The 67,500-nt window shown below is 39.2% G+C and overlaps 3 protein-coding genes and 1 long non-coding RNA gene across 4 annotated transcripts; all 4 read left to right on the top strand.

The window, feature by feature from the left end:
• The first annotated feature begins 10,194 nt into the window (after positions 1–10,194).
• Positions 10,195–27,247, top strand: LOC144206568 (uncharacterized). The gene is made up of 8 exons (XM_077731604.1): positions 10,195–10,252; positions 18,832–18,878; positions 21,327–21,437; positions 21,689–21,796; positions 22,524–22,677; positions 22,750–22,910; positions 22,998–27,134; positions 27,239–27,247. The coding sequence occupies exons 1-8, from the start codon at positions 10,195–10,197 to the stop codon at positions 27,245–27,247; spliced, it is 4,785 nt and encodes a 1,594-aa protein (XP_077587730.1).
• Positions 27,248–27,389: 142 nt separating this feature from the next.
• LOC144206567 (uncharacterized) lies at positions 27,390–38,361 on the top strand. The gene is made up of 3 exons (XM_077731603.1): positions 27,390–36,594; positions 36,751–38,246; positions 38,353–38,361. The coding sequence occupies exons 1-3, from the start codon at positions 27,390–27,392 to the stop codon at positions 38,359–38,361; spliced, it is 10,710 nt and encodes a 3,569-aa protein (XP_077587729.1).
• Positions 38,314–42,290, top strand: LOC144206341 (uncharacterized). The gene has a single exon (XM_077731284.1). The coding sequence runs from the start codon at positions 38,490–38,492 to the stop codon at positions 41,076–41,078; it is 2,589 nt and encodes an 862-aa protein (XP_077587410.1). The 5' UTR covers positions 38,314–38,489; the 3' UTR covers positions 41,079–42,290.
• Positions 42,291–43,710: 1,420 nt separating this feature from the next.
• LOC144206343 (uncharacterized) lies at positions 43,711–46,573 on the top strand. The gene is made up of 3 exons (XR_013328336.1): positions 43,711–44,107; positions 46,156–46,231; positions 46,439–46,573. It is a non-coding gene; the product is annotated as an uncharacterized LOC144206343 (long non-coding RNA).
• Positions 46,574–67,500: the final 20,927 nt, after the last annotated feature.

Genomic DNA, 67,500 nt, shown 5'->3' with positions numbered 1-67,500 from the left:
TTCCCTGCGATCGGCTGGCCACCAATTCAGGCTGTCCCCTGCCCCTGGCCTGGAATTTGCTGGGATTGGCTCCTGCACCCCCCACAACCCTAATGAGGATAAAGCGGTTCAGAAAATAAAATGAGTTGAGAGATAGTCACTGCTAAATCATGTAAAATATTAAAACAACAAACAACAACAACTACATGTAACCTTTCTTTTCTGGTGACTGGAGACTTTGCCAATTCACAACCATTGACAGCAATAAACGTTCTAATCCATTTGGACTGGGGAGCCCTCCAATTTAAATTTGGACATCAAATTTGGAGTTCAGTGTACGTCCCACCAAGACGAGGCCAGGGGGCTGACCTAGGACAAGGGATAGATGGGATGAGTTTTTTTTAATATATTTTTTTATATCAGAATAAATTTTTCTATCAGTGCTACATATTTAAATTCACAACAAAAGGATGAAAAAGAGCCACATAAATGGACACTTTCATCATCAGTGGCACTGAAGTTATTAAATGAGGTGCTCTGGCCATTTTCAGTTCATGTGTGTGGTGGTCACATGAGAGGCAGTGTCTGTATCACATGGATGATACGTATTAGCTATCGTCCATAGCCATGCTCACGAGTGCTTCCGCTTTTATAATTCGGACCAGGGGTCTGCAATAAATAATTGGTAGAAAATTCATATAAATATATCTTCCATTGGGCTTTCACGATGAAGATATACAGTAATCCCTCGAATATTGCGGCATCAACTATCGCGGCTTCACTACATCACATTTTTTTCTGGAGGAATATTTTTTGTTAATTTTTTATTTGCTTGTTCCTAAAAATGTGAAAATCCACGCTGAAACTCACAAGCAGAAGCCACTCCCATGTCCATTTTCCGTAGCGTGCGAGAAATACGCAAATGCATGCGCGCAAAAAACACGCCTGCACGCACATTGTTCGTATTTCTACATGCATTCAAGGTCAAATACTGTGTGTGCACACGCCAGTATTTCATGTGCGTGTCTAAACACGCGTGATCACAATGTGGTTAATTATTGATTGGGACACTAAAAGCTAGTTGATTGGCTCATGCATTTACCCATGCTCACCGCACGCCTTGAGCTGCGCACTACTACTTGCGAACGTTATTCCGTACGCAACATGTTCAAGAAGAACGAAGTGCTGGTGAGACTGTGAGTTAATCTCTCATATCATATCATCCTTTCGGAAGGTTACCCGTAATTCTCATGATTTCGGATGCGAACTTCGGGGTTGTTATCCCAAGGGTCATCAAAATTAAATTTTTGGGGTTTGATGCGAGGTATCCATAACAGCAGAATGCCAAATTACGAGTCCATAACTATAACTTATTTAGGTCTTTTGCCGAGTAAACGCACCGTATAGAGAAGCACTACCAATTTCGTCATGAGCAGTTTCTGGGTGTGATGACAAGTAGGCTTTGGTTTTTGATGATGATGACAGGGCCTATGTCCGATTATTATTATTATTATGTTGTGGCAGCCATAATGCTTCTTATGTCAAAATATCTCAATCCTTTCAATGGTATATATTACTCCAATAGTTGTCACTTTTGAACTAGTTTTATTTCAAAATTTAAGGCTACTCGCGTCTGGCCAGTCAGACCACGTTTAACTAGGTTTTACGTTTTATGCAAGATATGTATGTTTTTATCTTGAATTTCATTCAGAAAAACGTCAAAATAATTATTGTTTAGTGTTTTACTTGTTTATCTTTTCTTTATTTTGAAATAAATGACTGTATCGCCCGCATTCGCTTGCGTCATGATGTGACGGCACCATTGCGTCATGACTCATTGTTTCATGGCGTTGACAACTTGCAGTTTCGTGCATGTTGTGCTTTTATGCGCATATAAGCCGTACCCTCGATTCAGTCATCATTATTTTGTCCAACAAAAGTGGCTTATATACGAGTAAATACGGTATATTGCAATAATTTTCAATTATTGTTTTCTATGGAGAAAATGTAAATATATATATTTTCTGTGGCGTAAATTAAATTATATTTATTTAGCAAGTGCAATATGTTTATGAGACAAAAAATTATATTTTCCAGGCCCTGGTTCGGAAAAGGATGCAGCGCCTTCAACATACCGAGTAGCTTTTGGAACTAGACACATTTCGTAGCAAATTCAATCATGTGGATGTTTGCAAATGTTGGTAAATGTTTCAGAGTGGGGATAATCAACATTACAAGAGTCCTCAGTCACAGTTAATGACATTAGGCAGAGCTCATACGCTCTCTTTCTGTCTAGTCGTCAAGGCAGCGCAGCTGGCCAGTGACAAAACAGCAGCCGAGTGGTTACCAAAGCGTTAAAATGAAATAGAACTAAAACAATTTAGACTCTAATTTGTTGTTCCAAATTTTAGAGAAACGCTTGATTTCCAAATACACTTTTTTTTTTTGGAATGTGAACTTTTAAACCCAGCAGTTGAGTACACATAACTCACATTGTGATCAAACCCAATAACCTTTCAAAGAGCAAGTGACGATTTTTGGTCATTAAAAAAACAACCCTTCAAATAACATGAAATCCCAATTTGGTTCAAGCAGGGGACAATGAAATTTATATTTGGTATGCAGATGTGGCATATATAACCATAATGGGAGGTCCATATATGTGAATGTCAATTTAAATTTTGGCAATGTTTTGCAAAGCAAAACCTCCCATTAAAGTTTGCTATTTTGCTATATCTGTTCCAAAGTATCAATAAGGGTTGCTACTCTCACAACAACCACTATTTGTGTTTAAAGATTCTCTCTAATACCTGTCAACCTCAGCTAAATGTTCCCCTTAATACTGATTGCAATTCCCCTCATTAAGCGAGAAAAAAACGTAAAAATGCAATGCGGTACATATTTTCACACACACACACACACACACACACACACACACACACACACACACACACACACACACACACACACACACACACACACACACACACACACACACACACACACACACACACACACACACACACACACATATAGGGCACACGTAAAAGTCTAAAATGTACTACAAAATGGACAGCTCTCTGATGCCGTCAGGTGATTAGGAAATGCGCACGTGAACATCATGCTTCAACATTAATAAATCATTTTATTATAATTTTCTTTAATTTTTGTGTTTTTTTTTAACCAATTTTAAACGGTTTAGTTGGTAGTTGTTTGAGGACCGTGGAATGAATTAGACAATTTACATGTAAAGTAGGTGTGGCCTGGTGTATCGAGTGGTTAGGTCATCGGCCTCACAGCTCTGGGGTCCTGGGTTCAAATCTAGGTCATGTCCATCTGTGTGGAGTTTGCATGTTCTCTGCGTGGGTTTCCTCCCTCATGTCAAAAACATGAATGGTAGGCTGATTGGACACTCTAAATTAGTATGAGCGTGAGTGTGCATGATTGTCCGTCTCCATGTGCCCTGCGATTGGCTGGCCGCTGATTCGGGGGTCCTCTGACTCTGGCCTGGAATTAGCTGGCATAGGCTCCCTCAACCCCGGCGACCCTAATGAGGATAAGGTGGTTCAGAAAATGAGATGAGAGATGTAAAGTACTGCTCTACTTAAGACATTTTCAAGTTACGAAAAAAGTTAATCTCATCTTGTCTTTTCCCCTTTATCCAAAGTGGGTTCGAAGGGGCAGCAGCTTCAGCAGGGAAGCCCAGACTTCCCTCTTCTCAACAACCTCATCCAGCTCTTCCGGGAGGACCCCAAGACGTTCCCGTGCTAGCCAGGAGACATTGTCTCCCCAGCATGTCCGAGGTCGGCCTTGTGGCCTCCTGCCTGGAACACCCCGTGAGGGAGGCGTCCAGGGGTCATCCTGATTCCTGATCCCTTACAGCTCCACCCCTCTCCTTACCCTAGTGTCCAAGACATGCGGCCGCAGGTCTGATGACACGACCTAAGTCTATCACGAAACTGTGGCCTAGGGTGTCCTGGTGCCAAGTGCACATATGAACTTGGTATTCATAATTGGTAATCTACAGCAAGCGCAGAAATCCAACAATAGAACACCACTTGGGTTCCGATCAGGGGGGTTTTCTTCCCATCCACTCCACTCTAGGTCTCACAGTCATTTCTCACATGAGCATTGAAGTCCCCAAGCCGAACGAGGAAGTTCCCCCAAAGGGGCACTCTCCAGCACCCTCTCCAGGGACTCCAAAAATAGTGGGTACTGAACTGCTGTTTTGTGCATACACACAGACAACAGTTAGGTCCTGTTTCCCCACCCAAAGAGGGAGGGATGTACCCTCTCATCCATCGGGGTAAACCAAACATACAGGCACTGAGCAGGGGGGGGGGGGGGGGGGGCAACAAGTATGCCCACACCCGTTTGGCGTCTCTCACCGTGAGAAACTACAGAGTGGAAGAGTGTCCAAACCCCCTCGAGAGGAATGGTACCAGAACCCAAGCTGTGCGTAGAGGTGAGCCTGAGTACATCATGCCAGAATTTCTGAACCTCACGCACTAAATAAGGCTATTTCCCAACCAGAGAGGTGACATTCTACAGCCCAAGAGCCAATTTCGGACCGCCAAGGATCCCTCCTTTGGCTACTACCCAGCTTTCGACGCACCTGACCTCTTTGGCCACTCTCGTAGGTGGTGAGCCCATGTGAGGTCGAACGCATGTCGCGTCTTCGGGCTGTGCCTGGCCGGGGGGAGTCGTAGTCCATAGTTCTTTCTCATCATAAGAGGTCTTCAGAGCCTTTATTTGGCTGGTCCCTCACCTCAAAACAGTTTGCCATTGGTAGTATTAGGCAAAAGTGAGTACAGCCCTTTCATTTCTGAATGAAGAATTGGACTAGGGTCGTCAGTGGCACCCAATGAGTGGCCTTTAAAAAGTTTTGTGCATGCTTATGACATACAAAGAGCCGTCAGATCAGATCTATTGATTCACAATAGTCTTTCACCGTGAGCATTCCATTGCCACCGTAATAAATTAAATCACATCTTTGGAATTTCCAACACAGACCGATATGTTGATGCTTGTGTGAATCTTCCATGCTTATTTTCTGTATCACTTTTACACAACTGAAGAAAATGCAATTTGAACAAATGCCTAGCAAGAATGTTCTCATTTGGACGAGACTCTAAACCAGACATAAGCTAACTACGGCCCGCGGGCCACATATGGCCCGTTAGGCTTTTTAATCCGGCCCGCCGACGTTGTCCAAATAATGTTTTTTTTTTCCCCAAGATGGCGCCGTCACACGGAAGCCAGTGGCGGGAGCTCTGTCCACTCTTATTTGTTTTTCGTGTTTTACAGCCGCTCTGTTTTTTTAATTACATTTCAATATTTCTTAATACATTCCTTTTGACTTTACTTTGTACTTTATACTTTTTACTTTAATGATGAGTGATGAGTATGTTAATACTTTAGTCCTTTTTTTCTGTTTATGTTTCATACTGTTAACGGATGTAGTTTTTTATATGTATCGTATCTTGTGCTGACAACATTCCGGCAGGGGCCGGGTCGCGGGGCAGAATCCGCCGTAGCATCGCCTGGGGCCGATGCTCTCTGCTGTCCAATTTGCCGAGCAAGTTCTAGTTTCAAATGAGCGGGCGGCCGTTTGTAGAATTGGTTTGAGACCCCTGATTTAGACAAATTAGAGTGTGCAACCGGCCTACCAAATATGTTTTTGGGATGTTGGTGGAAACCGGCGAACCTAGAGAAAATTCTTGCAAGCCTGGGGAGTACATGTAAACTCCACACAGGAAGGACCAGGTTTAGGAATGAGCCTTTTATCTCAGAATTGTGAGGCCGACGCAGTAACTACTCCCCCACTGGGCTGCACACCAGAAGGTAGACGTGATCATATTGCACATATCATCGAATACAAACTTGGAAGTGGGTCCAGAAAACAAGAGATAAATAAATATTATTTTAAAAAAGTAAAGTAAAGTTGTAAAGTCATGACTTGAAATAGTTTAGTGAATATGAATTTGGCTTTCTCAAAATCTATATGGTGTGCTCATAAACAAGTCGTGTGACATAAAGCGTGTCGGAGGTGCGATCAAACTTGGGAGCGCCTGTAATCAAGCTGACTGATGTGATGCTGAGCTGGCAAGAAGAAGGCTCAAGGAATTCTGCGCCGGCCGCGTGATTGACTGCCAGGGCCATCAATCACGCCGGCGGCATTACAATGACGGGGTGTAGCTAATAGGGCCGAGCTTCCGATGAGGGTGCCTGTACTAAAAAGGCAGCAGACATCACGTAAGAGGGGGATATATTTAGCTACATTGCTTAGAGCACATCTGGATTTTCTCATTGACTGCCATTAAACGTCTATTGCAATCAAAGGCACTGAAATTTGATTATTACCGTTCTGTGATAATTTGTTTACTTTTTTTTTAGCAACAACAAAAAAATAAAATTGATCTGGTTAAATCACTATGAGACTAAGGAGCTTTAAGCAGATTTTTGATTCATTATAATAATCATCTCTTTTCATTCAAGTCTACAGAACTGAGGGGAGATTAATTTCATTTGTTAATTTTCTTTTCTTTTCATTGGATGAAAAGCTCTCGTTTTATGCTTATTAAATGGTAAACATTAAAGTGTGAATATATAACCATATTTTCTCTCGTTTAATTAAAAGGGTAACAAATAAGTAAGGAGATTAAAATTTTCAGGCCGATCAATCATCATCAATGTTTGAACTCAATGTATTTATTTATTTTTTTAATAAAAAGTGCCAAGCGGGTGGCCTGGCGGCTGAGTGGTTAGCATGTCAGCCTCACAGCTCTGGGGTCCTGGGTTAAAATCCAGGTTGGTCCGCCAGTCTGGAGTTTGCATGTTCTCTCCAGGCCTGTGTGGGTTTCCTCTGGGTACTCCGGATTCCTCCTACATTTGAAAAACATGCATTTTAGTCTGATTGAACACTGTAAATTGCCCCTAGGTATGGGTGTGAGTGTGCATGCTTTGCCTTGCCCCACCTCTGGCTCGGATTCAGCTGGGATATAGCAATTACTTTTTCAAAGAGAGCCAGACAAGTTTGTATTTTTTTCTGCCTTGGTAAATAAAATCATCCTTTACTAGGGTTGACTATGTGTCATATGGAAATTGATTTGAAGGTCTGAAACCTGTGTGTAATAAATAAATAAATAAATTATATATATATATATATATATATATATATATATATATATATATATATATATATATATATATATATATATATATATATATATATATATATATATATATATATATATATATATATATATATATATATATATATATATATGTATATGTATATATATATATATATATATATATATATATATATATATATATATATGTATATATATATATATATATATATATATATATATATATATATATATATATATATATATACACACACACACGTGTGTAGTATATATTTATTACACACACAGGTTGCATATACAAGTCTATACACAAACACACATACATACATACATTTACATACATAGTCCATTCATGGTGGCGGCCCTCATTTTGTAGTCAATGACTCTTTTTTCCCCCAATGCAGTGTAGTAATGCAGCATTCGGAAAATTCACAGATACATCTTCCCTTCCTCTACGGCCATAAAACAAAGAGGCTCTGCAAAGGCTGCTTTGAAGGTGAGCCAGAAATAAATGCTGCGTCATATTGGCTGCAGATAGAGGAGGAGGCAAAAAGAAATCATCTCATGATCATCTAGATTCTAGAAAGCATAGCTAATGAGATCTTTTCATTTAGAAGTACAGCCATATGCAATCGAAGACAAACTAAAAATAGCCATCCCAATACATGATTGTTTCCTGAAATATGACAAGTGGCAGATATTTTTAAAAAACTCAACTAAAAGACCCCACCTAAAGAGAAGTTACCTGACACCTGGACTGCCCGTCACACCGTAACGGTTCCTCGCATTGTCTCGCTACAGATTGATCCGGCTAATGCACCATCAATTTGACTTGGGCAGCACTTATGCTTAGCGCTAATGGAGATGATCTCTTCACTAGATTGAGAGTCTGGCTAATTCTTGAGTCATTGGTAGTAAGAGATCAACCTGGCTTGCTTCAAATCAACAGTTTTTATATTGAGTACACAGTAACATTGGCATTTTTCCACTTACAACATTCAAAGCAACAACCTTCCTAATCTTCTGACATATTTAATGGAATTTCATAAATTTCTCCAAGACATGTCAGTCAAAGTAGATTGGATATCTATTGTGGCCAATGGTGGTGATACATCCTCATTCAATGGCAGTGAACAGTAATGTGCAGTGAGGGAAGGCCGCTGAGTTACAGCCTCACTGGTTATCATAAATTCATTCATTTTCTGTACCACTTATACTCACAAGGGCAGCGGGGGTCCTTGAACCTCAATGGGGTTTAAGTCAGGACTTTGGGAAGGCCATTCAAAAACCTTAATTCTAGCCTGATTTAGCCATTCCATTACCACTTTTGATGTGTGTTTGGGGTCATTGTCCTGTTGGAACACCCAACTGCGGCCAAGACCCAATCTTTGGGCTGATGACTTTAGGTTATTTTGAAGAATTTGAAGGTAATCCTCCTTCTTCATTATCCCATTTACTCTCTGTAAAGCACCAGTTCCATTGTTAGCATAACGGCCCCACAGAATAAAACTACCACCACCATGCTTGTGATAGCTTGCATTTTCTTCCTGATCTTGGCAGTGAAAAAACAGTGCCATGCACTTTATACCAGTGGCGGGCCGTCAGGGCCTCAAGACCTTCTCTGCTGAAATATCTGAATCATATATTATATTTTGTCCATCAATACTTATTAAAAAATTCCAAATTGTCTGTTATCTTCCTTGCATTGCTTTCCCCCCTGGTTGCACTTCTTTCTGATGTGTGTTTTCATATTGAAGCGTTTAATCAATCACATTTCAGCCAATATTTGTTGCCAGGGTCAGCAATCTGCCTAAAAAAATCTTCTACTCGCTAACTCAAGCTAACGATACATTTCAATCAAAGGTTAGCCAACATTAATTCACAACATTAGTCCGTTTTATAGGGTATTTTTGATGTAACCCAGACTCAAGAGCCTCCTTTTTTTTCAAATAAATCATTTGCTCCAAGAAGGTCATGAAAACCAATTGACTAAAAAAGCTACGTGACAACCCAATTACCAAAATGCTCTTCTGAAAAAGTCACACATTTCTTTTATTTGAAAGGTCTTCAAGCAAGAAATATAATGTAATATAATGATTATTTTGATGTTGCGGATTAGCCCTCACAGAAGGATAGTTGGCAACTCACTGACACAGCCGTGAACACGCACAATATTTTTTCCGCTCGCGTACTGAAAGTTTTGACACCCCTGTAGTACTGAGGCACTTTCAGGAGAAATTGCATAGGGATGTATAGATCTGCTGATCAATAAGCTCCAGTGGGACTCCATCCTGGTTATTTTGGGGACATTTTTGATTTTACCATATATCTGGGGTAATTTTATATATTTATTTTTATTGTGACGAGATTCCCAGGTTACTTTGTCTGCATTAAAATCACTTCCTATTGTTATTGGGTTTTTACATGGGTGATTGCGGGGTATTTAGTTATGAGTTCTAAGCTTTTGTCAAAAACTGTCTGATAATTTCCTTTACATCTGAACTTTGGGTCATATTGACCCTAACACTTTGACAACAACAGTAAGAAATATTACCCATTTCAAATAGTAGCCATTGGAAAATAATGGGATTTTTTTTGTCCCAAAAAATTCTTTTAGCCATAGCTGTAAATGTGACCAAAACAGTCAGTGGTGTTATTTTTTTTTCAATGTTTTAAGTTGGAATCGCGTGAATGGAGAAAAATATGATAATTTTCTATATCAAGAGCTTTGCGAAAACATTCTCAAAATTTGACACACCAACATTCATGTTGAGAGAACTACTATGTGCACTAAGAAGCAGAAGAAATCGCACAGAGCCATAAACTGAGCGTCCTTGTCAGAGGAGAGCGATCAATGAGCGATGAGAAGGAGGAAAAGGAGGGCTAAAAAAATGAACGAAGGGAGGGGGCGACAGCGGATGCGACTCCTCCCTTAACCAAGTTATCCAGCCGTGCAGTGCGGGAGGGCTGCTGTGTTTACGGGGCAAGACAGTCTCCGCTTGCCAGCCAGCGCTGTCGCTCGCATCGAGACCTCGTCTTGTCTGCTGCAACTACCGCCATCATGTGCGACTGTTTCCACCTGGCTTTCCCTAACTGGCATGGTGCGCCATCTGGCACAGGTGAACATCTTTTATTCTAATATGGGCTGTTGAAGCTTGTAGACGTTCAAAACAGTGGGTCGGCAATGAATTATTATGTCTGAGAATGATTAACAATTAGAGAAGTCCAATCCATTTAGGCTAGGGAAGTCTGGCCACGATCCTTCCATCGTTTTCAGCCCTCCCAATCCAAATTCATTGGACGTTGATGGCTGTCAATGGCTACCAGTGAGTTGTCTCATGTAGATTTCAAACTTGACTTCAATGCAAGATGCAGCAATGATGTCAGTTTTCGGGATCTACTAAACAAATCGAATGTTTTCATTTCACATTTCTTGTCTAATGAATTACTTTTCAATTTTGCAGAATATATTCAAAGAAAATAAGTAATTTTTCTGTCATTTTCTACAAGCATTTTTTCCACCATTTTTCAATTATGATTTTAGTCTGAGCTATTTTCAAGGAGATTTCATATTAACCTCAATGAGTTGCCATAAAATTTACATGCAATTTTGTTTGACCATAGACATCATATTTAATAGATGCAGTAAATTAACTACAAATCCATCCGGAATTGGATCCGCATTATTATAGTTTATTCTGAACCAAATTGTGTGGAAATATGTCAAGATTTTGCCTAGTTAAGAGTACTGCAGGGAACAGAATCACTCACCTCAGGTTCAAAGCAACAGAGGTCTACTCAGAAGTCCACTGCTTTAATGCATGTTTCAACGCTGCCGATTCTTTATGCACTGCATGTTCTCTATTGTCTGATATCTCTGGGAGTGGCTACTTTTAAATAGCTAAAAAATTCTCACTTTACAACATTTTTTTCAAATACCTCGGTTTGGAAAGACCAACAAAATTACTGCACATACACATACAAAACTATAACTATATTAAGAGTACTTTGCAGTAGAGTAGGGGCAGTCTGTGTGTTAAAAAACAAGATGGCAACCAGTTACATATGCTTCAGACTCCGCCTTTAGATGCCGTCCTGTACAAATATGATATATGTGATTTTGACACCCATGGAAGTTGGCCATAGTTTATTTGTCAATATGATTTCTGTGATTGGCAGGCAACTCTTCCATTGTTTTTCTTTCTCTCGTATGTGATTTCACATTTTGGGTAGCTTGGAGGCCATAAGATGGAATGGTGCCAAACTCAAGTCCAATTACAAGCTAATAAAGTGTCTACCTCATGTGGTTTTCTTTTATTTTTCGTTAAGTGGACTTGCTGGATTTTAAAGTTTGATAGAAAATCAGCAGAAAAATATGCCACCATGATTCAGTTAAACTGGTCTAACAAGCATTTATTTACAGCAAATCCTTTCTTTACATGGCTGGAAAATAATAAAATGCATAAATGTATATCTATTTTCCTTGTGTGTCGAGTCTAATGGCCATTTAGGCAGGTTAGGTAAAAGGATGTTTGTTGGGCCGAGCAACATGCTGACTCAGTGGCAGATTATGTGACGTGCGTATGTTTGTGATCGTGGGAGAGGTGCTGATGCTGACCTGCAGTAAGCAGAGGGCCGGTTGGGTGTGTCGTCTGCAGCAATGTCATCATTGGCGGCGGCTGTTGCTGCTGCAAAGAGGTGCCTCCTTCTTGTGGCTGCCATGGGGCATTTGATGCAGTGGCTGCCTCCTGTAGAGCTGGAAAAAACAATTATTAGAATAGACGATTATTCACTGAGAAGTTTTGTCTTCAGTCCATTAATATAAAACATAATTTTCTGGTTTAGCCAACGTTGGTTTATGAATATTATTGAAGCAGGTTTTCAAGACATATATTCTGTATTTTATTAAAATAATCCAGTTTTCATCAGAAACTAAATCCAAAGGATATTTACTTTTCAAATTATTTTTTTAACAAAAATATTCATCTCATTTTTGTTTTGTTTTCAAATGAATAAAATAAAAAAAATATTTTAGAAAGTAGAATTTTTTCATCTATCTCATTTCCTGAATCACTATCCTTATTAGGATCACAAGGGGTGCTGGAGCCTATCCCAGCTGACTCTGGGCCAGAGGCGGGGGACACCCTGAATCAGTGGCCAGCCAATTACACCGCACAACGAGACACACAACTATTTACACTCACACTCATACCTAGGAGCAATTTAGAGTGTCCAATCAGCCGACCATGCATGTTTTTGGAATGTGGGTGGAAATCGGAGTACACGGGGGGAAAACCCTCGCAGGCCCAGGGAGAGCATGCAAACTCCAAACAGGTGACGTGATCTGGATTTGAACCCAAGACCTCAGAGCTGGGAGGACGATACGCTTACCACTTGTGGCGCCAAGCCGCCAAAGTAGGACTTTATACGTTGTTTTAATTAATAACAAAAATTAAAATGAATTGGACATCTACCACCGTTAATAGTATTCATTACATTTTGTGCCTGACAGAAAATGACTAAAACTTACTTTTTGCTATCAACCAGATAAAGTTACTTTATTACTTACCCAATTCTATTCTCATTCAAGTCAAATTTTCATAGTTAACATGACAAAATAGAGCATATAAAATTAAAGCATACTTACTATATCCCAAAAGTATGACTTTATTCATTCAATCTTGATGTGGGCAGAAACCAGAGTATCCAGAGAAAAGCCATGCAGGCCCAGAGAGAACATGGAATCTCAACACAGGTGGACCAACCTAGATTTGAACCCAGTACCCCAAAAACTGTGAGACCAATGCGCTAGCCACTCATTTGCCACACCGCACTAAATAAATTGATGTGATGAGATTTTTTCACATAGGTTTATGAAAAGCCTCAATTGGAAAATTTTGTCTCTATATACAAAATAAATTTCCCATTAAGAAATGCAAAATCGTAAAAATTCAAACATCCTCTTGTAACATCCTGTATTTTATTCTGAAATTGTAGTAAGGTGTGTTTTATTCTGTGGTTAATGTACTGTAGATGGGGAGAGCCACAGCCACCCCAATTGAGGTCGTGAAGTAAGCCCTGACATATTTTCCTTCTTTTTATTTTTTGATAGAATTTTTTAAATAAAATATAATGCAAAATAAAACAATAAACAGTAAATGTGCAGGATATAAGGAAACATTTGAATATTTTATGTTTTTTTTCCTTTTTTAAATTTATTTATTTACATTTTTTAATGATAATAAGTTTGAAAAACCGACAAGACTCAGTAAGAGAAAAACAAAAAATACCTCCTAATTTTCGTTTCAATTTTTTTCTTAATATTTTTTTATAAAACATCTGCGGCCCGGTGGATGAATGGTTAGCGCGTCGGCCTCACAGTGGGAGGCCCGGGTTCAAATCCAGGTCGGTCCACATGTGTGGGATTACGGGGCCTGTGTGGGTTTTCTCCAGGTAATCCGGTTTCCTCCCATAACCCTAGTAGGTTGGTGGGCTGATTAGACACTCTTAATTGCCCCTAGGTATGAGTCTGGGCGTGAATGGTTGTTTGTCTCCTTGTGCCCTGCGATTGACTGGCCACCAATTAGGGTTGTCCCATGGTTCTGTCAGCTGGGATAGGCTCCAGTACCCCCTGCGACCCTAGTGAGAATAAAGTCAAAATTGATTGGACTTCTGTCAAAGTCAGTAGACACCAGATGAGTTAAGAACATTTCCAAAACTGCAATGTAATACTGGGTGGTCAAAATTTATTAGATTCGATTTATTTGCTGATTTTCTGTCAACACAGAGGGTTACAGAATAGTATTTGAATTAATTTTAATCAATTAATTTAATGAACATCTACCGCTTTTTAAAAAGTCTATTAAAGCAGAGGTAATGGTATTTATCAAATATTTCATATTTTTTGTAGTTAAGATTATACTGGCAACGAGGTCAATTTCTAAGGACAGTTGCTGATTTAAAGATCATGTTGACTAATTAGGTCTAATTTCTTATTCCAGTGGATGAGAAAACAGCATATTGAGAGCACGAGGTTCCAATCTAATTTTTTTTTTTGTCGGAAATCTGATTAGAATACGCACTACATTACGGTGAAAGGACCTTGTGTGCAAGTACAAGTGGCCAGCTATATGACTTACCCATGACTTTGTTCCAGTTATGCCATAAAATTGTTTGGGAACCAATTTTCTAAACTTTTTAAAGTTTGTTTTTGGTAGAAATTATCACTGGCATCAAAAGATAAAATAACCTTAAGGAAGAGTGGCCACACCCGCGTCTGTTTCTGCAGCGGATCAGAGCTTGCATTACTTCAGACTGACAAAATGCTGCTATTATATACATATATCTGGCTGTTTAATAAATTACTGCATCAATAAAACACCTATTTAACATATCAGCTGCCAATGACAGCGAGAGATGTCCAAACCATTTGGTCTGGGAGGGGCTTGCTGTGATTGTTCCATCGATGCCTTCCAAGTCCAAATGGTTTGGAAATCTAACACCGTCAATGGGACAAAAACAGATGATTCAGAGAATAAGCCGTCTTTTTTCCTTATCATAACTTTACTTTAAAAGTAAAATATAACAAAAAAATTATAGTTGTCTGCATTGTTTTTGTTTAAAATATTTTTAAATGATTAAAGACAATTTTCCTTCATTTCCCGAACTGATTACCGCAGAGGGTGCTGGAAACTATCCTGGCCAACTACCCGCAACAGGCAGAAGACACCCTGAATCGGTGAAACCAATCGCAGGGTACAACGGGACAGACAATAATTCACGCTCATGCTCATACCTAGGCGAAATTTAGAGTGTTAAATCAACCTACCATGCATGATTTTGGAATGTGGGAGGAAACCGGAGTACCGGGGGAAAAGCGAAGAACGACTTCACACAGTGAGGACCCACCTGGGTCCAAATCCTCGGCCCCAGAACTCTGAGGCCGATGCACTAACCACTCAGCACTGGGCCCCTAAATAAATAAATTCATTAATTCATACATTTAATTTCTGAATCGCTTTATCCTCACTAGAGTCGTGGGTACCCAAGTACGCAGAGAAAACCCACGCAGGTCCAGGGAGAACATGCAAACTTCACACGTGTGAACCGATCTAGATTTGAACCCAGGACCCCAGAGCCGCGAGGCTGACATGCTAACCACTCAAGCCGCTGGGCCACCTTAAATAAATTATTTAGTCAGTCATTCATTTTTTGAACTGCTTATCATCACAAGGGTTGCGGGGCTGTTGCAGCCTTTCCCCGCTGACTCCCCAGGCACCAGGTGATGAATTGGCAGGGCACGAGGAGACAGACAACCATTCACGCTCACACTCATAACTAGGAGTGTTTAAAGCGTTCAACTAGCCTAGCATGCATGATTTTGGAATGAGAGGGGAAACCAGAAAATCCGGGGAAAACCCATGCAAGCCCAGTGAGAACATGCAAACTCCACACAGTAGGACAGACCTGGGATCCAACCCTGGACCCCAGAATTGTAAGGCCAACGCAGTGACCACTCATCCGCTGGCCGGGCCACCCTCCCGCTACATTCAATCTTTATCTATAATCCTTATAAAGCGTGATTTATAGATGGATGGTTATGTGTGTGTGTGTGTGTGTGTGTGTGTGTGGGTATGTTAAGATTCTCTCGCTAAATTTGTCCAAACTGTAGAGAGCTGAATTTTTTTTATGGTGGCCAGAAACTAACAAAATACATTTCTTCACCTTCTATAAATGCGTAAACTCAATTGTTTATTTGATAAAGTTGAAAGCAGAGTTGATGTATGAATTTGGTCGTCAGTTAGGATGCCTTTCCACGTCATTTACAAATGTCATTTTTGGAAGAATTTCCACCAGTGAGTTTCCAGGTGCACCCAGAACACTTTTTTTTTCTGTCGTGACGTGAAGACTCGGCAAGACATGATGTTGCTGGGCGCGCTAACACAATTTAGTCGTAAGGTAGGACACCTTTCCACATCATTTACAAACGTCATTTTTGGAATGACTTTCCGCCAGCAGGTTTACAGGTGCTTTTTGAAACACTTTTTTTTCTGTCGTGACTTGTCCACTTTCACCCTTGATTGCGATCTGCCCATGTATGGATTAGCAACTGGGCTTCTCCTTACACAAATAGATTACCAAAACATGCGCAATAACAACCTCCTCCAAGCCGGTGGGACCGGTGAAGAAGTGAATAATCTTTTGCTTTTAAAATATAGTTGTGTGTTTAAATGTTTTTTTTAACAGGATTATGCTAATACTTGTGTTTGAACCTTTTTTCAACATGAAAGCCACAATTCTATTGATTTGCTGTAAATTATGCTAGGTAAACCACAACAACAGAATTTCACTAAAACATAACTTAGACATTAAGTATGTTTCTCTCCTTTTCTTTTTCATTCTTTTATTCATTTTTCATACTGCTTATCCTCACAAATTTTGCAGGGATTGCCTGGGATCTATCTCAACCAACTATGGGCACCAGGCAGAGGACACCCCAAATCGTTGTCCAGGCAATCGCAGTGTACAAGGAGACGGACAACCATTCACACTAATAACTAATTAGAGTGTTCAACCAGCTTACAATGCATGTTTTGGAGATAGGGGAGGAAACCAGAGTACATGGAAAAAAACCTCACGCAAGCCTGAGGAGATCATGCAAACTCCACACAGTGAGGACCCACCTTGGATCAAACCTGAAAGGCTGAATTGCTAAGCACTTGGTCGCCGAGCTACAGAAAGGGCCCCTTTTCTTTTTAATATAATGATCAATGAGAATAAAATACATAGATTCAAATAGAAAGGACACTTTTTTTCCCAGGGCAAAAGATCATGTATACATTCCCGCAAAAAAAAAACTGCCCCTTTGCTGATTTCTGTGGTTTTTGCATATTCATCACACAAAAAGGTTTCAGATCTTCAAACCAATTTTAGTATGACACAGAGACAACCCAACAAAATAGAAAAGGCAGTTTCTAAATATTTACCAGGGCAGATAAAATTACAAACTTGTCTGGCTCTCGGTGAAAACGTAGTTGCCCCCTGAACCGAATAACAGGTTGGGCCACCTTTGGCACCAATAACTGAAATCAAGCGTTTGCGATAATTTGTCATGAGTCCTTTACAATGTTTTGGAGAAATTTTGGCCCACTCTTTTGCGCAAAATTGTTTCAATTCTACAATATTAGAAAACATTTCAAGACAATAATCCTTGAGAAATGTAACAAGGAACAAACAAAAGTGCAAACTCAAAGTGCAAAGTTATAGGGTATGGGAACACTGGGAGTACAAGGAAGCACTGTAACGTAGGTGTGTCGAGACAGAAGTGAAGGTGTGTGAGTCCTATCTGACAACAGGCACACAATGACTAATTGGTAATTGGTCAAATATACAGACAGGGGTTGAGGAGACAACAGGGACCAGGTGCAAAGTTATAGGGTATGGGAACACTGGGAGTACAAGGAAGCACTGTAACATAGGTGTGTCGAGACAGAAGTGAGGGTGTGTGAGTCCTATCTGACAACAGGCACACAATGACTAATTGGTAATTGGTCAAATATACAGACAGGGGTTGAGGAGACAACAGGGACCAGGTGGGTGACACGAAATGCAGCGGATAGGGAAAGACACAAGGGGCAGGACACAGCAGGTGAGGGAGAAAACAGTTGGAACCTTCACGAGGTGTCTCCTGGGAGGCCGCCCGCCGCGGTCTGTGTATCCAACAAAACTACCCTATGCGCCCTATGGTTGGATGAACTAAAAAAAAAAAATCCACGTTCCAGTGACAGCTCTAGCGGTGCTGAGGGTCATCCTCAGGCGCCTGAGGTGACTCAACAACAACAGCAGGTGAAACCAAAGGGAAATCAAAGGGACAAGCCACACAGAGGGGAAAAAAAGAAAATACATGAATCAAAACAATCCCCTCTCTAAAAATGCCAACCCTAACAAAAATAATGGAATCCAAGAAAACTTTAAAGGTCTGCCAGTGCGATACAATCAAACTTAAGCCATAAAACTTGCTAAAAACAAATTCCAGCGTGAAGAAAAGTTCCAGAGTTGGCAGAAAAATTCCAGAAACCCACTTGACAATTCATACCCTGCTCCCTAGTTAGTATTTTTTTGGGAAAGATGAGGACCTGTGATTGTGTGAAAAAAGCCATCCCTCGTACAGAGCGGCATTTATATCACCACGTAGTCTAAATATGGACCAGGCTTAAAAAATTAGTGAAAAAAAGCCATCCCTCGTACTGAGCAGCATTTATATCACCATGTAGTCTAAATATGAGGCTTCAAAATACCAGGCTTCAAACATGCTTTTTTTCAAGAGAGTTTAAAATGAAGAGTCAATGTAAACTGCAGTGTTTTGTAAGAGACCAGATCCAGTGGCCAAAACATTGCTGAAATGTTCACTCAAATGACCTGCGTAAATAAAGCCAAAGGAAAGGCTAACAGGGCTACTGACTCACAACCAGCAAGCAAATGGATTTGGAGCCAGAGATCCCCCTTTTAGAAATGTGTCTCATGTAAGGATCAATAAAGAGGATCACTTAACAGAACTTGGAGATGGCCCCCGGGTGAAATTATTGCCAGGAAGAACTCTACAAAGTATCAACACAATAGACTTCAGGATAAGAAGCGGCAATGATTGAGATAACAGAATGCTTCTGTTTATATTGTGTTGTGTTTCTGTTAACAGGAGCTGGCCGCAGGCTGAGAGCACCAGACCTGGGCTCAGAGGACTGCTCGGTGAGTCTTAATAAACTGGGCATTTCACTAGGTTATTCATAAAAAGGAAGGCAATTCTAGCTCTGGGAGTGTCACCCTGCTGACTTGATCCCCGCAAGAGATATTTTATTCCTAATTTACCTAGGGCTACAATTTCTTGTGTGTCTTGTGTCTCTCCTGCTACGGCAACCAATAAATTTCCCGAATATGGGATGAAATAAAGTTATAATCTAGTCTAATCTAAGTACTGTGCACGGGAAAACTCATATGTAGAGTTAGTAAGGGTGTTGAACAGTTATACATGTGAATGTTACTTACTACATACTGTGTGCATAGATCTATGGCAGGAGTGGGCAAACTACGTATTCCACAAAGGGCCGAAGTGGATGCGGGTTTTCATTCCAACCCAGAAAGAGGACATCTTTTCACCACTCTGGTGTCCTATATGTGCAATCAGTAGACTGCAGTCAGGTGTTTGTTTTCTGCAGAAATCATATTGTTCAAAGTGTCTGTGCTGCATCGGTTGGAAAAAAATCCTGCACCAGCAGCGGCCCTCGAGGAGCGGTTTGCCCACCTTGTTGGTGAACAATTGCGCTTGTGAATGTAAGATGCTGCAGTTAAGACGCAATGGAGTTAAAGACGCTTTGTTGTATGTTGTTGCGGCTGCCAAGAGTGAGGCAATACCAGAAGTCTGTCTCATCCGCGTTTATATAAATATAGCCCACAACAATATACATCCTAATCGTTTATTCATTCCTTTTCTGAATCACTTGACACACTGAATTGGTGGCCAGCTAATCACACGGTACAAGGAGACGGACCACCATTCACGCTCAAACTCACACATAGGGGCAATTTAGACCAGACTATACTGCGTGTTTTTGGGTTGTGGGAGAGAACCTGGGTACCCAGAGAAAACCCACCCAAGCCTGGGGAGAACATGCAAACTACAGTGCGGACCGACCTGGGATCGAACCCACAATCCCAGAACTGTTAGGCCAACACACTAATTACTCGCCTGCCGGGTCAGCTACTCCCTAGTCACTCCCTCATAAATTTTTGATTCGCCCTCGAATCAACTAATGCCATGGATGTATATGCCTTGTCTGGCTTTTAGGCTTTTAAGACTATAAGTCGTGCCTGGAAATTCAAAACGCTTTGTATTGTAGGTTGGCTCAGAATAGTTAGACTTGAATAGGGATACTGTTAATCTGACAGTATTGACATTTCCTGATGTATATAGGCCTACATTTATATTAAGATGTAAAATATATATATATATATATATATATATATATATATATATATATATATATATATATATATATATATATATATATATATATATATATATATATATATATATATATATATATATATATATATATATATATATATATATATATATATATATATATATATATATATATATATATATATATATATATATATATATATAGATCTATATATATATATATACATATATATATATATATATATATATATATATATATATATATATATATATATATATATATATATATATATATATATATATATATATATATATATATATATATATATATATATATGTAGAGAGAGAGAGAGAGAGAGAGAGAGAGAAAAACACCAAAAACAGGATATTAGATTGGAAAAACATTTTTATTTGTTCTAATTCCATCTATTAACAAAGAAAGAAATAGTGATTTAATAGTACTAAAACGTGTTTACTATCATTAAAATTAGATGGATCTCACAGAAGGGAGAGAGAGTGACATAGAGAGGGAAAGGGGGGGACTTTTGCACGGCAACGCCCTCCTAACATAACAGACAAATTTAAATGAACTTGGATTACAATGTAGACGCACTCAAAAGTAAATGTAACATAACCTTACACTAAACTTTATTCTAATGTTGTTTTAAATGTTCATAGTTTTCTTTTGCCGAGTTGGCTCCATTTGCTCCACCTCCACGCTGACTTTCAGATGCAACCTATCGGGAGTTATATGTTTTTGTCATCCCTTCAAAATATTCCCAAAATGATGCACATAGATTTCCTCACAATAGGATAACACACTCCTCTCGTATTAGCGAACAAGTTTCGCCATTCACACTCATTAACGGGAAAAAATACACTGTAAAAATGCAACACTCCGCCCAGTGCTCGTAGAGACATTACACGAGGGAGTTGCGGGGAGACAGTGCCCATGATGTTCTCATGAGCAGCTTCTGGCGTCCGCTGTATGCTCGTATATCAAAATTTTTCTCGTATCTCAAGATAAATATTTGCCCGAAATTTTGCTCGTATCTAAAATTGCTCATGGGTCGGGGCACTCGTATGTCGAGGTATATGTATGTTTATGAAAATAGGATGTGTATTGGTATTAAACATTAAATTCCATTTGGAATTTCAATTAAATGAGTGTCCTACAAACTAAAACCAAGGCCTCCCGGTTGTGTTGTCTGCAGGCATGTGACGAGACGCCCCATTTTACAGAGGGCGAGAGACCACGACCTCAGGGTTCGTCCCCTGTTGACGAACATCCAGAGACGGAGAAATATAGCGACAGTGACAAGGAGGTATAGATATTGACGGAACACATGACTAGAAACTGGCCAACAAATGTTCTTGTAAATATTAGATTTTCTCTACGACCAGCTGAATGTCTTCTTGTGGGTTCAAAGCTATAGAGATTACACTCTAATTAGGTCATGCCCAGGTCTATGTGCTACTTTAGTTCTTTGTCATTATAATTCTTGGCCAAATAAATTATCTCAATCTAGCACTAAAACCTACATTGAAAATTTTAATGTAGGAATTTTTGATGTAGGAAGATGATACACAGGACAAGAAAGGAAAAGGAAAGGCAGCTAAAAAGTCTAAAAGTTTTGGCTGTGGGTTTGATCGACGTTCAACTTCAAAGATGAGCAAACTGAAGGTGAGAAAATTCCACAAATTCTCATGGTACTCGGTCGATTTGCCTAAAGACGTTAAGCCGACTGATGTCTGGGCGAGGGCCAGCTCGCCGAGGGGGTATCTGGCCGAACGTAGAGTTAGCCGAACAAATAGTTAGCCGACCGGATAGCCAGCCGAAGGACGTTGCTCCAACGGGCTGGCCTGCGCTCCCCCGCCCTCGGTCGTGTGTGTACACAAGTTTTTCAACCTCGGCCAGTTACAGATAACAACATTCATTTAGAATAACAAGGGCATTTACACACGCAGAACAGTACATGACAGACGAAAAAATAGTTATAACAGTAAGTACTATAATGACGGAAGAAAACAGTAGTTATAACAGTCGGTACTGTAATGAAATTGTAAATCCAGGAATCCTACTCCAAAATTTTTACACCAGCACAGAAAACATTGAGAATAATCTTTGAATTAAGGTTCTCAGCAAATCATTTTGAATATACATTTCCTAAAATAATGGAAAATTATTTAAAATTAAAATATTGTTCTTATTGGCACACATCACTAGAAGTAAGTGTGTTCAATAGCATTTTCAGGTATTGTTCTCTAAGCCCTCTAGTCTGTATTTTAGTAAGTCTTCTAGCGTATTTAAAATGATCTAAACGTCTTTAGGCAAATCGACCGGCCACGATTCTCATTGTTAGTATACTGTGTACCAGTCATCCCAAACTAGCTATGAGGTGTTTTCACAGGAAGCATATAGCCCAGAGTCAGGGATGATAGTGAAAACGGCCAAAGATGGTGGTGCAGAAGGCCTTGTCTATGCTGGGGGAGGTAAAGAGGGTATCTTCATAAAAGAAGTAGTGCCAGAGTCACCTGCCTCTAAAAGTCTACAGCTGAAAGAAGGTATGCATAGCAAGACTAGCTCAGGTGTATTAGCCTACAAATATGGTGCTAAAACATTCTCCCTAAATGCAGGTGATCAGCTGCTGAGCGCCACCGTGTATTTTGACAATATTTCATATCAGGACGCCATTCAGATTCTGGAGCGTGCTCAGGCTTACAAAGTGAAGCTCTGCCTAAAACGCAAACCCCACATCACAGAGACAGAGCCCCTTGGTGAATCTGACATCATCCCTGTAACTACTTTTAAATTACACTATATCATATACATTTTTGTGATTTCTTTTTTATCGAGGCAAAACTAACATTTTATTAACACTCAGGAGGATGAAACTTTCACTCCAGAGATGCGAGAACATGGCAAGACCAAAAGAAGAGGTGATGCACGCATTTCTTGGCCCAAGTTTCCATCTTTAGGGAGAGGAAAGAAGTCCCGTTTTACAAGGTCTCACAGTTCCTCAGAGGCTGACGAGCAGAGAAAGTTAGAGCTGAGTCCTCCCACAAGCGACACAGATTCTCCGATAAAGACTCAGGACGCACTCAAAAGCAAGAAACGTCACAAGATAAAGCTACCATCTCTGACAAAGAGAGGCCGCATTAGTTCATCTGAAGATCAGGATACCGACGCACCAACAACAGGCACACAAGAAGCGGCCGAACTGCTATCACCCGAAGGTTCTCAAAGTCCCATTGGAGGAAGGACTGAACTGCACAGTGCAGAGCAAATACTACTGGAAGAAGGAGCCGACTCACGGGTGACCAAACAGTTTGCTCCTGAAGACAAAGTGGAAGTCATTGCTGAAGACAGCGCTTTGAAAACAAATGATCTAACACTAGCTCTGACGGATAAAAAAAGCCCCACCGGACCACTTTCTCCAGATGGAAAGAAGAAAAAGAAAGAAAGGTCTGAATTTAAAGTGAAAATTTTAGGTAAGGATAGATCACAAAAGAAAGAAGCAAAAGCAAAATCACCTAAAAGGTTAAAAACACTTGGTGCGAGTTTAGAAAAGGCAGAAAAAAACATTGTCAAAGGTGATCACCTCGAGCATGCAACTCAGATTGAAGAAACGTCTCCACTTAAAGGCAAAAGTAAGAAAAGAACACTTCCCTTCAAGCGCGAAGACATTGAAATTCCTGGCATGGAGGATGTGTCTTTAAGGACCAAAGTCAAAGGACCCCATGATATATTCCAAGAAACGGTTCAACTCTCGATTGATATGGACAGTGTGAAAGAGGCTGTTTCAAAATTGCCTGGATACAAATTACCCAAGGTCGATATGTGTGGAGTACTAATTCCTGAAGAGATCACTGTGATAGATGCTAACGCCCAAAGAATATCAGTCAAAACACCCACTAAAGTTGTTGAGAGCAGAACAAAACCGCAAGCACCGATCAGTAAGGCAGTGGACACTACAACTCCAGAATTATTCAAGACTTCATTCAACCTACCAAAAGTCCCGTCAGATGACTTATCTTCCGAGGAAGTTCTAAATGTAGCCTGGGTGGATCCGACAACTCAAGAGACAACACAGGAGTGTGAATCTAACCAGAAATCAACAACGGCAAAGATAGTTTTGCCAAGTGTGGCATTCTCAAAGTCAGACTTTAGAATCCCTGACATTGGACTGTATTTACCAAAACCAGATATTTCAGGACCAAAAGAGGATGAAGTTAAAAGAGATAGCACTATATTCAGACGAGAATCAGATGTCAAAACACATATAGCTGAAACATCTACAGTGATGGTGACAAGTACTGGTGAATTTGAATACATTGATTCCACAGAATCACCTGTCGAGTGGGAATTTGATAGAAAAGCAAGCCCATTCCAACAGCCAAGGATTGAATCCTCACTGCCTAAATTAGGAGATCCAGATATTAATTTAGGCCAATCAAAAAGTGATGGAAAAGGCAATTCACCTAATGCTAAATTAGGTGCTTACAAAAATATGCCTGAAGAGAAGCAGGCAGTTGACATTTCTGCTTCTTCCACTGAACAGGAAGCAAAAGAACACAAATTTAAAATGCTCCCATCTGACTTTACGGTGCTGGAAATCACTGGTACACAACCCAAGGTAAACTTTTTGAAAATGGAAACAGATGTGAAAAAGCCAGGACAGGAACGAGTGGCTCATCTCGCAGAGGCCTCAGATGTGGATTTAAGTCTTGCAAATGCAATGGCTGAACTAAAGGAAGATGTTGATCTCAATCTCAAGGGCACAAATATTGATATAAAAATTGAACAGACACCCAAAGAGGATACAGACATTAGGCAAATTGATGAATTACATAAAAAGATTGTCATTGAAAACCCTGAATTACAAGCATTTACATTTAATGTAGAGCATAAAGAAAAAATCCAAAACCTTCAAGTAAATGGCAGAGAAGTGAATATTGGGATTGCTAAGGCAAAGTTTGAAGTGCCTGAAGTTGATACCGAACCTTTGTATGCTGAAATTGATCATAAAGGGGGAAAGTTCAAAATGCCAAAATTTGGCATCTCTATGCGAAAAATTAAAGGGCCAGAAATTGATCTTAATATAGCCAAAAATTCTGGAACACTTCAAGAAGCCGAAGTTGATTTGAAAATTCCTTGTAAGGAAACAAAAGAGCTATCGGTGGAAGGAGATATTAAAACTCCTAAAATTGATGTTGCGGCAAGGGAAACGTCCAAAAAACATTGGAGACCGACATTCAAAGTACCGAAATTCGGGGTGGTTTCTCCAAGTATTTCTAGAGTACCGGACGGAAACAAACATGTCAAACCAGAAACATTTGAGGAAATTTTAGCAGTGAGCATTGAACAACAGAGCATTGACACAGATCGACCATCAATAGAGATGATGATAATTGAAAATGAACGTGACAAGAAAGGAACAAAGTTAAAGATACCCACTCTTGGTTTCTCCATTCCGGAGGTCAAAGGACCAAGTTTTGATTTCAGCAATTCAAACAAACATTCAGATGTATACAAAAGTGAATTTCAACTATCTGAAGATAAGCTAAAAGAAAGTATTGGTACTGTGGAAATTAAATCCCATAAAATTGAGAATATTCAATACTCATTAAGTAAACAAAGTAGCAAAGAAGCTGAAATTGAGGTAGGTCTTCCGGAAGGGAAAATGAAAATAAGGTCACCTCAGGTTGAGTTTCAAACACCAAAAGTAGATGTCAGTATAGATAGTAAAGAACATGAGCTTAAAATGCCAAGGTTTGGCATCTCCATGCCAAAAGTGAAAGGGCCAGACATTGACATAAGCTTATCAAAGAAAGATGGAGAGTTCAAGCTTCCAAAAGGAGAAGTTGAACTCCCGGAATTTGAAGTGAAATTACCATCAGCTGAAGTAGAAATTGAAGCTCCAAAAATTGAAGGACAGGGCAGTGTTGAAGGATCTCCATCAAAATTTAAATTACCAACAATCTCATTTCCCAAATTCTCGTTAAAGAAGCAAAGTAGCAAAGGAGAAATTGAGATTGATCTTCCAGAAGGAGAAATGAAAATTAATTCACCTGAAGTGGAATTTCACACACCAGAAGTAGGTGTCAGTATAGATGGTAAGGAAACTACGTTTAAAATGCCAAAGTTTGGCATCTCCATGCCAAAAGTAAAAGGGACAGATGTTGACATAAGCTTATCGAAGAACGATGGAGAGTTCAAGCTTCCAGAAGGAGAAGTTGAACTTCCGGAATTTGAAGTGAAATCCCCATCAGCCCAAATAGAAACTGAAGCTCCAAAAATTGAAGGACAGGGCAGTGTTGAAGGATCTCCATCAAGGTTTAAATTACCAACAATCTCATTTCCCGAATTCTCGTTAAAGAAGCACAGTAGCAAAGGAGAAATTGAGATTGATCTTCCAGAAGGAGAAATGAAAATAAATTCACCTGAAGTGGAATTTCAAACACCAGACGTAGATGTCGCTGTAGATGGTAAGGAACAGAAGTTTAAAATGCCAAAGTTTGGCATCTCCATGCCAAAAGTGAAAGGGCCAGATATTGACATAAGCTTATCGAAGAAAGATGGAGAGTTCAAGCTTCCAGAAGGAGAAGTTGAACTCACGGAATTTGAAGTGAAATCCCCATCAGCCCAAATAGAAATTGAAGCTCCAAAAATTGAAGGACAGGGCAGTGTTGAAGGATCTCCATCAAAATTTAAATTACCAACAATCTCATTTCCCAAATTCTCGTTAAAGAAGCAAAGTAACAAAGGAGACATTGACGTAGATCTCCCAGAAGGAGAAATAAAAATAAAGTCACCTGAAGTGGAGCTTCAAACACCGAATGTAGATGTCGCTGTAGATGGTAAGGAACATAAGTTTAAAATGCCAAAGTTTGGCATCTCCATGCCAAAAGTAACAGGGCCAGATATTGACATAAGCTTATCAAAGAAAGATGGAGAGTTCAAGCTTCCAGAAGGAGAAGTTGAACTCCCGGAATTTGAAGTGAAATTACCATCAGATCAAGTAGAAATTGAAGCTCCAAAAATTGAAGGACAGGGCAGTGTTGAAGGATCTCCATCAAAATTTAAATTACCAACAATCACATTTCCCAAATTCTCATTAAATAGGCAAAGTAGCAAAGAGGGAGACTTTAAGATGGATCTTCCAGAAGGGGAAATAAAAATAAAGTCACCTGAAGTGGAGTTTCAAACACCAGACGTAGATGTCGCTGTAGATGGTAAGGAACATAAGTTTAAAATGCCAAAGTTTGGCATCTCGATGCCAAAAGTAAAAGGGCCAGATATTGACATAAGCTTATCGAAGAAAGATGGAGAGTTCAAGCTTCCAGAAGGAGAAGTTGAAATTCCGGAATTTGAAGTGAAATCCCCATCAGCCCAAGTAGAAATTGAAGCTCCAAAAATTGAAGGACAGGGCAGTGTTGAAGGATCTCCATCAAAGTTTAAATTACCAACAATCTCATTTCCCAAATTCTCGTTAAAGAAGCAAAGTAGCAAAGAAGGAGAAATTGAGATAGATCTTCCAGAAGGGGAAATAAAAATTAAGTCACCTGAAGTGGAGTTTCAAACACCAGACGTAGATGTTGCTTTAGATGGTAAGGAACACAAGTTTAAAATGCCAAAGTTTGGCATCTCCATGCCAAAAGTAACAGGGCCAGATATTGACATAAGCTTATCAAAGAAAGATGGAGAGTTCAAGCTTCCAGAAGGAGAAGTTGAACTCCCGGAATTTGAAGTGAAATTACCATCAGCTCAAGTAGAAATTGAAGCTCCAAAAATTGAAGGACAAGGCAGTGTAGATGGATCTCCGTCAAAATTTAAACTACCTACAATCTCATTTCCCAAATTCGCATTAGATAAGCTAAGTAGCAAAGAGGGAGATATTAAGATGGATCTTCCAGAAGGGGAAATAAAAATAATGTCACCTGAAATGGAGTTTCAAACACCAGACATAGATGTCGCTGTAGATGGTAAGGAACATAAGTTTAAAATGCCAAAGTTTGGCATCTCCATGCCAAAAGTGAAAGGGCCAGACATTGACATAAGCTTATCGAAGAAAGATGGAGAGTTCAAGCTTCCAAAAGGAGAAGTTGAACTCCCGGAATTTGAAGTGAAATTACCATCAGCTGAAGTAGAAATTGAAGCTCCAAAAATTGAAGGACAGGGCAGTGTTGAAGGATCTCCATCAAAATTTAAATTACCAACAATCTCATTTCCCAAATTCTCGTTAAAGAAGAAAAGTAGCAAAGGAGAAATTAAGATTGATCTTCCAGAAGGAGAAATGAAAATAAATTCACCTGAAGTGGAATTTCACACACCAGAAGTAGGTGTCAGTATAGATGGTAAGGAAACTACGTTTAAAATGCCAAAGTTTGGCATCTCCATGCCAAAAGTAAAAGGGCCAGATATTGACATAAGCTTATCGAAGAACGATGGAGAGTTCAAGCTTCCAGAAGGAGAAGTTGAACTTCCGGAATTTGAAGTGAAATCCCCATCAGCCCAAATAGAAATTGAAGCTCCAAAAATTGAAGGACAGGGCAGTGTTGAAGGATCTCCATCAAAAAGTAAATTACCAACAATCTCATTTCCCAAATTCTCGTTAAAGAAGCAAAGTAGCAAAGGAGAAATTGAGATTGATCTTCCAGAAGGAGAAATGAAAATAAATTCACCTGAAGTGGAATTTCAAACACCAGACGTAGATGTCGCTGTAGATGGTAAGGAACAGAAGTTTAAAATGCCAAAGTTTGGCATCTCCATGCCAAAAGTGAAAGGGCCAGATATTGACATAAGCTTATCGAAGAAAGATGGAGAGTTCAAGCTTCCAGAAGGAGAAGTTGAACTCCCGGAATTTGAAGTGAAATCACCATCAGCCCAAATAGAAATTGAAGCTCCAAAAATTGAAGGACAGGGCAGTGTTGAAGGATCTCCATCAAAATTTAAATTACCAACAATCTCATTTCCCAAATTCTCGTTAAAGAAGCAAAGTAGCAAAGGAGAAATTGACATAGATCTCCCAGAAGGAGAAATAAAAATAAAGTCACCTGAAGTGGAGCTTCAAACACCGAATGTAGATATCGCTGTAGATGGTAAGGAACATAAGTTTAAAATGCCAAAGTTTGGCATCTCCATGCCAAAAGTAACAGGGCCAGATATTGACATAAGCTTATCGAAGAAAGATAAAGAGTTCAAGCTTCCAGAAGGAGAAGTTGAACTCCCGGAATTTGAAGTGAAATTACCATCAGCTCAAGTAGAAATTGAAGCTCCAAAAATTGAAGGACAGGGCAGTGTTGAAGGATCTCCATCAAAATTTAAATTACCAACAATCTCATTTCCCAAATTCTCGTTAAAGAAGCAAAGTAGCAAAGGAGAAATTGAGATTGATCTTCCAGAAGGAGAAATGAAAATAAATTCACCTGAAGTGGAATTTCAAACACCAGACGTAGATGTCGCTGTAGATGGTAAGGAACATAAGTTTAAAATGCCAAAGTTTGGCATCTCCATGCCAAAAGTAAAAGGGCCAGATATTGACATAAGCTTATCGAAAAAAGATGGAGAGTTCAAGCTTCCAGAAGGAGAAGTTGAACTTCCGGAATTTGAAGTGAAATCCCCATCGGCCCAAATAGAAATTGAAGCTCCAAAAATTGAAGGACAGGGCAGTGTTGAAGGATCTCCATCAAAGTTTAAATTACCAACAATCTCATTTCCCAAATTCTCGTTAAAGAAGCAAAGTAGCAAAGAAGGAGAAATTGAGATAGATCTTCCAGAAGGGGAAATAAAAATAAAGTCACCTGAAGTGGAGTTTCAAACACCAGACGTAGATGTTGCTGTAGATGATAAGGAACATAAGTTTAAAATGCCAAAGTTTGGCATCTCCATGCCAAAAGTAACAGGGCCAGATATTGACATAAGCTTATCGAAGAAAGATAAAGAGTTCAAGCTTCCAGAAGGAGAAGTTGAACTCCCGGAATTTGAAGTGAAATTACCATCAGCTCAAGTAGACATTGAAGCTCCAAAAATTGAAGGACAGGGCAGTGTTGAAGGATCTCCATCAAAGTTTAAATTACCAACAATCTCATTTCCCAAATTCTCGTTAAAGAAGCAAAGTAGCAAAGAAGGAGAAATTGAGATAGATCTTCCAGAAGGGGAAATAAAAATTAAGTCACCTGAAGTGGAGTTTCAAACACCAGACGTAGATGTCGCTGTAGATGGTAAGGAACATAAGTTTAAAATGCCAAAGTTTGGCATCTCCATGCCAAAAGTAACAGGGCCAGATATTGACATAAGCTTATCGAAAAAAGATAAAGAGTTCAAGCTTCCAGAAGGAGAAGTTGAACTCCCGGAATTCGAAGTGAAATTACCATCAGCTCAAGTAGAAATTGAAGCTCCAAAAATTGAAGGACAGGGCAGTGTTGAAGGATCTCCATCAAAGTTTAAATTACCAACAATCTCATTTCCCAAATTCTCGTTAAAGAAGCAAAGTAGCAAAGAAGGAGAAATTGAGATGGATCTTCCAGAAGGGGAAATAAAAATAAAGTCACCTGAAGTGGAGTTTCAAACACCAGACGTAAATGTCGCTGTAGATGGTAAGGAACACAGGTTTAAAATGCCAAAGTTTGGCATCTCCATGCCAAAAGTAACAGGGCCAGATATTGACATAAGCTTATCGAAGAAAGATAAAGAGTTCAAGCTTCCAGAAGGAGAAGTTGAACTCCCGGAATTTGAAGTGAAATTACCATCAGCTCAAGTAGAAATTGAAGCTCCAAAAATTGAAGGACAGGGCAGTGTTGAAGGATCTCCATCAAAGTTTAAATTACCAACAATCTCATTTCCCAAATTCTCGTTAAAGAAGCAAAGTAGCAAAGAAGGAGAAATTGAGATAGATCTTCCAGAAGGGGAAATAAAAATAAAGTCACCTGAAGTGGAGTTTCAAACACCAGACGTAAATGTCGCTGTAGATGGTAAGGAACACAGGTTTAAAATGCCAAAGTTTGGCATCTCCATGCCAAAAGTAAAAGGGCCAGATATTGACATAAGCTTATCGAAGAAAGATGGAGAGTTCAAGCTTCCAGAAGGAGAAGTTGAACTCCCGGAATTTGAAGTGGAATTACCATCAGCTCAAGTAGAAATTGAAGCTCCAAAAATTGAAGGACAGGGCAGTGTTGAAGGATCTCCATCAAAATTTAAATTACCAACAATCTCATTTCCCAAATTCTCGTTAAAGAAGCAAAGTAGCAAAGGAGAAATTGAGATTGATCTTCCAGAAGGAGAAATGAAAATAAATTCACCTGAAGTGGAATTTCAAACACCAGACGTAGATGTCGCTGTAGATGGTAAGGAACATAAGTTTAAAATGCCAAAGTTTGGCATCTTCATGCCAAAAGTAAAAGGGCCAGATATTGACATAAGCTTATCGAAAAAAGATGGAGAGTTCAAGCTTCCAGAAGGAGAAGTTGAACTTCCGGAATTTGAAGTGAAATCCCCATCGGCCCAAATAGAAATTGAAGCTCCAAAAATTGAAGGACAGGGCAGTGTTGAAGGATCTCCATCAAGGTTTAAATTACCAACAATCTCATTTCCCAAATTCTCGTTAAAGAAGCAAAGTAGCAAAGAAGGAGAAATTGAGATAGATCTTCCAGAAGGGGAAATAAAAATAAAGTCACCTGAAGTGGAGTTTCAAACACCAGACGTAGATGTTGCTGTAGATGATAAGGAACATAAGTTTAAAATGCCAAAGTTTGGCATCTCCATGCCAAAAGTAACAGGGCCAGATATTGACATAAGCTTATCGAAGAAAGATAAAGAGTTCAAGCTTCCAGAAGGAGAAGTTGAACTCCCGGAATTTGAAGTGAAATTACCATCAGCTCAAGTAGACATTGAAGCTCCAAAAATTGAAGGACAGGGCAGTGTTGAAGGATCTCCATCAAAGTTTAAATTACCAACAATCTCATTTCCCAAATTCTCGTTAAAGAAGCAAAGTAGCAAAGAAGGAGAAATTGAGATAGATCTTCCAGAAGGGGAAATAAAAATTAAGTCACCTGAAGTGGAGTTTCAAACACCAGACGTAGATGTCGCTGTAGATGGTAAGGAACATAAGTTTAAAATGCCAAAGTTTGGCATCTCCATGCCAAAAGTAACAGGGCCAGATATTGACATAAGCTTATCGAAAAAAGATAAAGAGTTCAAGCTTCCAGAAGGAGAAGTTGAACTCCCGGAATTCGAAGTGAAATTACCATCAGCTCAAGTAGAAATTGAAGCTCCAAAAATTGAAGGACAGGGCAGTGTTGAAGGATCTCCATCAAAGTTTAAATTACCAACAATCTCATTTCCCAAATTCTCGTTAAAGAAGCAAAGTAGCAAAGAAGGAGAAATTGAGATGGATCTTCCAGAAGGGGAAATAAAAATAAAGTCACCTGAAGTGGAGTTTCAAACACCAGACGTAAATGTCGCTGTAGATGGTAAGGAACACAGGTTTAAAATGCCAAAGTTTGGCATCTCCATGCCAAAAGTAAAAGGGCCAGATATTGACATAAGCTTATCGAAGAAAGATGGAGAGTTCAAGCTTCCAGAAGGAGAAGTTGAACTCCCGGAATTTGAAGTGGAATTACCATCAGCTCAAGTAGAAATTGAAGCTCCAAAAATTGAAGGACAGGGCAGTGTTGAAGGATCTCCATCAAAATTTAAATTACCAACAATCTCATTTCCCAAATTCTCGTTAAAGAAGCAAAGTAGCAAAGGAGAAATTGAGATTGATCTTCCAGAAGGAGAAATGGAAATAAATTCACCTGAAGTGGAATTTCAAACACCAGACGTAGATGTCGCTGTAGATGGTAAGGAACAGAAGCTTAAAATGCCAAAGTTTGGCATCTCCATGGCAAAAGTAACAGGGCCAGCTATTGACATAAGCTTATCGAAGAAAGATGGAGAGTTCAAGCTTCCAGAAGGAGAAGTTGAACTCACGGAATTTGAAGTGAAATCCCCATCAGCCCAAATAGAAATTGAAGCTCCAAAAATTGAAGGACAGGGCAGTGTTGAAGGATCTCCATCAAAATTTAAATTACCAACAATCTCATTTCCCAAATTCTCGTTAAAGAAGCAAAGTAGCAAAGGACAAATTGAGATAGATCTCCCAGAAGGAGAAATGAAAATAAATTCACCTGAATTGGAGTTTCAAACACCAGACGTAGATGTCGCTGTAGATGGTAAGGAACACAAGTTTAAAATGCCAAAGTTTGGCATCTCAATGCCAAAAGTAAAAGGGCCAGATATTGACATAAGCTTATCGAAGAAAGATGGAGAGTTCAAGCTTCCAGAAGGGGAAGTTGAACTCCCGGAATTTGAAGTGAAATCCCCATCAGCCCAAATAGAAATTGAAGCTCCAAAAATTGAAGGACAAGGCAGTGTTGAAGGATCTCCGTCCAAATTTAAACTACCAACAATATCTTTTCCCAAATTCCCATTAAAGAAGCAAAGTAGCAAAGATGGAGACATTAAGATGGATCTTCCAGAAGGGGAAATAAAAATAAAGTCACCTGAAGTGGAATTTCACACACCAGAAGTAGATGTCAGTATCGATGGTAAGGAAACTACGTTTAAAATGCCAAAGTTTGGCATCTCCATGCCAAAAGTAAAAGGGCCAGATATTGACATAAGCTTATCGAAAAAAGATGGAGAGTTCAAGCTTCCAGAAGGAGAAGTTGAATTCCCGGAATTTGAAGTGGAATTACCATCAGCTCAAGTAGAAATTGAAGCTCCAAAAATTGAAGGAAAGGGCAGTGTTGAAGGATCTCCATCAAAGTTTAAATTACCAACAATCACATTTCCCAAATTCTCATTAAAGAAGCAAAGTAGCAAAGAAGGAGAAATTGAGATAGATCTTCCAGAAGGGGAAATAAAAATAAAGTCACCTGAAGTGGAGTTTCAAACACCAGACGTAGATGTTGCTGTAGATGATAAGGAACTTAAGTTTAAAATGCCAAAGTTTGGCATCTCCATGCCAAAAGTAACAGGGCCAGATATTGACATAAGCTTATCGAAGAAAGATAAAGAGTTCAAGCTTCCAGAAGGAGAAGTTGAACTCCCGGAATTTGAAGTGAAATTACCATCAGCTCAAGTAGAAATTGAAGCTCCAAAAATTGAAGGACAGGGCAGTGTTGAAGGATCTCCATCAAAGTTTAAATTACCAACAATCACATTTCCCAAATTCTCATTAAATAAGCAAAGTAGCAAAGAGGGAGACATTAAGATGGATCTTCCAGAAGGGGAAATAAAAATAAAGTCACCTGAAGTGGAGTTTCAAACACCAGACGTAAATGTCGCTGTAGATGGTAAGGAACACAGGTTTAAAATGCCAAAGTTTGGCATCTCCATGCCAAAAGTAAAAGGGCCAGATATTGACATAAGCTTATCGAAGAAAGATGGAGAGTTCAAGCTTCCAGAAGGAGAAGTTGAACTTCCGGAATTTGAAGTGAAATTACCATCAGCTCAAGTAGACATTGAAGCTCCAAAAATTGAAGGACAGGGCAGTGTTGAAGGATCTCCATCAAAGTTTAAATTACCAACAATCTCATTTCCCAAATTCTCGTTAAAGAAGCAAAGTAGCAAAGAAGGAGAAATTGAGATTGATCTTCCAGAAGGGGAAATAAAAATTAAGTCACCTGAAGTGGAGTTTCAAACACCAGACGTAGATGTCGCTGTAGATGATAAGGAACATAAGTTTAAAATGCCAAAGTTTGGCATCTCCATGCCAAAAGTAACAGGGCCAGATATTGACATAAGCTTATCGAAAAAAGATGGAGAGTTCAAGCTTCCAGAAGGAGAAGTTGAACTTCCGGAATTTGAAGTGAAATCCCCATCGGCCCAAATAGAAATTGAAGCTCCAAAAATTGAAGGACAGGGCAGTGTTGAAGGATCTCCATCAAGGTTTAAATTACCAACAATCTCATTTCCCAAATTCTCGTTAAAGAAGCAAAGTAGCAAAGAAGGAGAAATTGAGATAGATCTTCCAGAAGGGGAAATAAAAATTAAGTCACCTGAAGTGGAGTTTCAAACACCAGACGTAGATGTTGCTGTAGATGATAAGGAACATAAGTTTAAAATGCCAAAGTTTGGCATCTCCATGCCAAAAGTAACAGGGCCAGATATTGACATAAGCTTATCGAAGAAAGATAAAGAGTTCAAGCTTCCAGAAGGAGAAGTTGAACTCCCGGAATTTGAAGTGAAATTACCATCAGCTCAAGTAGAAATTGAAGCTCCAAAAATTGAAGGACAGGGCAGTGTTGAAGGATCTCCATCAAAGTTTAAATTACCAACAATCTCATTTCCCAAATTCTCGTTAAAGAAGCAAAGTAGCAAAGAAGGAGAAATTGAGATAGATCTTCCAGAAGGGGAAATAAAAATAAAGTCACCTGAAGTGGAGTTTCAAACACCAGACGTAAATGTCGCTGTAGATGGTAAGGAACACAGGTTTAAAATGCCAAAGTTTGGCATCTCCATGCCAAAAGTAAAAGGGCCAGATATTGACATAAGCTTATCGAAGAAAGATGGAGAGTTCAAGCTTCCAGAAGGAGAAGTTGAACTCCCGGAATTTGAAGTGGAATTACCATCAGCTCAAGTAGAAATTGAAGCTCCAAAAATTGAAGGACAGGGCAGTGTTGAAGGATCTCCATCAAAATTTAAATTACCAACAATCTCATTTCCCAAATTCTCGTTAAAGAAGCAAAGTAGCAAAGGAGAAATTGAGATTGATCTTCCAGAAGGAGAAATGAAAATAAATTCACCTGAAGTGGAATTTCAAACACCAGACGTAGATGTCGCTGTAGATGGTAAGGAACATAAGTTTAAAATGCCAAAGTTTGGCATCTCCATGCCAAAAGTAAAAGGGCCAGATATTGACATAAGCTTATCGAAAAAAGATGGAGAGTTCAAGCTTCCAGAAGGAGAAGTTGAACTTCCGGAATTTGAAGTGAAATCCCCATCGGCCCAAATAGAAATTGAAGCTCCAAAAATTGAAGGACAGGGCAGTGTTGAAGGATCTCCATCAAGGTTTAAATTACCAACAATCTCATTTCCCAAATTCTCGTTAAAGAAGCAAAGTAGCAAAGAAGGAGAAATTGAGATAGATCTTCCAGAAGGGGAAATAAAAATAAAGTCACCTGAAGTGGAGTTTCAAACACCAGACGTAGATGTTGCTGTAGATGATAAGGAACATAAGTTTAAAATGCCAAAGTTTGGCATCTCCATGCCAAAAGTAACAGGGCCAGATATTGACATAAGCTTATCGAAGAAAGATAAAGAGTTCAAGCTTCCAGAAGGAAAAGTTGAACTCCCGGAATTTGAAGTGAAATTACCATCAGCTCAAGTAGACATTGAAGCTCCAAAAATTGAAGGACAGGGCAGTGTTGAAGGATCTCCATCAAAGTTTAAATTACCAACAATCTCATTTCCCAAATTCTCGTTAAAGAAGCAAAGTAGCAAAGAAGGAGAAATTGAGATAGATCTTCCAGAAGGGGAAATAAAAATTAAGTCACCTGAAGTGGAGTTTCAAACACCAGACGTAGATGTCGCTGTAGATGGTAAGGAACATAAGTTTAAAATGCCAAAGTTTGGCATCTCCATGCCAAAAGTAACAGGGCCAGATATTGACATAAGCTTATCGAAAAAAGATAAAGAGTTCAAGCTTCCAGAAGGAGAAGTTGAACTCCCGGAATTCGAAGTGAAATTACCATCAGCTCAAGTAGAAATTGAAGCTCCAAAAATTGAAGGACAGGGCAGTGTTGAAGGATCTCCATCAAAGTTTAAATTACCAACAATCTCATTTCCCAAATTCTCGTTAAAGAAGCAAAGTAGCAAAGAAGGAGAAATTGAGATGGATCTTCCAGAAGGGGAAATAAAAATAAAGTCACCTGAAGTGGAGTTTCAAACACCAGACGTAAATGTCGCTGTAGATGGTAAGGAACACAGGTTTAAAATGCCAAAGTTTGGCATCTCCATGGCAAAAGTAACAGGGCCAGCTATTGACATAAGCTTATCGAAGAAAGATGGAGAGTTCAAGCTTCCAGAAGGAGAAGTTGAACTCACGGAATTTGAAGTGAAATCCCCATCAGCCCAAATAGAAATTGAAGCTCCAAAAATTGAAGGACAGGGCAGTGTTGAAGGATCTCCATCAAAATTTAAATTACCAACAATCTCATTTCCCAAATTCTCGTTAAAGAAGCAAAGTAGCAAAGGACAAATTGAGATAGATCTCCCAGAAGGAGAAATGAAAATAAATTCACCTGAATTGGAGTTTCAAACACCAGACGTAGATGTCGCTGTAGATGGTAAGGAACACAAGTTTAAAATGCCAAAGTTTGGCATCTCAATGCCAAAAGTAAAAGGGCCAGATATTGACATAAGCTTATCGAAGAAAGATGGAGAGTTCAAGCTTCCAGAAGGGGAAGTTGAACTCCCGGAATTTGAAGTGAAATCCCCATCAGCCCAAATAGAAATTGAAGCTCCAAAAATTGAAGGACAAGGCAGTGTTGAAGGATCTCCGTCCAAATTTAAACTACCAACAATATCTTTTCCCAAATTCCCATTAAAGAAGCAAAGTAGCAAAGATGGAGACATTAAGATGGATCTTCCAGAAGGGGAAATAAAAATAAAGTCACCTGAAGTGGAATTTCACACACCAGAAGTAGATGTCAGTATCGATGGTAAGGAAACTACGTTTAAAATGCCAAAGTTTGGCATCTCCATGCCAAAAGTAAAAGGGCCAGATATTGACATAAGCTTATCGAAAAAAGATGGAGAGTTCAAGCTTCCAGAAGGAGAAGTTGAATTCCCGGAATTTGAAGTGGAATTACCATCAGCTCAAGTAGAAATTGAAGCTCCAAAAATTGAAGGAAAGGGCAGTGTTGAAGGATCTCCATCAAAGTTTAAATTACCAACAATCACATTTCCCAAATTCTCATTAAAGAAGCAAAGTAGCAAAGAAGGAGAAATTGAGATAGATCTTCCAGAAGGGGAAATAAAAATAAAGTCACCTGAAGTGGAGTTTCAAACACCAGACGTAGATGTTGCTGTAGATGATAAGGAACTTAAGTTTAAAATGCCAAAGTTTGGCATCTCCATGCCAAAAGTAACAGGGCCAGATATTGACATAAGCTTATCGAAGAAAGATAAAGAGTTCAAGCTTCCAGAAGGAGAAGTTGAACTCCCGGAATTTGAAGTGAAATTACCATCAGCTCAAGTAGAAATTGAAGCTCCAAAAATTGAAGGACAGGGCAGTGTTGAAGGATCTCCATCAAAGTTTAAATTACCAACAATCACATTTCCCAAATTCTCATTAAATAAGCAAAGTAGCAAAGAGGGAGACATTAAGATGGATCTTCCAGAAGGGGAAATAAAAATAAAGTCACCTGAAGTGGAGTTTCAAACACCAGACGTAAATGTCGCTGTAGATGGTAAGGAACACAGGTTTAAAATGCCAAAGTTTGGCATCTCCATGCCAAAAGTAAAAGGGCCAGATATTGACATAAGCTTATCGAAGAAAGATGGAGAGTTCAAGCTTCCAGAAGGAGAAGTTGAACTTCCGGAATTTGAAGTGAAATTACCATCAGCTCAAGTAGACATTGAAGCTCCAAAAATTGAAGGACAGGGCAGTGTTGAAGGATCTCCATCAAAGTTTAAATTACCAACAATCTCATTTCCCAAATTCTCGTTAAAGAAGCAAAGTAGCAAAGAAGGAGAAATTGAGATAGATCTTCCAGAAGGGGAAATAAAAATTAAGTCACCTGAAGTGGAGTTTCAAACACCAGACGTAGATGTCGCTGTAGATGATAAGGAACATAAGTTTAAAATGCCAAAGTTTGGCATCTCCATGCCAAAAGTAACAGGGCCAGATATTGACATAAGCTTATCGAAGAAAGATAAAGAGTTCAAGCTTCCAGAAGGAGAAGTTGAACTTCCGGAATTTGAAGTGAAATCACCATCAGCCCAAATAGAAATTGAAGCTCCAAAAATTGAAGGACAGGGCAGTGTTGAAGGATCTCCATCAAAATTTAAATTACCAACAATCTCATTTCCCAAATTCTCGTTAAAGAAGCAAAGTAGCAAAGGAGAAATTGACATAGATCTCCCAGAAGGAGAAATAAAAATAAAGTCACCTGAAGTGGAATTTCAAACACCAGACGTAGATGTCGCTGTAGATGGTAAGGAACATAAGTTCAAAATGCCAAAGTTTGGCATCTCTATGCCAAAAGTAACAGGGCCAGATATTGACATGAGCTTATCGAAGAAAGATGTAGAGTTCAAGCTTCCAGGTGTTGATGTTTCTCTTGCAGAAGGGAAAGTAGAAATCGGTTCACCAAAGGTTAATTTTGAAAGACCAGAAGTAGATGACAATATTAATGGTAAGGAGAAGATGCCAACGTTTGGCATCTGCGTGCCAAACGCCAATGGGCCAGACATTGATATATCAAAGAAAGATGGAGAGATCAGAAACGAAAAGAAACACACATTTGATGATGGAGATAAAGAAGGAGCCAAGATTGAAACTCCAAAAAGTAGTGTTGCAGGATCACCATCAAAATTCAAATTACCATCTTTTAAATTACCTAAATTTGGAGATTCTCATTCTATGATTCATGTCGATCGGCCTGATGTAGAACAAGACAATGAAATTGATCGCATTAAGCTGGTGATACCTGACCATGAAGCAAAGCGGGTTCTTGCAGCAGCCAGCATTGACATTGAAGGAGTATGTGTTAAAGTCACGAGAAAAGATGGAGCTGAAATCAATCAATTATCAAATGTGGATGCTGAGATAAAAAATCAAGGCAATGAACAGTTGGAAAATAGCATTCCAGCCCTGGAATTACCAAAAGTTGAGGTTGATGTGAAGCTGAGCAAAGGCTCAGAGAATAAAGTTGTGAGTCCTGTCTCTCCAAGCAAATTTAAACTGCCGTCCCTTAAAATGCCAAAGTTGATATTTGCACACCAAAAACCGGAGAGCCAAAACACAGAACATAAAGCTAGTCAACGAGAGATGAAAGCTGAACTGAATGAAGATGCCGATCCCACATCAACTGGTATTGCCCTAGAAAATCCTGAGACTGATTTGAATTTGGCAAAAACTGAACAAGTGGAAGAACATTCTGATGTCTTCAAGGAAGAAGAACATACAAAGAATATAGAAACAAGGCAAAATAGCACTAAAAGTCCAGAACGAACGGGATGGTTTAGGTTTCCAACATTTGGACTCTCATCACCAGTAGAATCTGCCAAAACCCGACTAGGAGTTGATCAGAAGGAACAAAGAAGCTCAACGAGAGAAGATCAGGAGGGCATGAGTCCTACCTGTTCGGTGCAGTCATCAGATGTTTTTGCTGACATCAGTTCAACAGTCACAAGCGAGTATGTCAGCTTGCCCTCATCTTCACCGACAAAGGTGATGATCAAATTTTCTGATCCAAAATTACCTCTAGAGCTTGATGAGATGAATGTGGTGACAACCACAACCAGGTCAGAGCTTGTCACAATCGAGCCAAACTTACCCGAAAAGATTACCATCCTATCGTCTGAGGTTTCATCTTCCTCTGAGGAAACTTTCAGACTGGCGTCAGAGAAAATCCACATTCTTACTTCTAAGCAAGTAGGTCCTGAATCACATCATGCTAAACTTCTGTCCACGATCCATTCGACCGGTGAGGCTAGCCAAATGTCATCATCATGGAAAGTGGAGAGCTCTCAGAGTAGCGTGAGAACTGTATCGCAGAAACAAATTGTCCGCGAAACATCACAAGAGAGCACAGAGACATTTGTGATAAGCAAACAAATAACCAAAACTTTCGAACCAGCCGAGTTTTTCTCTGGGAATGAGATGGCTTCATCTATACAGCAATTACGAGAATCTGTTCACATGGAAAAAATGAAATTTTTCGATAGTGATGAAAAGAGATGTGATAGCTAAACTTCAAAGCTCAAAAAGAGAATCATTAGAATGATTGTGTGTCTTAAGTCGACATTAGGTATAAACTCATTTAACCTGGTCAAAATACATTTTAAAAAGGACTGAATACAAGTAAATAAAGTACAACACTTCTATAATCTATTTCTCTCCCCTATTAGTGATGTCACCACCAGAATGAAGAGAAACAAATTCTTTCGAATTGAATTCTATAGAAAATAAATGGTTGCTAGACTTCCCTTTTAGCAAAAAACAAGAACATATTAGAAATATTAGTCTTTGAAACACCACAATTTCCAACCCATTTCTCTTTAATATGTCCAAAACGTGAGTTTTGGATTTTTAGCCTTAATATTTATTGGTTTTACATCTTTGTTCATGCCAATGTGAGCATGTTTCAGTGCCACAGTCTACTCTACTGGAATAGGGAGGAGCTGGCAGTAATTCAAAAACTGCCAATGAGTTCATTTCAGTGTTATAAATGTCAGAAATTGCCAAAGTTAATGAGGTGTTAATGTGAAAAAGTTCATTTTGAAAGTAGATCTTGTGTGTCTATTCCCACCAGTGCTAGCTAATGAGTTAATTTAACCATTGACTGAATGAAAAAAGAGATGGAAAAAATATGTCGATGGCAGAGAAAATTGCTGATGGGCTAAGGCTTTGGTACATGTGCTTACAAGTGGAACAGAAAAAGTTCAATCACAGCGTTTATGGGCAACAATCAGGCTTTTGCAAAAGGAATGTTTACAATAGTGTGGTGTATGTCATGAAAACAAATGTGTGTGTAGTTTTTGCTGAAGTATTATTGTTGCTACAGAACAAGAAAGTTACAAATCCCCCAAATTGAACAATGGTAGCTATATTTTTTTAGCAATATTTTTGCTTAAACCTCATTTGCTGATGTATAAGCTATATACTGTATGTATGTATGTATGAGCAGTGCATTCTCAGTCAGTGTGAATAATAATTATAACAATATGTAAACTGACTGTGTAAATAGCTTTTAATTACCTCTGGAATATTCCATGTGCTTTAACTCCAAATGTTTGCAATATACACAAAAATAAATACACATTATAAGTGAAAACGTGTCTGAAGAGTAAATTGTCTTACTGCATAACACTGTGATGATGGAATCTCAAAAGCTCCAGGTGAGTTCTTCTCCATCAAACTCGTCCATGCATGCCTTTGATAAGAAAATATGCAGAGATTACATACTTAGGGGATACACTGACTGGACAGGATACATTTAGTTCCTATACCTACGGATGTGCGAGTGCGTTGGCCTTAGAGTTCTGGGGTTGAGGATTTGGTCCCTGGAGGGTCCTCACTGTGTGGAGTTTCCATGTTCTCTTGGGGTTGGGTCAGTTTTCCCCAGGTGCTCCGGTTTTCTCCCACATTCCAAAAACATGGATGGTAAGCTGATTAGACACTTTAAATTTCCCTTAGGAGTGTGAGAGTGAACGGTTGTCTGTCTACTCGTGCCCTCCGATTGGCTGACCGATTCAGGGTGTCCCGATCCTTTGGTCCGGAGTCAACTGGACCGTAGTGACGGCATGACACAAGGACAACCATGCACACTGACACCCGTACCTTGAGGCAATTTAGAGTGTCCATTCAGCCTACCATGCATATTTTTGGAAGAAACTGGAGTACCTGGAGGAAACTCCTGGAGAGAACATGCAAACTCCATACAGGTGGATGGACCTGGATTTGAACCCAGGACCTCAGCGCTGCGCGGCCGATGTGCTGACCACTCAAGTCACTGGTCTTTTTTTCAATTTTTTTTGCATACATAGATTTGCTAATATATTTCATACAAAATCGCTATACTTTTCGCATTGTTAAAGGATTTATGGTGTAGGCATTCACGGTTTAAAATTAGAATTTATACTCAAGAGCAGGGGTAGGGAACCTATGGCTCGAAAGCCACATGTGGCTCTTTTAATGGGTGCACATGGCTCTCCACAAACCTGTGATGTAAAATATGTAAATCACTGGTGAGCAAGGAGAGTCCCAAACGCACTAATAGGAGCTTACCTGTGGCGTTGACAATACCTCTACCACCACTTTAATCATAATTTTGTTTTTATTACTCTTCTGAATGCATGATATCATTGATATTGATTTATTGGCAACAGCATAACAATGTACTCAACATAGTTCAGAAACTTTTTGTAATTTAAAAGTGGTGAAATGACAAAAAAAATCACACATTTTCCTGTATTTTTACTTTTCAATTCTGAGAATGGCTCTGAAGAAATAACATTACAAAATATGAATTGTTTATGGCCCTCTTTGTCAAAAAGGTTCCCGATCCCCTGCTCTAGAGGGAGACATAGCTTACCTTAAAGTCTTGGTTTATACATTTTATGTGGCTCCTCGGAAAAAAAATGGTAGGCAACAAAAAGTGAGTTTTAGAAGATGTATTTTCGTCGGCTACCTATCGGAATTAGTAATACATTATTCAAACTGCTAACACCGAGTACAGTTTACGCCCGTGAAGTTCGAGCTTGTACAACTACATCAACTTTTTAATTTCATGTAAAACACAGAAGGAGAGAATACCTTTTCAAGTTTGTGATTTTCTGGCACGGTCATTTCACACAATATTCCGCCCATAGATAGCGCAAAAGAATAGAAGAAAAAAAGTCCTAAACTGCTCAGCATGTGACGCTTTTGCGTACACCTCGTAAATCACGCCGCTTGTCAAAGTACGTTCAATCGTGCGGTTCTCAGCCGCCAAACCGAATGATTTTGGGGGCATTTTAAAGTAAGATAGTGCAGAAACATTGAATAACAGACGACCGAGTTAGTTCGTGTATAGTCTGATATGCGTTTTAAATCAAAGTGTGAATATTTCCGACAGTCATTGACACTATCGTAGAGCTTTCAACTACGCATACTCGCAACACTTCGCTTTCAACTTGACCAGAGAGACTGCCGGCTGTCACCCACAACAGTCCACATCTTCATCAGCAAGCAGAGGCAGGAGCGGGATGAACAACTTCTTTCGCTAAGCCATCAGACAGGTTTTAAGCTTTAATTGAATTTTAAATACTACAAACAACAACAACACACACACACACACACACACACACACACACACACACACACATATATATATATATATATATATATATATATATATATATATATATATATATATATATATATATATATATATATATATATATATATATATATATATATATATATATATATATATATATATATATATATATATATATATATATATATATATATATATATATATATATATATATATATATATATATATATATATATATATATATATATATATATATATATATATATATATATATATATATATATATATATATATATATATATGTATATATGTGTATATGTGTATATGTGTATGTGTATGTGTATGTGTATGTGTATGTGTATGTGTAGGTGTAGGTGTAGGTGTAGGTGTAGGTGTAGGTGTAGATGTAGATGTAGATGTAGATGTGTATATATATATATATATATATATATATATATATATATATATATATATATATATATATATATATATATATATATATATATATATATATATATATATATATATATATATATATATATATATATATATATATATATATATATATATATATATATATATATATATATATATATATATATATATATATATATATATATATATATATATATATATACTTTTTTTTTTGTTTTTGTAAAGTTTTTGAACTATGCAGTACGTTTGACACTTCTTGGCCACCATTTAATTATACATAAATAATAAAGTGCCTGAAGAAAACATGATGGAGCCGCTTCATGGTGGACAGGGGTAGAGGTAGAGGTAGAGATCAAGATAGATATTTAGATATTAATGTATTAGTCTTTTGATATCCTTATAGCTGTGATATTTAATAAATATACACTTTTTGATCATTTTACTCATGTACCTGTATTTCTGTATAGGTGTGAAAACATGTATAGTGGTAGTAATAATGGGGGTGATCTTACTTTGTATATTTTTGTTCATCGCGTCCATGTCTGGTCTACATTAACCTCGATATTCGAGGGATTACTGTATTCATTATGTGATATATAATGACAATCACCTTCGAACAATAATGCCTTTATAGATAATTCAATTATGTATCGGTTGAATGTGATTAGCAAATTTGATATTTTCTTTTACTTTATGATTAACACAATGTCCCAACTTCAACGAAATTGGGTCTTACTACAACACACTTGAAAATGCCTTGATGAGCCAAATAAAGGGGAGTATTTTTGTCCTCCAGGCCATTCTTTGGCCATCTTTGAAACACATGCTCAATAACCCTTCTGGCCAGCATCTCCATGGTGACAAAGTCCATAAATCAGATGCCGTCAAATGTCCAACAGTTCCCGACTGCTCTGGGAAGTAACGAGCCATTTGTGTGAGAATGTTTGCAAAATGTCAAAGAAATTATTTAACCTTGTCAAAACTAATAGAAAGATATGGGCAGCCGTGTTAACGACCCACAGATGGTAATGTTGTGCGACTGTGCGACCGATTAATTATGGCGTTTGAGATTTAGCTTTTCAGAAAGGCTCCTGATGAAAATTGAAGCGAAGCCTTCACAAAGACTCAAAAACAAGTCACGCACAAATAGAAAATATGCTTTTATTATCAATTACAGTGTACAATGTTGAATCTTTTCAGCTCACTTATCTGGTTGTTTACACACTAAATTCCCGCACAAAAGCATATACGGAGTTTAATTTAATGGTTGAGATCAATTTGACAAAAATAATGAGTGTTCACTCAGACCAAACCAAGTCTTTTGGGAGTCGATTCCAAGACTGAGTCCAAAGTTTGAGATCAGCTTGAGACTTTCAAAACTTTGTCTTGAACAAAGTCGTTTTTCATATGTTTTAGACCTAGTTTAAATCTGTGGTTAGGACCAAATCAAGATTACAAGTGACAAAAATAGCAATTGAACACGTGCTCATTTATCTTGTCAAATGGATCAAAGTATATTAAATAAACTGAACGATTAAGAACTAATGATCTTAAGGTGTTTGCTTCTTGCAGGATGACTGAGGTGATAAATGCTCTGGAGTCGGGTGCAGTAGGAGGCGAACAGGAGGATGTATCCATCTAATAAGGGGTGCTCATTTTGTGCCTACTTTCTTCTTAAGAGTAAATTGTTTTGACAAACTACGACTGAATTTGAACAAAGCTCAGCTACTCATCATATGCTATACACTGTTAGCAGTTTTTCTAATGCAATTTGTACTGTATTGTTGTTTTCTCAAATGTTCTGCTGCACAGACAGTCCTGCGTCGACCTTACATAAACTTACAGATATTCTCAGATTCCCATGAAAGACATCCCAAGTTGTCGAAGAGGCTGCCTTCCATTATAGTGGAGCCCACAGACGGGAGAGAAGTAGAGAGTGGCGAGCTCAGGTGGCCACCGGAACCTAATTCACCGGATTCTCAGCCCAAACCAACTGGTGAGAAAAAAATGTTACTTGACCTTGTGGTAGTTCTCAGCCAACACAGACTCAGCCAATCAAATCTTCAAAATCAAATTACTGCCTTTTTGTCGAATAGGGCCTTAGTGGGATCCATAACTAATAGATGATGACCAAATAAAAACTTTTGAGGGATCAAGACTAAGAAAAAAAAGACAATTTTATAAACATAGAATGATTGTGATCGAGTCAAGACCAAGACGAAGGAGTTAAGATCCAAGAAGGAGAGAGAATTTATGAGTTTGAAACTAACTCCAAAATTTTTGTCGATGCCAGACTGAGTGGAGACCAAATCTAAGAGGTAAAGACCAAGTAAAAAAAACTGTCAGAGAGTTCAGGCTTTGTTGGGGTAAGAACATTAACAAAAAATTGAAGGGTTGAGACCAAGACAAGGCAAAGAGATTAAGACCGAGTTGAGGCTTAGTTGATTCGGACTGAGTGAAGACCAAGGCTTGAATGAGTTGAGACCAAGACTGTAATGAATAAACGATCAAGGCAGATTGAAACCAAAACTGTCCAAACTATTCAAGACCAATACTTAGACTTGTTGATATCAAGTTAAAAGTCAAACATCTTAACCATGAAATTGAAAGATTAGGGCCTATCGAGGACAGAGTTTAATGGGATGACACATCTGATAGTGTAAGATGGGAGAGATAACAAGTTGAAACAGAAATTGTGCGGTTGTTTCCGACCTAGTCAAGACCAACAGTGGTTATAATATGACCAAGCTACAGACTGCTTTGGGGCCTGGAACAGTAAAAGAAAATAACGTAGCGTGTTGTTTTTACAGATGAGCTCCAAGGTGGATACTTTGAAGGAGCTGCAGGGGTGCAAGCGCAGACCTCCGACTGAAAACAGACAAAAAAAGTCATCAGAATAACTATTGTCTTCATGTAGACGCAATTTAGAAGTACTTTGACACACACAAAAAAAGAATAGATTCATTCGATTGGATTGGATAGCTTCATTCATCCCGTATTCGGGAGATTTCGTTGTTACAGTAGCAAGAGGGTGAGGATGCAGAAATAGGAAAGGCATTTTAGATATAAATAGATACTTAATAAGTAAGTTAATAAATAAATAAATGAATAAATATATAAATCAATAAGCGTTTTGCTGAAATATACACACATGTATAAGCATGTATATACATACACATACATATATAAGCACATATATACATACACACATATATAAGCACATATATACATACACATATATACATACACATACATATATAAGCACATATATACATACACATACATATATAAGCACATATACATACACATACATATATAATCACATATACATACACATACATATATAAATAAGCACATATATACATACACATACATATATAAGCACATATACATACACATACATATATAAATAAGCACATATATACATACACATACATATATAAGCACATATACATACACATACATATATAAATAAGCACATATATACATACACATACATATATAAGCACATATATACATACACATACATACATTCACATACATATATAAATAAGCACATATATACATACACATACATATATAAATAAGCACATATATACATACACATACATATATAAATAAGCACATATATACATACACATACATACATTCACATACATATATAAATAAGCACATATATACATACACATACATATATAAATAAGCACATATATACATACACATACATATATAAATAAGCACATATATACATACACATACATATATAAATAAGCACATATATACATACACATACATATATAAATAAGCACATATATACATGCACATAGATGTACGTGCATGTGGAGAGATCTTGTGGTGCATTTCAACAGATTGGGTGTTCAACCAAATTTGTGCAAATTGCTGTGCCAATATTATTAATATATTGAATATTTTTTTAAGTAAAATGAGGCCATTTTATTGTAGTCTAAGAGTGGCCAAGACCGATCCTCGAGATCCCCTATCCAGTCTGTTTTCCATGTCTCCCTCCACTAAGACACCTGAATGAAATCGGTATGAAGCTTCTGGACAGCTGGCGGATGAGTTGGTCATTTGTTTCAGGTGTGGTAGAGAAGGGAGATATTGAAAACAGACTGGATAGGGTCTCTCGAGCATCTGGCTTGGCTTGAGTGGGCATTGTTGTCCGAGTCCTTGTGCACAACACATTCATTTACTGACTCTGTGAATACAAGTTTGGTTGGCAGTCAATGAGTTAATCTTATCATTTTTGTGTTTTTAGGGGCCAAAGTAAGACTAATGCAACTTAAAATAAACGAATGAAACAAAGTGCTCCAGTACTTTTTCTTTCTGTGAACGTTTCCCCAAACATTTCAACAAAGTGACAACAACAATACTTTGCCCATTCAATTTGGTTTTATGAAATGTCACATTGGTGTCTTACTAACCAGAAATGGACATTTCTTTTTATTTTCAATCAATTGCTCATGTACCCATGTGAGCTTTTCCAATGACAACTCAGCGGGATTAACCTTTGGACTATGAGCAGCAGTTACTGTCAATTACCTGGAACATGTCTTGAAGAATAATGTGTGAAAAGAGCAATGGAAACTAATGCAAATAGGAACCGTACTGAGGGCTAGTTTGAACCTAACTTTAACTAATTGATCATTCATGTTTTATTCATTTTTTATTGATTGTTTTCTCCTTAAAAAACTGTTTTTCAGGTCCTTTTTCTCCAGCCCAAACATACTGTGGAGTTTTTCAAAAAGTTATGCTTTTTTTGTCTTTTTTCTTAACATCATGCAGATTCTTTTATTTTTGTCATCTTCCATACCGTCCATCCTCGAAAGGGTTGCAGGGGGTTGCTGGAGCCAAACCCAGCGGTCTCGCGTGTCGGCCTCACAGCTCTGGGGTCCTGGGTTCAATAGAAGATGGCTCGGTTACTCCAGCAACCCCCGCATCCCTTTTGAGGATGGGCAGTATAGAAGATGAATGAACGAATGAAAAAAAATTCCATTAAAAAATATTTATACATGTATAAAAAACCCACATTATACAAAATACATTCTAAAAGACAAACGAAAAAAAATCAATACGAACAAAGTGATATAAAAAATAAAAGAACTCAAATTATTATAATTTGCAATAATAGAAGTAAATTGTAGAAAACGTTGAAATATAGAATTTACATCCCGATACTAATACTAAAAAAAATTATTCATTATCTGTAATGCTTATACTCTCAAAGGTCGCGGCCAGCCAATTGTGAGCAGATGGGGGGAACACTTTGAATTGGTTGCCAGGCAATCGCAGTGCACAATGAGATGAGCAACCATTCACGCTCATACCTAGGAATTAATTACAGTGGGGCAAATAAGTATTTAGTCAACCACCATTTGTGAAAGTTGTCCTACTTGAAAAGATTAGAGATGACTGTAATTGTCAACATGGGTAAATCTCAACCATGAGAGACAGAAAATGGGGAGAAAAAGCCCAGAAAATCACATTGTTTGCAAATCATGGTGGAAAATAAGTATTTGGTCAATACCAAAAGTTAATCTCAATACTTTGTTATATCCCCTTTGTTGGCAATAACGTAGGCCAAACATTTTCTGTAACTATTCACCTGCTTTTCACATACTGCTGCTTGTATTTTGTCCCATTCGTCCATGCAGATATACTCTAAAGCAGTAATGTTTTGGGGCTGTCGTTGGGCAACAACACGGACTTTCAACTCCCTCCACAGATTTTCTATGGGGTTGAGATCTGGAGATCGGCTAGGCCACTCCAGGACCTTGAAATGCTTCGTAGAAAGTCACTCCTTTGTTGCCCTGGCGGTGTGTTTGGCATCATTGTCATGCTGAATGACCCAGCCACGACTCATCTTCAACGTCCTTGCTGATGGAAGGAAATTTTCACTCAAAATTTCTCGATACATGGCTCATTCATTCTTTCTTTTACCCAGATCAGTCACTCTCTATCCTTTCAAGTAGGAGAACTTGCACAATTTGTACTAAATACTGCCCCACTGTACGAGAGTTTAACCAGCCTTCCATGCATATTTTTGGGATGAGGGATAACATGCAAACTCCACACAGGAAAATTGAAACCCACTGGGTATTGAACCCTTATTTAAAAGTGTGAGGTGGATGTGCTCACTTATCAGTCACCAATTGCCTAGAGAAGTAAAAGTATATTAAATGGGTGTTTAATTATTTCCTTTTTGAAATGATTATTTGTTCAGTACTTTACTTCAACTCCAGAAGTAGAAATTAATAAATTGTGAGATTAATAATTTAAAACTAATCAGAGCACATATCTTGGCATTTGAGTTGTATTTAACTTTTGATTAGAGTATACATGCATTTTACTCTTAGAAACGTTTCTATTATGGTTATTAGTCTTCTATTATTATATATTTGCTCGCAATGAAGAACACTTTAATTTACTCAGGTTATTAACATTAAAAGAGTCATTTTTAGTACATCTTCTTGCAACCGTTATAAACAACGGGAAGGTCGCTCCTCGCTCCAGCTGGACTTCTCAAAAATGTTTTGAGAAAAATCGAGGAACATCGACTTCTGAAAGTGTGATTCACGTCGCTCGCTTTGGAAGATCCGGCAGACCTTCAATTGTTTTGAGAACTGAGATGCATGTTGTAAATCTTATGTAATAAATAAGCAATAGAGGCGTTGATTCAGCAGAATGATCTGGGACGGAGATGAGTCAGGATCGATTCTCTCTTGCAAGACACCGGTTATGAGTCAGATGTCTGTTTTATTTATGCGTGCATTTGGGAATGCCCATTGGTGAACCTATCCGTTTTCTTTTATAACACTTGTTTACGCATATAGACTCCGTTAGATCTTTCTTACCCCAGAAAATTATAGTTAATTTGATTGGTTAATATAGAGTTGGCTTCCAGTAGCATGCACTTATGTTGATCTAAATAGTCTGATATTCTTACACTCTTGATGATGATGTTCCAAATGCTAAGGTGATATTTGAATGAAAGAACTGTGGCAATTTTGAACGTGAAAAGTGCACTGATGTGGAAAAGATTTCTCCTCACGCCCAACGGGCTGAAAAATCAGTGGTAACGATGAGGAGGACAGAAAGGACTTTGCCAGCAGGACAGGAGCTCCGCCTCCTCTCTGCTTTGGAGTTAGACTCCCACGCTGAGCCAGACATAATCTCAACATTACATTGCTGAGCACAATGGAAATACATCAAGAAAAGCAAAATAGAAGTATAGTGTGCATCCTGCATTTTGCTTTTGAGCTCAGTAATCCTTTGGATAGAAACACTCGCTATGGGCACACACCAGTAACACACCAAATGGGTAAAACGAGATCGTAAAAATGTATTTAAAAAAAGAAAACATTTTTTTCCCGTACAAAGGTTGTCATACAGCATACACAATTTGAAATGATCAAAAAACGTAAACCTTGACAGGTATGTGTCTACTAGCCAAACATGATTTAATCCTAATAAAATGTAATGATTCATATTTGTGGATAAAATATCTAAATAAATGACAATAGAATCTGCACAAATCTGACTTCAAGTTGACCTTATTTTTCACATCTGTCATTATCACTTCTCATTCCGCTTCAAATGACTTTTCTGCTGAATGTGTCACTCGAGATAATCATGCGTCCATTTATGTACAATATTTTTCCATCGGAAAACTCGCTTACAACTTTAACTTCACTAAATGTTTTGCAGAGAACTTTCTTTTGATTTTGATTTGATTGCGCACGCGCGCATCTTAGAGGGAACATTGCTTCTGAGTACTCTCAGGACTATAGTCCATCTTGTAAATTGAAGACAAACAATGACATATACCACACACACAAAGACGCACACTTGGCAAAGTTTTCGACAGTTCTCAACCAATTTCACCGCTTGTTCTTCTATTTGCTCCGACAGCCATTCCATCTTAGAAGAACCGCATTTCTTTTTTACCTTGACTTGTTTGGCCATGATAAAAGCTTGGCAGCCGCTCCACCGAGTTGTTGGCTATATGCTGACCTGGGAAATGAACTCATGTCGCGGAAATAAACACACGCCACGTGACATCATATCATTGAATGGACACGGTGTTAGTCAGTTTTATCTAAATGACCTTTTGTTGTCGTTTGTCGGTCGGTGACAGGCTGCCACTCTCTGAGTTGTGACGCAAAATGGCATAGAACTTTTTTAAGCCCTTTTTATTTTTAAAATTCAAGTTGGCGTACAATAAAAGCATTCAATTCAATTTAATTCAATTTGATTTTGTGTGCTGTATATGTTTGTCGTGCGCAGAGAACGCGAGAGTACAGTGCGCAATTGCGCACTTGCGCATCTTAGAGGGAACATTGCTCCTGAGTACCCTCAGGAAAGTGCCAGAAATTGTTTCTGGGCCTTCTTCACCACTGCTGTGGTGTTGGTAGACCAGGAGAACTTTTCCGTGACATGGACCCCCAGGAATTTAAAGGAATGGACCCTGTCTACGGATACTCCATTTATGAGGGGTGGGACCAGAACTGTGCTGTGTTTGCGAAAGTCCAGGGTTATTTCTTTAGATTTTGTGATGTTTAGTGTGAGATTGTTCACCAACACCACAAAGACCGCTTGTTGACCTCATCTCTGTAGGCAGACTCTTCCCGCCCTGAGATGAGTCCGACCACAGTGGTGTCATCGGGAAATTTGATGATGGAGTGCATGCATTGTAGTCTGGTTGGACACTCCAACTTGCCCCTGGTTATAAGAGTGAATGGTAGCCTGTCTCCTCGTGCCCTGCGATCGGCTGGCCACCGATTCAGGGTGTCCCCTGCCTTGTGTCCGAAAGTCATCTGGGATAAACTCCAGGCCCCCCGCGGCCTTTGTGAAGATAAAGCGGTTAAGAAAACGAATGAATGAGAAAAAACAAATGTATGGAAGGAGTGGTGGTGTGTCATGAATGAGATGCAAAAAAGAAGAGAATTGGAAACAATATTTGATGGATGAGGATGCTTTCACATTTGAGAAGGCATGCGGGTGGTCGGCTTTGTGTGGGGGCGTTTGGAGTGCTAACAGAACGTCTCACAGCTGAGCTATCATCAAACTTGTAAGATGGAGTGAGGTGATTGAGGCCATGTGCCATGTGCACCAGTGAGTTTTGACTGGGAAATTTGGACAAAAAATAAAATGTCCAACATTTTGCAGTTATTGAATTTTTAAGTCTAATGCTGGTTTATCCTCACAAGGGTCATGGGGGGTGGTGGAGCCTATTGCAGGTCCGTCAAAGCGTGCAATGTGTCTTGCGTGCTTGGTTGTGAGCATGCCTTCGCAAATTTCTTGGTGAAAGGCCAAAGAAAAAGCAATAATTGATCATTGTTCATATGTTGGGTACTCGGGCGATTCGCCTAAAGACGTTTTGCCAACGGAGGTCTGGCCGATGGACAGTTCGCCGAGTGGGCGTTTGGCCGATAGGATAGTTAGCCTAATGGATAGTTAGCCTAACGGATAGTTAGCCTAACGGATAGTTAGCCTAACGGATAGTTAGCCTAACGGATAGTTAGCCTAACGGATAGTTAGCCTAACGGATAGTTAGCCTAACGGATAGTTAGCCTAACGGATAGTTAGCCTAACGGATAGTTAGCCTAACGGATAATTAGCCTAACGGATAGTTAGCCTAACGGATAGTTAGCCTAACGGATAGTTAGCCTAACGGATAGTTAGCCTAACGGATAGTTAGCCTAACGGATAGTTAGCCTAACGGATAGTTAGCCTAACGGATAGTTAGCCTAACGGATAGTTAGCCTAACGGATAGTTAGCCTAACGGATAGTTAGCCGACCGGATAGCCAGCCGACCGGATAGCCAGCCGACTGGACGTTGCCCTGAAACGGGATTCGCGCACTCGCCCTGCCCCCGGGCGTGTGTGTACATGTTTTTCAACCTCGGTCCACGTGACATATACTCCCCGTTACAGATAACATTCATTTAGGAATAAAAAGGGCATTCAGAACAGAAGAAATTGTAGAAAACAATAGAAATCCTACTCCAGAAAACGTACACCAGTATAGAAAACGTTGAGATTGATCTTTGAATTAAGATTCTTAGCAAATCATTTTGAATATATATTTCCTAAAATAATGGGATATTACTTCAAATTAAACGAGAAATAAAAGTGTGCATTTTCACCACGGCACTTAGAAATATGTCCAGTGGGGGGCAGTACCATTGGACCGGTCTTACCTCTAACATATCCTAAATTTCATCCAACGTATATTATTTGGAATTTCTTGTAAACTGTGTGTGTGAAAAAAAATGTGTTAAATTTATTATTTTATTAAACAAAAGTGATCCAGTTATTGCATCTTGTAACCAATAACCAAGGCAAATGGGTAATTGTATTTCAGCGCGGCTTTCGAGGCGAACTTCCTGCTTCTCCATACGTATTGGCGAGCTAGCTCAGTGACGCATACACTACTAATATCAATTGTCATCACACATCTTTTCTTTGCACTACCCTTCATTGCACCGGCTTGCTTTGGACGCCTGAAATTATAAGCAGCCACCTGGCTGTCTTGTATGCTCGTATGTCAAAATTTGTCTCATGTGTCAAGGTAAATGTTTTCTCAAAATTTTACTCGCATCTCAAATTTCTCGTAGGTCGGGGCACTCGTATGTCAAGGTAATACTGCTAAATTAATTGATATGATTGAAAGTAAGCTATAAACCATTTTTCATGAAAGGGGTGAATGAATAAATGTTCAATAGCAGGCAATGGCTTCAATGAATGCCCCATGAAGGGCCAAGTGTAGTATTTCTTTTGTTGTTGCTTTGTTTTGATGTGTAACAGCACTCCAATATGCCCATTCATGGGGTCTTCTTTCAGATGATAATGGATGAAAAATCTTAGATGTATTTATTTTGTCGCACATTGGGGTATCAGTCCTTTAAAAGGATTTTGGTCCTTCTCTTCCCACTGATGGGTGGGTGAAGCGCTATTGAGCTTGTATATATGAAAAGGGCGCTTTGAGGGTTTGAAGTTTTGGACGGACGGGGTAGGGGGTGCCAGACGGGGGCAAGCCATTAGGGACTGTGATTGGTCGAGCTCGGGCATTGATGAAATCCCTACCTCCTCTGTACTTCCTAAAATAACCCTCATGTACACACAGACGCACACACAGGCCCCACTTTGTTCATGCCACACATGAAAACTGAGGTCGATAGCCTGTCACATACACCCACACAAACTGAAACATGCAAAAATGCAAGCACTGTTGTTCACACTAGGCCTGAATTCATTTGAGATTTGTTCTGTCAGCCTAGGTTTATGTTCCGTATTCATATAGTATGTGTTGGGGTAGCTAGTGAAAGAAGAATAAAATTAATGTTTATCATGGTGAAATCCATTTTGATGGTATCACATATTCTCCATTGGAGTGGACAGCTCTCTACTACCATGGCACCCAATGAATGATGGCAATGGGAAATGGCAAAACAAGGCAAATTTATTTGTAGAACCAGTTCTGTTTCAGGCTGAAAACGTCCGTCCGACAGAAGCAGTGGACACGGACACTGTCAAACCCACTAACGTCTACAGCTGCCCCATTCTCTTACTCAGATTTTTCTGCTTTAGTCAAAGAGATCAGTGGGAGATTGTCCTGTAAAATCATCCGTGGCATACATTACAATCAGTTCTGTTCTTAGCCGAAGCAGATTGAAAAGTGTACCGTGGCTCTGCTTTAAGATGGAGAAGGCTGCATGTGCGAAAGTTTTCTGGTATTGCCGAAACTTCTGCGGGTCAAGGAGGGAGAGAAACATCAGTCTTTCGTGTTATTGAAATCTGGTCCCCGTCTGGCAAATAATATTGTCCAGAATCCTGTCGTGGAGTTGATGGTAGTGCGCGCGAGAATCCTGATCTCTTCATATTGGTTCCTCTCGCCGTCAACTGTTTCACAAAACTCTAGCAAGACAAAACTGTACATCTAGTTTGTTGTTCTGTAGTATTGAAAAAAGCATGTATGGATGCTCAAAAAATGCCATTAAATGTGTGAAGCAAAAAAAAATTCTAAATCATCCAGATGTGCTTTAAATCCACCAGCACACTGCACAGACTCATTCACGATTACAGAGACAAACAGTACTTTTATTTCTCTTCTGATCTCTTCCTCCATCACTTCAGCAATAGCAGTGATCAGGTCATTTTGTAATTTACCCGACGTGCCACTAAACACGTTATTAGTGGAGAGGTGTAAATGTAAATCCGTGTTTCTCTCAGCAATGAGAGAAAGAAAACTCACATAATTTCATTTGTTTGGGGATGCAGCGCTTTCATAGTATCCCCGAAATTAAAGTTTATACAGTCTATCAAACTTTTTAAGATTTCCCTTTATTTCTTTACCTTCATTCATAATCCTTCCCGCGGCTGGTAAGAGTTGTAGGGGTTGCTGGAGGCTATCCTAGCTGACTTTGGGTGAAAGGAAGACTACATTCTACACTGAGTGCGAGTTAACCGTAGAGGACACAGAGTGACAGACAACGATTCACACTTACAATGCACACTCTGCCACTGAGCGGAAAGTTGAGCATGTCAGGTGAATGAACCAGTTTCAGTTTCAGATTCAGTTTTTTTTACATTTCAAAACCCAAAAGAAAAGGAAAACACTTACTATCTATGTATTTATTACAATATTAGGGACAAAAATATATTTTTACAACACCAAAAAGAATTCTGAAAAGCCCTCCTAGTTTAAATAGACTGGATGTCTGTCGCCACCATTTGAATGAGTTAATATACTCAAGGTCAGTGAACACAATGCATATGATTAGGTTGATAATGATGACAAAAAGGGTGAACAGGCGCCACATCTTATCTTTTTTTCATTTCCCGTCTGCAGTGTGATTGACGCTTAGCAGGCCTGGGGTCAACCAAGCGAGACCTCCGCTTTGTCACCTCTTCGGCTCATCTTCGCACTTCATCCTGATGATTATTAAGATGATGAAGCTTTCTACAGCGGAACCACCAAAAACATTTTCCTCTAAAGAAAAAAAAATCCTCCAATGCCATCACTATTTCAGTGTCGTTGATGGTTATAAGAACCCAATAAATCTAGTAATATTTGGAGTCAAATTTCTGAATTAGAAAGTAAAATATAGTGGGTGGGACTTTAAGGCGACTTGATTAATTAATTACAAAATAATTTACCAAGTTTAAAGAAATGATGCACTTGGAGTGTACGTTACATTCGAAACATGGAATCTGTGTCAGTACAATTCTCTGGCACGACAACAAATTAGAAATGTGTAGTAGTCCAGTGGAAGACTACTGAAATGGAAATTAAGAGATCTGGGTACTGTAGTTTTTGCAGTGGTGGACCGTCAGGGCCTGCAAGGTCTTCTCTGCTGTCTTAACAAAATATCTGAATCATAGACTGATGTTAATTATGTTTTGTCTATGAATACTAAATAAATAATTCCAAATTGTCTGTAAGCTTCCTTTCATTCGTGTGTTTTCCTTCGGGGGTCCGTGAATTTTCTGGCGACGCCCAGCGAATCAATCCAACCCTCAAAAACCATTTTATGGCTATAAAACCTTTACTGCAGTTACAGCTCGCGACACATAAAAAATACAATTGAAATATTATTTAGGACTATAGCCATATTTTACTCACCAAAAATCCTTTTTATCCTTTTTACAATATCCATCCACCTTTCTTTCCTCCTTCTTTTCTATCGCCATCGAAGCTAATGCTGAAAGTCGAGCCTATCCTGTCGTATATCTGGCAAACGTCTATATTCGATTTAGTGCTGAAAATTTCCGTTCCCGGTTGTGACAGGCTTGCTTGCTTTGGAGTTGTCTGACCTTTCTTAATGATGTCCAGCTTTTTTTCTTGGAAAGACCGTCTTGAAAATGGCTTTGACAGTAAATCTGCAAACAAATCATAGATTTCTCCTTCAGCCATTGCCGGTTGACAAAACCGCCATTAAAACAACACAACAATATATTTGCTTGTGCAGCTCGCTCCAGATACACTTTGGTAGTTCTGGCTAGTCCACTCTATCACTACCCAATCATAATTGGTGAAAGCGATGGCGTATCCCTGCGCCTGCAAGAAGGCATTGGTGTCACCAAATCGAATGCTGATTGGTTAAAGCAACAGTCTTATCGACACTTGTTTAATGCGGCAGACCTTGCAGAAATGATTGTGAAGGCCTTGAGGCAGATTTCTGACCCTGGCAACAAATAATGGCTGAAATGTGAATGGTTAAATGATTCAATATAGAAAAACATATCTGGAACCAGGGGAGAAAGCAATGAAAGGAAGCGAACAGAAAACTGTATTTCAAATTATTTTGTACTCATGGACAAAATATAATTAACATCAGTCTATATTTCAGATATTTCTTAGGCCATCAGAGAAGGCCTTGGGGGCACACCACTGGTGTTTACATATTTAAACATCTAACCAATCACATTTCAGCTATTATTTGTTGCCAGGGCAGAAATGTGTGTTCTGTGTGTTTTGTGTGTTGTGTGTATTGTGTGTGTTGTGTGTGGTGTGTGTGTTTTGTGTGGTGTGTGTGTTGTGTGTGTTGTGTGTGTTGTGCATTGTGTTGTGTGTGCTGAGTGTGTTGTGTGTGTTGTGCGTTGTGTGTTGTGTGTGTTGTGTGTGTTGGGCAGGCGGACTTAGGCGGGCGTGAGCGCGTGCGTGCGTGCGTGCGCACACACACACACACACACACACACACACACACATCCATCCATAAATCACGCTTTATAAGGATTATAGAATAGATAAAGCGTTGTATATGGATGGGTGGATATTTTATGTTATGTCTCTTCACAACAACATTAACCTTCTCTAAGTGGGTAAATTCAAGCTTTGAGCATTTTGAGCAAGGATTATCGGAGTATGCCTGACCAGAAATATGTTAGCCTGCTGCTCTCTTATGGTAGTTTTAAGCATCCGCAACAACTGCAGATCCGTAACTTCAGTGCACAATGCAGTGCTTCTGTTGCATGAAATACGAAACAGCACCACTAATTTGTGAGTTTTTATTTTCGTCACATTTTCACTTGGGTTTACTACAAAAATAACAGCCAAACATTGCTTAAATAGGTAAAATGTGTCATCCCTTCTTTTGAAATTGAGCGTCAATTTTCCTTACTTTTTCTTAAATGTCATACTACTCCTGCTTCTGTATACCTGTACATCATGGGTGTGCCGTCGGGGCCTTCCAGGCCATCTCTGCTGGCCTAAGAAATATCTGAATCACAGACAGATGTTAATTATATTTTGTCCATGAATACTTATTAAATAATTCCAAATTGTCTGTTGGCGTCCTTTCATTGCTTTTCCCCAATTCTTCCAGATATGTTTTCAAATTGAAGCATTTAACCAACCACATTTCAGCCATCATTTGTTGCCAGGGTAAGAAATATGCCTCAAGGCCTTCACAATCAGTTCTGCAGGCTCTTCTGCATTAAACAAGCGTAGATAAGACTGTTGCTTTCACAAACTATGACTGGGTAGTGATAGAGGAGACTAGCCAGAACTACCAAAGTGTATCTGGAGCGAGCTGCACAAGCAAATATATTGTTGTGTTGTTTTAATAGCGGTTTTGTCAACTGGCAATGGCTGAAGGAGAAATCTTTGATTTGTTTGCAAATTTACTGTCAAAGACATTTTCAAGACGGACTTTCCAAGAAAAAAAAGCTGGACATCATTAAGAAAGGTCGCAAAACTCCTAAGCAAGCAAGCCTGTCACAATCGGGAATATTTTCAGCACTATATCAAATAAAAATGTTTGCCATATATACGACAGGATAGGCTCGACTTTCAGCATTAACTTTGATGGCGATTGAAAAGAAGGAGGAAAGAAAGGTGGATGAATATTGTGTAATAGGTATAGGATTTTTGGTGAGTGAAATATGGTTATATTCCTAAATAATATTTCAATTTTATGAGTTTATTATTGATGATTTTTCTTGTGTTGCAAGCTGTAGCTGCAGTAGAGGTTTTGTTGGAGTTATCAATATTATATATGTGCTTGCAATGAGGTACGCTTTGCTTATTTTGGATATTACATAAACATTACATATATGAATGCTTTGCTTATTTGGAATGTTAGGTTCATCATTATTATAAATGTGAAATTAATACAAGGCGTTTTAATACATCTCTTGCAAAAGAAATGCTCGCTCCAAAGTTAACCAAAACACCTTTGGAGGTAACTTCTCCTTCACACCTGGACTTCTCGAGACTGTGGTTCACAGCAAGATAATGGTAAATATTTTTGGGAAGCCTCGAACTATGAAGATAGTTAACAGCAAGCTATTGGGAACTGTGGATTTGTTTTGGGAAACGTGGCTTCTCAAGATGGTCCGCATCAATTTTCTCTCGGGAAGTTTCGACAGACCTACAATAGTTTTGAGAACTGAGACAAATTGTTATGAGACGCTAAATAATGTTTAGACTTCTGTTATGCATGTTGTTTAAATCGTATGAATATATTAGCAAAAGGGACACCGGGGTCTTCAAAATCATCTGACCGGAGACGCATGTGGATCGGTTCTCTTCTTGCAAGAATAAAGGGATATGATCTCAGATGCCTTCGTTATTGAAAGGTGAACTTGGGAATACTTATTGGTGAACCCATAAGGTTTTATAGCCATAAAATAGTTTTTGAGGGTTGGATTGATTATGAAGGCGTTGCTAGAGAATTCACGGACCGTCGCTGCTATACATAATTGTTATCACGTTTGCTGTGCTACGCGTAAAGCTAAAATCTTCCTTAAACAGTAATTTCTCATACGGCTTTAAAGCCATAAATCAAATCAATTACAAGGTTATTAATTAATCAGACTTGCGTAAGCAAAAACAACATCTGCGATTATAATAACAATTAAGGTATTTAACAATAATAAGAAAAGGAAGCTAAAAACAAACTTCATTTCATTTTAAACAATCACGCCTTCATTTTGCATAACAATTACATAAAGAAGCGAAAAGTGCGTCACGATGTAGGAACACTATGCAAGTGTTCTTGGAAATGATTGATATCCATCTGCTGGTAGCAAGAGTCCTTGACGACTCTTCGCTGCAAACCCAGATCAACAGTCCTCGGAGCCCGGGACTGGGTGAGATGTCAGATAAACAGTCCTTGTGAGAGGACTAGGTGACTGGTCACGACCCCGAGTTCTCTTCGGACAATTTCAAAAATCATTTAATAAAAAATGATTAAATACACATATATAATTGTATTACAGAATAAATCCAACACTCATTTAACCCATTTTTCAAAAGATTCTTTTATAGCGCAACAACTGTCTTTTGGTTCTAAACAAGCAACACTAAAAGGAAAATATTGTTCAAATAGTTGTAGTCCATGCTCTCTTTGTGTTGTTGACAATTTAACACAGTAATACTCGCTGATTCCATAATGCACATGAATAATAATGGATTATGCCATTATACGGATAGACCGATACCCCTTTCAGGGTTAATGTAATCTGTTTAGGATTAGGGAGAAAAAGACTATGGCATCATACCAATCACAGCACAAGGATTAGAAAGGAGAACAGAGATAATTTAAAAAAATACTCAATTCTATTATTTAATATTCAAGCCTTCATTCATTCATTCATTCATTCATTTTCTGAACCGCTTTTTCCTCATTAGGGTCATAGAGGTCAGCTGGAGCCTGTCCTAGCAGACTCCGGGCCTGAGCCGGGGGACAACACCCTCAATCGGTGAGCAGCCGATTGCAGGGCAGAGGGACAACCATGCACGATTGCGGATAGTAAACTAGCTGTTTTTCATCTTCAAAATGTTCTTGAAGGTTATAACCTTAAACAAGAGTCACAAATGAAGGTTTAAGGACGTTTTCAAAAAAATATCATTAGAAATAACACAGCATGAGAGCAATACGAAAACTGACATCATAAATGTATTTAATGAATAAACACATTCTTTAAAAAGATTAGATAAGATATTGAGGACATAGAGGTGTTGTACCCCTGAATTCTGGCAATGTATTTGCCTTTAAAACACAGGGGGAAATAATCAGACAGGTCAGTTGTTGTTATCTTCAAGCCAACTTTTAGTGATATCAAATCAATTCACACAAAAACATAATATACAATAACACCTAAATATATACATATAAATATATCAACATCCCGTTATAACCCAAAACAATGTACTTGTTGCATAAACGGTCATAACTTCTGACTATTGTAACTTGTTACCTTTTGTTTTGCAACTTAACAGAGTCCTCAGCTAGTTAGCAGGGCAAACAAAGGAATCTCAATAGCATAGCTTAGCTTCATTGCTATGACCGTCATACACACATACACATAAAAAAGTAAACAAACATTACTAAACATTATGTTCTCTCTCACATGCTAACTATTGTCTCTTGCAAACCCCACACTCAATCGGTCTCCACCACAAAACAACATACCTTTAAAACACATGGGGAAATAATCAGACAGGTCAGTTGTTGATATCTGTTGGGTCTGAAGTTACAGATCCCCATACTTACCAACCGTGCACAAAGGAAAAACGAGGCATGAGACTGTGTTATATTTTAAAGCAACCGCGCGGCTGGGGAAGGTTGGAGGCGCGAGTCCATTATGGACACGCACTCGGCTCTGCGGACCTTCTCTTCTTCCCAAGTCCCCAGTCGCGCTTTTATTAAGTTTCAGCAATGATGTCATGGAAAAGGTACATCAGTCACTGAGACATGTTAAAGACATCATTATGATTATTGACAGGTTGTTCTTTGTTATAGGGAATTTGGATGTCACGAATCCTTGCATATAATCTCTCAATACGTGTCACGGTTAAATGTCATAGGGACCTTCAATCAATATTACAATCATCAGTGTCACCACCATCATAGGTGTCACTAAGTGTCACTGTTTGGCTGCGGATTTGTCATAGAGCCAATACGAAATATGTATGTCCTTTGAAATGCACTTATTAATGTTTTACGCAACTTTACATTCCCTCCTGTAGTGGATTTAAAAGGACATCAGACTAAAACAATTAAGCCTTCTCAGTATTACATCACTAGTAGATTTACAACATTAGAACCCTTCTCAGGAATTGGTGAGAACCTCTTGGACTGAGAATGGAACTGAAATTGAAGTTAGGGAAGTAGCAATGTTCTCCAACTATGGCACACACACCTCCATCTTTTGCTGTTATCAAATCTAGGACCATCCGGTCTTGCAACTCCATTTCTCTAAGGGCTCTTGATTCATCTGCTATACCTTGTAGGGCTTTGACAGTTTAGTTAATGAACACCACAACTTATGGTCACCAGGCACTGCCCCAAATTGAATCACGTGGTTTGACTTGCACCGACTTTGATCTTATATATCTTATCACCATTTGCATCTAACACTTCAACTTCTTCTACAGTGAAAAGCTGTGAACAATATTTGCTAAACATAGTAACCATCATTTCCAGCACAATCTTTGCCTTAGTCACGTCCGTGGCTGTGCACTCAACAAAGACATTTTTTTGTCACCAGAGTAATTTTTGAGTGATCTCCATTGATGATGGGAGGCATTGACAGAACAACACCATTGCTATCATAAATAACAGGCTACAAAGGCTTGTCTTCAATAATATGGAGGAAATGTTTCAGGTGGCTGTCAGTCTTGTACAGGCTCATGAGTTGGGTGGCTGTATATTCTTTGAGCTGGTTTAGGGGCTTGAAGAGGATGTCTCCTGGTGGTTTAACTGTATACGTGAAAGGACCTGAGATGGTGTCTAGGTCATGAGTCCCTATCGCCACCAGACTCCTCTTTCTGCAGATGTTTTGATGCAGTTTGTCCTGGAGCTCGATGAAGCTATCGTAGCGTTCCTGCGTGAATGTGATGTTCCTACATCTGACGCTCCCGCTGTCTTTACATCACCTTGCTCACGGCTGATTATCTCCTTCTCAGAGGTAACTTCTTCTAGCTCCAGTCGAAATTCGAAACATAGTTCGTCAAACTCCTCATCAGTATAGGTTTTCCCCAACGCTTTAGAGAGAAGATCTCTTTTTACGCCAACAGTCTGCATGCTTTCTACTATCCTTCCTCTCTTCAGCCACGGTGAAAAGGACCCAGCCAGACGCCTGTAGCTGCCTGCAGAGGTGCCTGACTACACAGGCGCGCACATATTTTCTTGGTTCTTTGAATTGTTCTTTTCATACGACTTCACTTTCCTCTGTGACAGCAGCACGGCATAGTCTCATTTTTCAACTCGAATCTCTGGGGGCGGGGCGTTCAGCCACACTCAGGCTGCCACTGATAGATAGTACAGTCATGAGGGTGGCAGCGGATTTCATTTTGGCTTCTGTGTGATGGTGTAAAAACTATGAGAGGTCAAGGTTAGGTGAAAGGTGCTCGTGGCAGGTGAGTAGACGTCAGATGATTTTTTCCGCGGACAAGGGTTTTGGAACCGTCGGACTTCCAGTCTACTCAGAGTCACCGATGTCTTGAACTACTTTGACTTGGGATTGGTGAATCCACGTCGACCTCTCAGCAATCTGTTACTGCGGTGGGGGTGGTGAGTTGGACCACGAAGGGGCCTTCCCAACATGGCGTGGACCAGGATTTCCTTTTTGTGACTCAAATCAGGATCTGGTCACCAGACTTCACCACCTCCATTTGTTCGCTCTTCAAGTCCCACGCTCTTTTGGATGTTGCACTTGTTGCACTTGTTGTTGTTGTTGTTAGGCCACCCAGGCGTCTAAGGGTTACCCTCAGCTGCGCTAGAGTTGGCCCTGGAACGCGGATTAGTTCATCCTGGGGGTAGCCGTTGGTGGTATTTGTTGCATTCGAAGGTGGCGACAGGCGGCCGCTCAGGAGACACCTCGCGAAGGTTCCAACTTTGTGTTTGGGCCTGAGGTTATCTTGCACATTGTCTGTAACAAATTAAACAGTTCCTACAAAAATTTTAAAGTAGGTACTTAGACCTCTGGGACATGGAACACATGCTCTGCCATGTACATCCTCCCTCCTGTTGAGACATGGCTTCTTCCATGGCTCACTTTTGGAATAAATTCTTTGGTAGGCACGGTAGGCCTTTAGCTGTAAATAGGCCGTCTGTAGATTGTCTGTAGGGGTTAGGGCTAGGGTGTGTTTGAATACAAAATAGTTAGGGTTAGGGTTAGGGTTAGGGTTGGGGATAGTAACCCTATCCTAACCCTAACCATTTTGTATTTAAACACACCCGAACCCAAACTATTTTGTATTCAAACACACCCTAGCCCTAACCCCTAACTCTAACCCTGAACATTTTGTATTTAAACACACCCTAACCCTAATCATTTTGTATTTAAACACACCCTAACCCTAACCCTAACCATACCCTAACCTAACCCTAACCATTTTGCATTTAAACACACCCTAACTCTAACCATTTTGTATTTAAACACACCCTAACCCTAACCATTTTTTATTTAAACACACCCTTATGCTAACCCTAACCCTTACCCTAACCCTACCCTAACCCTATCCTAACCCTTACCCTAACCCTACCCTAACCCTATCCTAACCCTATCCTAACCCTATCCTACCCCTATCCCAACCCTATCCTAACCCTATCCTAACCCTATCCTAACCCTATCCTAACCCTATCCTAACCCTATCCTAACCCTATCCTAACCCTATCCTAACCCTATCCTAACCCTATCCTAACCCTATCCTAACCCTATCCTAACCCTATCCTAACCCTATCCTAACCCTATCCTAACCCTATCCTTACCCTATCCTAACCCTAACCCTAACCCTAGACCTAACCCTAGACCTAACCCTAACCCTAACCCAAACCCAAACCCAAACCCAAACCCTAACCCAAACCCAAACCCAAACCCAAACCCTAACCCTAACCGTACCCTAACCTAACCTAACCTAACCTAACCCTAACCCTAACCCTAACCCTAACCATTTTGCATTGAAACACACCCTAACCGTAACCATTTTGCATTTAAACACACCCTAACCCTAACCCCCAACTCTAACCATTTTGTATTTAAAAACACCCTAACCCTAACCATTTTGTATTTAAACACGCCCTAACCATAACCCCTAACTCTAACCCTAACCATTTTCTATTTAAACACACCCTAACCCTTAACTCTAACCCTAACCATTTTCTATTTAAACACACCCTAACCCTAACTATTTTGTATTTAAACACACCCTAACCCATAACTCTAACCCTAATCTTTTTGTAATTAAACACACCCTAACCCTAACTCTTACCATTTTATATTTAAACACACCCTACCCCTAACTATTTTGTATTCAAACACGCCCTAACCCTAACACATAACTCTAACCCTAACCATTTTATATTTAAACACACCCTAAACTTAACCCTTACCATAGCCCTAACCCTAACCCTACCCTAACCTAACCCTAACCTAACCCTAACCCTATCCTAACCCTAACTCTAACCATTTTGTATTTAAACACACTCTAACCCTAAACATTTTGTATTTAAACACACTCTAACCCTAAACATTTTGTATTTAAACACACCCTAACCCTAACCCTTACCCTAACCCTACCCTAACCCTAACCGTATCCTAACCCTAACCATTTTGTATTTAAACACACCCTAACCCTTACCCTAACACTAACCCTAACCCTAACCCCTAGCCCTAACCCTAACCCCCTAACCCTAACCCCCTAACCCTAACCCCCTAACCCTAACCCCCTAACCCTAACCCCCTAACCCTAACCCCCTAACCCTAACCCCCTAACCCTAACCCCCTAACCCTAACCCCCTAACCCTAACCCCCTAACCCTAACCCCCTAACCCTAACCCCCTAACCCTAACCCCCTAACCCTAACCCCCTAACCCTACCCCCCTAACCCTAACCCCCTAACCCTAACCCCCTAACCCTAACCCCCTAAGCCTAACCCCCTAACCC

Source organism: Stigmatopora nigra, chromosome 13, assembly GCF_051989575.1.
Source record: "Stigmatopora nigra isolate UIUO_SnigA chromosome 13, RoL_Snig_1.1, whole genome shotgun sequence".
In the NCBI taxonomy this organism is placed as follows: domain Eukaryota; kingdom Metazoa; phylum Chordata; class Actinopteri; order Syngnathiformes; family Syngnathidae; genus Stigmatopora; species Stigmatopora nigra.
Note: the sequence above shows the minus strand (reverse complement) of the source record. Positions and strands in the feature narration are given on the sequence as shown.

Excerpts from the sequence above, each read along its gene's own strand:
- LOC144206568 (XM_077731604.1), top strand. The coding sequence starts at position 10,195 with ATGTGCGACTGTTTCCACCTGGCTTTCCCTAACTGGCATGGTGCGCCA. Across the intron at positions 18,879-21,326 it reads TGGGCTCAGAGGACTGCTCG|GCATGTGACGAGACGCCCCA; the intron begins GTGAGTCTTAAT and ends TGTTGTCTGCAG. Across the intron at positions 22,911-22,997 it reads GTGAATCTGACATCATCCCT|GAGGATGAAACTTTCACTCC; the intron begins GTAACTACTTTT and ends ATTAACACTCAG.
- LOC144206567 (XM_077731603.1), top strand. The coding sequence starts at position 27,390 with ATGCCAAAAGTAAAAGGGCCAGATATTGACATAAGCTTATCGAAGAAA. Across the intron at positions 36,595-36,750 it reads ATTCTCGTTAAAGAAGCAAA|TAACAGGGCCAGATATTGAC; the intron begins GTAGCAAAGAAG and ends CCATGCCAAAAG.
- LOC144206341 (XM_077731284.1), top strand. The coding sequence starts at position 38,490 with ATGGATCTTCCAGAAGGGGAAATAAAAATAAAGTCACCTGAAGTGGAG.